The 72,089-nt window shown below is 42.0% G+C and overlaps 2 protein-coding genes across 3 annotated transcripts; both read right to left on the bottom strand.

Moving 5' to 3' along the window:
* Positions 1-19,747: 19,747 nt before the first annotated feature.
* map2k6 (mitogen-activated protein kinase kinase 6) lies at positions 19,748-61,918 on the bottom strand. 2 transcript variants are annotated; one of them, XM_084937051.1, is made up of 13 exons: positions 61,832-61,918; positions 61,543-61,666; positions 42,361-42,427; positions 40,648-40,696; positions 40,007-40,120; positions 38,217-38,336; positions 37,670-37,786; positions 37,494-37,545; positions 35,174-35,301; positions 32,281-32,358; positions 31,374-31,513; positions 28,039-28,084; positions 19,748-27,170 (listed from the first exon to the last, which is right to left on the bottom strand). In XM_084937051.1, exons 2-13 carry the CDS (start codon positions 61,631-61,633, stop codon positions 27,093-27,095), a joined length of 1,080 nt encoding a protein of 359 aa, XP_084793177.1. In that variant the 5' UTR covers positions 61,634-61,666; positions 61,832-61,918; the 3' UTR covers positions 19,748-27,092. The 2 variants fall into 2 exon arrangements, with proteins under 2 accessions (XP_084793177.1, XP_084793176.1); XM_084937050.1 differs by having other exon boundaries at positions 61,543-61,915.
* Positions 61,919-62,962: 1,044 nt separating this feature from the next.
* btbd17a (BTB (POZ) domain containing 17a) lies at positions 62,963-70,161 on the bottom strand. Its single transcript, XM_084937049.1, has 3 exons — positions 69,873-70,161; positions 68,258-68,549; positions 62,963-66,241 (listed from the first exon to the last, which is right to left on the bottom strand). The coding sequence occupies exons 1-3, from the start codon at positions 69,955-69,957 to the stop codon at positions 65,167-65,169; spliced, it is 1,452 nt and encodes a 483-aa protein (XP_084793175.1). The 5' UTR covers positions 69,958-70,161; the 3' UTR covers positions 62,963-65,166.
* Between the last annotated feature and the right edge of the window lie 1,928 nt (positions 70,162-72,089).

Raw genomic sequence — 72,089 nt, 5'->3', positions numbered from 1 at the left:
TAATATGCACTGTTAGTTGATTATTTACCTGCCGCATTAACGGGAGAGGACGTGCAAACGTTACCGCTGCTGCTGGGTTGAGATTCACGAGTCCGGAGCGGAATTAAAAACACGACATTCATTTCAGGTCATCGCGTGTTTTGTGAGCAAATGCTTTTGCATATTCGTAGTGTTTCCTCCCTTAAATGAAATATCTACTTTGCAAGTATTGCAAGTTGCCCTGTTGTCATCCGTTCTCGTAAAGTATAACCAAACTTTGAGCGTTTGAGCCGCCGTGTTTCCTGCCAGGTAAATGACGCTCCGCAATGTGGTGACGGGGCGACTGGAATCGATAAGGGAATCGTTTGCAAAAATGGCAAACGATTCCAAGGAATTGAAACAGTGGGAACTGGTTCTCAACAAGAACCGGTTTTCGATACCCATCCCTAGTCCTCATACACTGCAAAGCAAATAAGGAAAAATTCTATTTATTTTATTTTCATTTACTTTTTCTTCATCTTTAATGGACCTAAAGTGCTGTTGTACTAACATGAACCAATAAAAGTGTAAAGGACAAATCCCGCACCCATAAATCCCACATTTTTGTCAAAAAGTGATGAAAATTTCTGATTAAAGGTGAAAAGTTCTGAGACATTAATATATGTACTGGTTCAGTAAAATGGCCATTAGGACATTTCCCCGTGTGCTGATGGTTGTTTTGGCCTGCTGTGAACCTACTGATGTTACAGACTCTTCTGAATCCATGTACAAGGCCTGACTCTCGTCTGCTGTGCACACCGGCTATAATGTGCAGCAGAGGATCATAAAAAGGCACAAATCCATCTGCATCCATCTGATTAATAAAAAAAAAACTTTGATTGTGCAGCCACAGCCTTGGCACACCTGGAAAACTCAGCATCCAGACAGACTTGATGTATATTTTTGCATTTGTAACCAATTCCTTTAGGAGACAGCTTAAAAACCTTTTTATTATAACCCTCTAATATCTCCAGTTGTTTTGGAGCTTTCAGTTAAACGCTGTGCAGCAGTACTGTTGCTTCATGGTTGCTCAGACCCATCAATCAAGATCAACCCAGCTTTTCACACTTGCTATTTGAAGGGATGCATATAAAGATAGGCAGACAGATGCAGAAGTTTCCGGGTAGATATTCAGCAAATCTAAATTTAACTCTTTCTATTTTCTTTTTAACAAGGGAAAGAAGCCGCAATCAGGGAACCTGATCAGGCTTTTCAGATGGAACAAATGTAACGAGTCAAAGCAGCAGCAGAAGAAAGAATACACCATCTCTGGGCTTTTTTTATCCATTCAGCAACTCCTTTGATGTTCTGGTTTTACCCCGAGACAGTGTTGGGGGTCTTAAATTACACAGAGGAAGAGTGAGTGGAAATAGAGAGGAGCATACAATGGACACAAAAGGGGAGAAGTTGTGTGCGGCTGCCAAACATCTCTGCAGCTCTGCTTTCTGCTAACCTTTGCGTGGATTTGTCTGGGAAGTTTACACTTTGGGAATCAAATCCTCCCTGCGGTCTACCATGTGAAACAATTCCATGACTTGTGCACAGTGTGGGGCTCTTATTTTAGATTTTGCTGACATGATGTTTTCGGTTGATGGAAAATGCTATTGTTCAGAGTTATTGCCCTTTCTGTAGTCTTCATATTTAATCTTTCTGGACTTATTAACTTATGGCTATTGAAGAGTTTCCTAAAGAGTTTGCAGATTTCACTTATTTAAGTTTATACACTTGACCGTGCGCCTTCATTTACAGGCGGTCTGTGTATAGTCTATCTACTCGCTGTACTGCTGTTCTTATAGCATTTGTGTCCGTTACTGGCAATGACAAGTAAAATAAACTCAAAAGACCCAGTTTATTAGGCACACCTGGCTGAAACTAATGGAGCCTAATAAACAGCCGCGCAGTAAAGCTGCCTTCATGAGGACAATAATCAGTTTTTGATTAAACTGTTTCAGAGCTGTTGATCCAACTTTATCACTTTATTTATCTCTACCATTACATGTGGTAAGTGTTATCCGCACGGAGGTTCCAGGTGGAAAACACCTGCCATCATGCCATTCTCCCTGCAGCTTGTGCTTTTTGTAAACTTAACCGAACATCATGTATTTATATAGTTTCCACTGCAAGGGTGTTAACAAGAACATAAAACTGATTTATTTATGTAAGATCAAAGAACGGCAACAATACAAAATAGACCTACATTTGTCTGGATAGATTCATTTTAACCCTTTAAAAATACGTTTATATTTGTACAAAAAGGTAAAGTCAGAAATTCACCCTCATGTTTTTTTGAGATCTTTACGGCGCCGGCAGTGGGTGGTGGGTCCACTGGAGTGCTGGCCCACGTGGCTCCTTTGGGTTAAGCCCATGGGTCAAGCCACGAGCCGGGGCTATGAGTCTTCTGATTTGTGCTTGGTCTGGATTGGGGGGTCCAGGGTTCTTAGCAGGTGTGAGGTGTGTCAGGAATGTCCTTGCAGGAGGGGCAGACCCAGGAAACTCTGAGGAAATTACAGCTCTCAGCTGGTTTGTGAATGTCTATTTGACCAGAAGATGGAGGTCTGAGCTATTTGCTTAGATTGTTATATTAGAGGCAAAGTTTAGAGTTACGGTTTGGAAGCTCAACAGAAAAACTGAAATACCAGCATGATGTGAACTGAGAATTCATTTAAAGGTGACATCGTCTAGTTTCTGAAAATAAACCTATTTCCAAACCCAATCACAACCCTGGACAAGAATTATCTTTAGTCTTGTTAATAAACTCTGAATGTTGTAAATATTGTTTTGTAACAGTAATAAATAGCACATCTCTGTGTACGTGATATTCTTTGCTATTTAGAGGTTTCTTTAAAATTAGAAAGTAAACCTTTGGTTGTAGTGAAGACGCCGCGTTCTGGTGTCGTGCTTCTGTAACGAGAAGCTGCCTTCATACACGTGAAGGCCATGTTAGCTTGTGACTCCAGAGGTTGTTTACCTCGAGGAGCTTGAGAAGACTTACTGAGGCTGTTGACCTCCACTTTGTCCCTTCAAGCACGGAGGTGCGTTGTTGTTACCGGGTAGAGTTTCACGTTTGTGGCATAGCACGGCTGCCTTGCGCTGAAATGTGGGAGAGTGGAGATAATCCTCAGTTCCTACTTCGGCGGCCCTGAACTTGTGCGACCTCGGAGCAGCCGCTGTGAGACGTGTGAGCGAGGCTCAGCGGACGATATCAGGTTGGTCACACTCGGTGGTCTGCAAATCGTCTGTGTGAAGGTCAACGTTGATGGAGGCCATATCAAAGTGCATTAATTATATCTGTGATATACAAATAGAGCACATGATTACCATCAACACTTGGAGCTCAACCTTATGGACTCAGATCTTTCATCATTCTTTGCTGTCGTGCTGGTGGCTGAAACATCTTTATGGTTCTGGTGTCTCAAGTTTAAGATGCTGGTTCACATCCAAACACCATCAGTGCTGAAAGGTATATACAGGTTTTAGAGCAACATCAAAAAATATGATAAAGAGGACAGAAGACTGTAGATTAGTTGAATCCTCTGACAACATTCCTCCCAAAGGTCCGGCAGCTGGTCTCCTCAGTTCCCAGATGTTTCCAGAGTGTTGTTAAAAGAAGAGGGGATGCTGCTCAGTGGTAAACACGGCCCTATCCCAACTTTATGAGACATGTTGCTACTATCAAACTCAAAATGAGCTCATATTGAGATTAAAGTTGTGCATTTTGTTTATGAGATTTAAAAAACATTGCATTCTGTTTTTATTTACATTTAGAACCAACAAGCCCAACTTTTTGAAACTGGAGTTCTACTTTAACAGGCAGGTCTCTGGAGGCATTTTTAGGCATTCAGAACATTTTATCTGTTCTCTTATACATAATTTATGTGTGATATGTTTTCTTTGAGCTTTTTTTGAGCTGCCCAGGAACCTTTGAGCATTAGGGAAAAAAAATTAATGTATGAAATGCTTGTTGCCAATGTCTGGATGGATGGTAAAGTGTTGCTGGTTGCTTCAAACATCCTGTGGGCTCATTTCTAAACTGTGGATATAATCATAATGCACCCTTTGGATAATGTTGGATAATAATGATAAAATATTTTTTGCTGGCCTTGGTCTTATTCTGGAAGTTTATTATACACACAACATACACCATGCACATAGCTTGTAATTCCCACTAGTGTCATCTAGATTTAAGTCACATATATCTGTGAGAATCTGAAGCCTAGAGAGTGATGCATTGTCCTCTTCAAACCTAAAGTAATTCGTGTTGTAAGTTCCCAGTAAAGAGACTTTGCCAATGCTCTTCATTGTAGGTTAGCACAGGGATCAAATCCAGGTGTGTTATGGTGTGGTGTGTGTGGCCTTTGATCACATGTCATGTGCAAGTTGTTCTCAGCAGAGGGACAGGCTGCAGCTCACTTTGTCCTAATGATGGTCCATTATCAGGATTCTTCAGTGGTCACTGTGAATTGGTTGCGACCGAGTTCACGTTGGCTTCATTGTTGATTTCAGACAACTGCAGCATTAAGCTCCACTCTGATTGTTAACACAAAAACAAGTAACCGATGAAAGAGCGAGGGAGAAAACAGCAGCAGGGTGGTCCTGGTATGTGTGCATCATCCTCTCTTTCCAGGGCGTGTGAGGTGTGATTGCTACAAGAGTTCTGATAACAGCTGAACCTGTCAGTGCCAGCCGACCAAACAAAAGCCAGAGGGGTGGCCTTTGGCAGGGGTGGTACGCATGTTTTGGCACTGGGTCACATCACGTAGGCACAGCAGGAGCACCTACAGCCCCTCTTGACCAGACAGGCAGGCCCATACGTGTCTGACCGGACACACAGGAATAGACCGGCTTTAGGAATCAGATGGCAGGGAAGCTTAAACACGTACTCGCCAAAGTTTTCAACATTAACCAGCAAAACGAAAACTCTGCTTTGACTATGTCTGCTTCATTTTGGTAACTGCTTCTCCTTATTTGCTTCTCCTCTTGTCTTCCCACCTCTGTATGGCTTTCATACTCAAAAATAAAAACTTTGCAAAAAAACATCATGATCACATGATTTTTTTTCTTGAGCAGTTAAACCCCTTAAAACTTGGCTACCCTAGCTGTGGTCATGGCTGCTCAGCCTGCCAGCTCCTCATCTTCTCTGCTATCCAGCACCTCAAAGGTCCCGCTCCTCTTCTTCTCATTGCTGCTCACCCTGCACTCTGGTTAACAATGTTCCATTTCCAGTTTCTTCAGGGCCACGTCAACCTCAAATCACCTTTCCTGTTCCAGAGCCTGCTAGCATTAGCTACAGCCATGTTTGCTTTCGAACTACCCAGTTCCTGAATCAGCTCCAGAGTCACAGAAGCCTCTTCCTGCTGCTACTGTTAAAGATTCTGCTCCTGGATCCACCTTCATCTCTGCATCTCCTCTTGTCTGCTCTCCTGTCTGCATCTTCCTCTCTCCGCTGCTCTGTTTGCATTGAATCAGGAAGGCGTTCAGCTAAATCCAGCCTTTTCTTCTGCCTAACATTAGCTGAAATGGAGACATTTCAAACTATCTCCATCCAGTCTAATAAGAGACGACCAGACTTTGCAAACTTGGCAAGCTCATCATTTTTTTTTATTATCATCAGATAACGGCCTAGCTGCAGATTTGTAGCAGATTAGCTAACTCAGGTGATGCAGAGCTCAGTTTATTTTTTTAAATTGTATTAAATCTGCATGCAGTAATATATTACATCTTCAGATGATGACTTTTCCATAAAATCGTTGTCATTATAAACAATTTACAGTCGAATGCAAAATGGAAAAACTCTCCTTTTATTTTGCAAATGCAAATATTATAAAACACCTTTGTTTTTGTTTTGGTGTGACTAAACAGACTTTTTTTCTTAACCTTCCTGTCGTGTTCAGTTCAAATCTGAGAGATTTACAAATTTTAAAAACTCATAAATATTGTGTTTTACATCCGATTCCCTCGAGGCCTTATGACATCCTCCACACTGTGCACTTGAACACATAAAAGTGATAAGCACGTCTTTTGTTGAATTTTGAGTGCTTTAATCAACTTCGTTACATCTGTAGTGTTCCGGAAACCATACCATAGGAAATGAATGGGAATCCACCCCACCCCACCCACTTTGGCCTCTAACCCGGCGGTCTCCAACCCCCGGGCCTCGGACCGGCACCGGTCCGTGAGTCGTTTGGTACCGGGCTGCGAGAGTTGAGGCTCAGGTGTGAAATGTCTGGTTTTCAGGGTTTTTATCGGTTTTCAGCGTTATTTTGTTATCGTTTTTATCGTTAACTCGGTTTTCCTGGGTCTTTTCATGTGTGCTATGAATAAATTTTCTTTTTTCCGGTACCGGTACTAGTTTTATTTTGTTGTATTTATCCGCGACACCTTAAAGGCCGGTCCGTGAAAATAATGTCGGGCATAAACCGGTCCGTGGCGCAAAAAAGGTTGGAGACCGCTGCTCTAACCTACTGAATGACCCATTGATCTACCCACTGAACTGAATTTGGTGGTGAAAAATGTTTCTTGTGTTAAGTTAAGAGCTGTTAAAACTAACTGGTCAATTGTAACCGGAACACTACAGTTAGGGGCGTGGCTGTGCACACAACAGGAGGGTGAACGTGACATTTTTATTTTTGCACGTCAGATTTTTCTTCTTCAGTTTTTCCTGCCTTTCCTGCACAGCTGACATTACTGTCCAGAAACAGACAGGAAGCAAGATTCCCGAGAAGAAGAAAGTATTTGCTGCTCACTGAGTGGATCGTCTCGGGAAAGCTTTTACTTTTAAGTTACTTCCTGCTCATGCAGGTGTATCCCAGCTGCAGCTGTTATTTTATTTTTGGTTGCAGCACGTTTAGGACTCCTAACTTATGTGTCCATTTTTACTTCTATTCACGGTCTCTTATTTTTTTGGAATGATTTCATGTCCCTCTGAATAAAGGGGATTTCTTCAACTTATGTAAAGTACCCCTCTCCCATTAACCATGTGATCCCTTAAACACTGCTCTACTCCTACACTTCACCGATGACTGCAAACATCCTCTTTTTCTCCCGCTCTCCAGCTTATTTCACATTTTTCAGTTTAAGCCTAAAACCCTTGATGAAAACAGTTCCTAAGCCAGAAACAGAAAACCCAGACTGAAGAGAGGCGCAAATGTCCAGATCCAGGGATGAAAACATCCTGCACCTATTATCTCGATTCTGATGAGCCTCATCAGATCACTGTCGGCTTCAGGTACAGCGCACAACCTGTGGCTGATAAGGGCAGGCGGAGAGCCAGGAACATGGCTTTGTCAATCCCGCTGCTCTGTTGCATCACAGATTTTATTCAATAATTTCATAATGTCCTGTAATTTGATGTTCTCTGCAGTTTAATAAGCTATCCGTGCTGCAAGTCAGGAGGTGTGTGTGTGTGTGTCTGTATTCAGGAATGTGCCTGCTAAAATGAAAAACATAGACTTTCCATTCAGGAGTGTGAGGACCTCTATAGAAGCTGGCTGTAATTTCCCGTGGGTGCTGTATATTTTCCACCTGTGTGTCGTTGTTAGCAGGTTCACGTCTGGAGGTTCGAGTTCTCCGTTTTCCTCTGCTCTCCGCTGCCCGTCCTTCTCTGCTTGTTTTGCAACATTGTGGGCAGGATCAGGAAGCATTTGTTGTGCACAGGATGCCCCCTAAATGCACCGTTCCCACTCGGCTAATAACTTTAACACTTCTTCTTCCCCTTGGCCCCACATACAAGTTACATGCTCACTTCCTCCTTGGGCAGTTGCTTCCTCTGTGGTCCACAGGCATGAGGAGCACTCTGTGCATGTGTGGTTAGTTCAGTAAAGTATAACAATACTTTATGCAAGAAGCGTCTCCCCAAGTTTTTTCAATGCATTGCATCAGCTGTGCGACTCAGTCTTTGCAAATGAATCAATATGCTGATGAATTACGGCAGGCAGTGCTGCTGGGCCGAAGCTGTGGGCCTTTTTAGGCTTTTTCACTATTAAAGACTTTTACTTTAAATAATCCAATGAAATTTAAGGTATTGAGAGAAAGTTATTAGATTTAAAGCCAATAAATCTTTTTTATTTATTAGTTTTATTTTTCTGATAATAAAAAAAACAGTTACACAACATTCCCATGACCCTGATATCTACATTTTTTCATGCAGCATATAGGGTATAACTTACATACATCAAAGGCATTTTGTGGTTTACTATAAATGCTGATGATTTGGAGGAAAAACAATAAGCTACTGTAACAGCCAGGAGCAATTTGATGATATTTCCAAGCATGTTGGAGCACCACATCACGGCACTATATCCATAAATCTTCTCTGTGGTATTCCTCGTTTCCTCCTGCCTGGAAACTCCATCCTTTGCATCCTTTGTAATATATCAACTATCTCTCCTCTGCACACGTCCAAACCAGCTCAGCCTTGCCTCTAACTTTGTCTCCAAAACACTCACCCTGAGCTGATGTGCTCATCTTCAGCTCGTTCTTCTCTTTTGTAAACCTTCACTTTCTCCTTTGCTGCTGTCCTTCTGTCACTCCAGCCTGTCTGTTGCATTGATGTTTGACACCAGGTATTTCAACTCATCTACCTTCTCTACCTCTGTTACACCTGTCTCCTTCTCATTCACACACATGTATTTCTTGTTTCTACTGACTTTGATTCCTCTTCTCTCCTTTCTGCATCATGGAAGCACACAGACATTAAATCTCGATTCCTTCCTTTGCCTCGATTATATCAGTCAGCTCTCTCACTTTACATCTAAAGGCCTTACTCTCACCTCCAAACTCGTGCTCTTCTTTCCTTCTTTCTTCTTCCTTTATCTTCAGCCAACAGTAGCACCATTTCCACCAGTGCCCCGTTGGCCAACTTGGTTAACAACCACCTCCGGTAGTTGTTAACCAAGTTCCTGACTGATCTGGTATGGAAAACTCATCTCCATGAATGATTTTGCAATGACTTTACACCGGATGCCCTTCCTGATGCAACCCTACCCATTTATCCAGGCTTGGCATTGGCAATGTATTTACCCTGCTTCATGGCTCAGTGAGACAGACACTATCTCTATTTTAAGATTAGGCTTCAAACTTTCCTTTTTGCTAAAGCATATAGTTAGGGCTGGACCAGGTGACCCTGAATCCTCCCTCAGTTATGCTGCAATAGACGTAGGCTGCTGGGGGATTCCCATGATGCACTGAATATTTCTTCTTCAGTCACCTTTCTCACTCACTATGTATTAATAGACCTCTCTGCACTGAATCATATCTGTTAATAATCTCTGTCTCTCTTCCACAGCATGTCTTTATCCTGTTTTCCTTCTCTCACCCCAACCAATCACAGCAGATGGCCGCCCCTCCCTGAGCCTGGTTCTGTCGGAGGTTTCTTCCTGTTAAAAGAGAGTTTTTTCTTCCCACTGTCGCCAAAGTGCTTGCTCATAGGGGGTCAAATGATTGTTGGGTTTCTCTCTTTTTTGTTTGTATTATAATTTAGGGTCTAACTTACAATATAAAGCACCTTGAGGCCACTGTTGTTGTGATTTGGCGCTGTGTAAATAAAACTGAATTGAATTGAAATGTAAACTGTCTAATTCTAAATTAATCATTTAAAAATGTTACAATGGATATTTTTGGTGTATAATGTATGACATTATTATACTGAACAGCTTGTATATTCCGTACTGTTCTGTTTTTACAGTAATAAATGGCATAAATAAATAAATAAATCGCATAAAATAAGACACGTAAAAAAAATGTTTACCCTGTTTTGTTGTTTTCTTTGTAGTAGTTTTTTGTAGCAGCGCTTCCAATTTCATTTTCCTGTTTTTCACTGTTTGACTGCTATCTTGAATTATGGGCTAAGTGAGGAAAACATGGACTGACTTTAGGCACGTATCACTGCAGCAGGTTTCCTCGTTTTTGCTTTTTTTAGTGCATTTTCAAAATCTCCTTAGTCACTGTTTTTCTTCTTTTACCTCCCATCCCTGTACTCCAAAAAAATACATGAAGGAAGTAATACCTGCACCAGGAAGCGTGTGCACGGCTGGATGTGATTCACAAGTGTTACAGTATTTGATTGTTGGAAATTTTGTTTTTCCCAGAGCAGGGAGCAGTTTTACTATAAAAGAAGTTGCGTCACAGTCAGCAGTCGTATTTTAAGATTAGAGCAGAGTGATGATGTGTTATTGTGTTTTCATTCCCCACATCAGGATCAGACAGGCGCTTGTTCCCAGAGGGACTATTTGAATAAAAAAGATGAATGAACATGTCAGGGGCAGATGGAAGTTCCCCCTTACCCATCCCACCCTTACACAAGTCTAACTCTGACTGATTCATCTCTTTCTCTGTCTACACTGAGGAGCAGGAAAACCCGCATAAACATTTTTGGGATAAGGTGAGGAGAAGGAAAGGAAGAGGTGGGGGGTTGCAGGATGTTGTTTGACTTCCAGATCCTGTTTTCTTTCCCAAGAAGCTACACCAATGCAGGTGCATGGGCCACACTCCCCCTCTGCACCACCTCCAACTTCACCACCACCTCCAGGGCCGGCCCTCATCCTCCTCCCAAATAAGTCCAGTTCTTCCCCTCCTTTGTGTCAGCTCTTCTCCTCACAAAGAGTTTTTTGGCATGCCTGGTCTATTAGCAGCCTGAGGAGATTAAGGATCTGGGATTTTTGAGCAGAGCTTTTTTGTTCATGTAACATCTTTTCTCACCTTGAGAAGACTGAAAATATTCCAAAAACTGCATATAAGCTCATTTCAGAGCGGAAAGAGAGAGCTGAGTGAGTCTTTGATGAGCTACATCTACAGTTAGAAGCTGTGGGGGCTCCTTTAAGGCCGCACATGTCTGCAGGCTGGACATGGCAGGATGTAAAAGCTGCTTTTCGTTACCTAAAAGCATAAATTTAATGAACATTAAAAAACCTTTCCCCCCTCAGAGTCCAGCGCCGAACCCAAACCTCCCTGAAAAAAAGTCTCAGGGGCTGCATTTCATTATAAATCATTCTCCAGTTTTTTAAGTGCGCTGCTCAGAAGAGTTTCCATGACATCATCAGCTGTCGGTATGGGAAGCCAGTCGCTTATATTCAGAAATTCAAACCAGTGCACGCAGCAGCAACAGCAGCAGGATGGCAGGCGTGCGGCGAGGAATCTCCTGCTGGGCTCTACGTATAATTGGTGGCTCAGATCCTGCAGCACGAACGCTGTGCATCCGGGGTCAGCAATTAGGTTCATCCAGGGGCCAGTTTTTTCCATCTCCGCTGAACATTTTTTGGTTATATAGTATTTCATGTCATTTGAGGTTTCATTTAAGATTCCATATGATGGCTAACAGAGCTAGAGGGGCTTATTTAATGCTCATTTGGTAAAACAAGCACACAAAAACAATGATAGTGGGTGGTTTCATTTACTTATTATTATTTTGGTCGTATTTCTTTGGATAAGCTTTAATTGCCCTGCAACATACAACGGAACTGTAAGGTATTAGGGAAAAATCTGGAACACAAACATTTCATTGGAAGGCCCCTGTTGGCCTATCCCTAGTGTATATGACCATGAACTGCCAGAAAAGACACAAAAGAGAGGAGAGCTGAGAGGTCTTTATTGCAAGAATTGAAAAAGGAAGTCATGGCAGCAGGAAAGTGACACATCCCACACTGATCGTTAATCAAATTAACAGCTGAGGCGGCTGTTTTACCCGTAAATGCCCCAAACTGGGAACATTACAGTTTTGGTGTGGAGTTTGGATTTGATAAATAATAAACAGATATAGAAACACTGTTTTACATTTCTTGTGCTTAATAGCCCACATCCAGTTTGTGGATTTAAAAGTTCGGTTAATTCATCTAAATATTGTATTAAAATCAGCCTGGAAAGGCGGGGAAAGAAACACATTTGTGTTACTTCAAAAGCTTGTAAAAACACTGCATCATTCGGGGCGAGATTCTTGGTTCAGAGATACTGTGTTTTAAACAAGTCTGTTTATGTGCACATACTTCATCCGTCCATCTGTACTAGCTACCAGAGTGTGTGGGGGGACCCCAGGACCGGAGATGGGCAGGAACACGTGAGTGTTTCATGACACTGACGTAAGCGAATAATTAGTTACTGATTACTTTTTCAAGTAACTTGACCAACACTGCCCAGGACTGGTCGCCAGTCTGGCTCACAGACAACAGCTCACACTTACAGTCACACCTATGAGCAATCATCTTCTGGAATTGAACTTCCTGAATATTTTGTTATTGTCTTTTATCTTGTAAATGATTCTTCCAACCTTCTTGCTGTCAAACATGTGACTTCTTTGCTCGTACAGACTTGCCACTAGGTGGCGCTGTCTTTAATCACAGGCTCAGAATTTGTTAGTTGTTGTTCCTCATAGGAGACCAAAGATTATTTTTTGTTTTATTATTTATTTTGAAGGCTGAAACTTCCGTTTGAGCCAGCTATGAACATGTTGGGTTCCCTTTGGTGAGCATAAGCATGATTTTCATGATCATTGAATTTCGCTGTCCTGCTTTCATGCACAGCATCTCCTAAGGTCCCGTCAAAGCATTTCAGCTGGGTTGGTGTCTGCGCTTTGACTGCGTCACATTGAGGTTTTCTTTTTCAGCCTTTCTGTCGCAGATTTGCTGCAGTGTTTGGGATCAGTGTCCTACTGGATGACCCAGTTGTGCCAAAGTTTTGCTGTTATACAGATACTTTAGATGTTTACATTTACATGGTTGACATTAAATATCATTTAAAATTTTACCAAACTAATGTCTGTAAGTTATGTGCATTAATTTGCTATTAAACAATGAAAACCAGAAGCTGTTCACTAACACCTTAAAGTTCATTTAATATAGATGTAATTATTTGTAATTTGCAATTATTTATAGACAACTGCTGCCATATTTCTAATGAATGCTTTGACTTCTTGAAGTTTTGTTTTTTATGTTTTAAGTTAGCGATGATGAGATTGTGCTCGGGAGGCTTCAGGAAATATTTTCTTATGTTGGGATTTCAATTTTGTTTACATCCAAAATGTTTCCAACCATGTTAAAAGCATGTGTGAGTCGGCTGCCAAACAGAAAACCTTTAATCCACCGTATGAACGTAACTCAGTAACACACCGCATGCAAATTCTTATTTAAGCACCTGCACATCCATCCAAAGATCAGTCCAATCAGCGGGCGTTTTGTGGTTGCAAACACAAAACCTTCCACCTGCTGTGTGAATGAACAATAAATCTGAATACCTCTGTAATACATAAATCAAAGTGTTGTGTAACAGTGACACAGTAAACACACTCTGAGGCAAAGAGGAAGCTCAGATGACGTGAGTGATTCAAGGATAAAACTCATTAATGGGGCATTAAAAACTAAACAAAGAAAAAAACTGTTGATGAAAATAAAAAAAAACAATGTGGAGAAGTTTACTGAACAATAAACATAAAATTGGCGCATGTTTGAGGCTTTATTTTAGTTTCTACGAATGCAGGATGGGGGGGTTTCCAAACTGTAGGCTGAACTTTGGTCCCCAGGGTCAAAGAGATGGTCGCGGCAGGAAGGAAGATGTTGTGTGGTGCAGAATGAAGCTTAAAATACACTCGTCTTCCCAACATTAAAGTGCATGAGTGGGCGTGGGGGGGGATGTGCGTCAAAACAGGCAGTATGTAGGAGCAGGTGGTTCACATTGTCGTGGGCCTCCTCGCTCTCCCGTCCAGCCATCTCTCAGCACTCTGTTTAGCTTCTTTGTTTTGCTTTCGTAGCCCCTCACGCGCTCATCCAGCTCCATGTTTTTCAGGGTATTCAGGAGATTCTGTGTTTTTATTTTTTATTATTATTGTTTTTGTTGCACAGCATATCCTCACACTGTACACACGGGGAAGTTCAACGGGTCCAGTTCCCAGCCCTGACTGAAGCGCAGCGCTTTGGAGCTGCTGCACTACGTGACTTTTTACTATACAAACACATCGGTCGCATGCCAGGAGGCCAATCAAAGGAAAGAAAGATAAGAAAGCAAGTCTGCTGTGATGTTTAGTCTTTTAAAAATAGATTTGAGAAGTACTACGAATTACCAATTACTTCTTCATTTATACCTTAGAAAATATGTTTTGTTTTTTACTTAAATCACATTTACAGACAAACATGATCTTTGATGGAAGCTGGAAAGCCCACTCAAAATCCCCATTTTATTAATGTTAAGTAGTTCAGCTGCACAGTCATGAAAGTGTAAAAATTTAGACAGTATGCTGTAATTTTTCTACATGTATGTAATGCAGAAAGCAATCTGTCAGTATGAGTCAGAAATAAATGTAAAAATAGCAGAAAAAATTTCCTGTAGTATGAGTGGCTGTGGGAGAGATCTGTATCAGTGTGAAAAAGCTGTCCAGGGGCTGGATTAGAGTTTGCGTCAGGCCCATTCTGGCCTTATGTTTGACAAAATGATTGAAACTTAAATTGTAACATCTCATTTTTTGAGCTTTTGGCTATAACAAACCTGAACACAGCCCTAACCCAACATGTTTTATGGTAGATGTTCAGTTCTGTGCAAAGGATGAATATCATCAGGTAAACCTCTCTAATCAAGACTGAAAAAAGGAATTAAAATTTGAAACTGTTCAACAGCAACAACTCTGTGCTTTTCATTTTACGTCTGAGTCCGCTTCTCACTTGTGTTTCTAGTACTTTAGAAGAGTTCTGGTGAGCTATTAAATCAATAAACAAAGGACGGTCTCCTGTGGATGGATCGCCTCTCGAACATCTTGTTTCTTAAATTGTGCCTATTCAACATGTGGCTAAAGCAAAACATTAACCCTACACAGATTGCTGGTTATGCAGTGTTACCCAGTGCTACGGATCTGAATGTTCCTCCAACAAAACTGCTTACGTTCATCAACATTTCTCGGATGATTGAACAGCTCACTTCAGGTTCCACCACAGCACCTGGATTAAGGGCTTTTCAAGTACTGAATTGTTCTTCACACACTTTTACCTCCAAATCTGCTGGTTACAAAAACTGGGACGTGCTCCACGGATCGAGGCAGTGCCAGATCCCACTGTTTGCAATTATTAAATGTGTGACCATAAACTGCTTGTTTAACATCAGGTCCTTGACGGCTTTTATCACCTTTTTTAATATATTAGTTCCCAATAGTTCCCAAGTAAACATATTGCTTTTAGGTGCTGATGTGGGCCTAAACCTTGACGTTCCCTCCACTGTGCTTCACAGGAATGGAAGGTTTGTGTGAGGTTAATGAATGAGGTTTCCATGTTGGTGTGCTAAACAGCTGGTTTCCTTTGTGGTGTCCTTCCATTACCATCAGTCCTATTCACTGTTTAAGAGTGTACACATGAAAGCTATGGTAAGACTTCTAGAGGTGTTTTTTTATTTATTTATTTATTTTTACCTTTTTCTGGATTACATGTTTTGATCTCAGTGTGATCTTTATGACAAAACTACATTATTTGTAGAGAGTTTGTCTTATTTTGTATGGCTGAACGACCAGATCTAAACAAATGCCTCTTAGAGATTTTGATGCATCTCTAACGAATCTTCTAAAGATCTTTTGAAAGCTGTTGAGATCAAGTTTCCATTCAGTTCTGGAAATAAGCAGAGTTTGTTAGTAACTTTGTACGACTTTAGTTATGGGAGGGACACTTCAGTAACTCACACATCTCATCCATCACCTCATAGTGCCGTATCACCCCATTAGAGCACCTTGCTCTCAGACTGCTTACTTGTAGAGTATTCAAAAGTAGAATGGGAGGCAGAGCCTTCAGTTGTTTAAAAGCATGTAGTTGGGGCTGGATCAGGTTTCTTCCTGTGAAAAGAGTTTTTCCTTCCTGCTGTCACCAAGTGTTTGCTCATAGGCCGTTATCTGATATTGGGATTTCCTCTCCCTTATTGTAGGGTCTTTACTTTACAGAAGTATACTAGAGGTGACTGTTGTTTTGAAACGGTGAATTAATTTGAGTTTCATTTGTAACATCTGACTCTAAGACGCTTTTGAAGAATTTGTAAAACCAGGGATTGACATAGTTAGCTCAGGCTGGACAGCGAATCATTTCTCACTGTGTTCAGTAAAGATACGCAAAGTACAACTGTTTGTATGTAATTTATTGAGAGAGTGTCTGTCTGTGATTCAGGGTTAGACAAAGATCAGATCACATTTATGAGGAATCGTAAAAAGGAAATGTCCGTAATTCCAGCCCAGATGTCCAAATCGAGATAGAAGCTACCACCGTGTTTCAATGTGGGCTTGTTCCACTGTTGCATCTCCATTTTTATTGTGGTCACTAAACTCAAACTGGAATTTATGAGTAAATTCTTCCATTCCATTTCTTCCATTATGAACTGGTATGTCGGTGGTCTCCGAGAACCTCGAGCCTTTGTCCTTGATTCCTGCCTTCTTTTGGCGGAACTTTTCGTCCGTAATCCCCAATGAAGTTCTTTTTTCTATTTCTCAGTGAATAAATCTTGACGTACTGACACTCTGGTCATGTATTTGATTTAGCTGATCCGATAAAGCCTTTAGCAGTCCAAGCATTGTCCCTATAGAAACCTTCAGCTTAGCAATGATCAGATGCTCATAAACCCCATTTGCTCCAAATAACAAACTAACACTTAAACTTAGTTGCCATGTTTTCAACTATATCACAATGCGATACTAATACGCTGCTGATGAGTAGATCAGATCCGCCTGAGCATCATCTGAATGTTGCATCAATAGAAGGATACAACTCAAGCGAATATGACCTCTTGTCCAGTGGAGTTAACGTGGTCAGTGCCACTAATGCGCTTCAATTTAATTTGTGACCTAGAAATAGAGCAGAATAGGAATTTTTTCTTGATTTTACATGTCACAGCATCTTGTGGTTTTAAATATCTCTCATCAGCCACGCTACTCAGCAGATTTGGCTCAATACGACTTTGCCGTCTTCTTCAAAATTCAATTCCCGTCGAAGGGTCATTGCTTTGATATTCTAGAGGAACTCCATGTGTAACTGAAAGTGTTGTAAAGCTGAACAAGAAGACCATCCCGAAGACGTCCGCAGCCAAATTTAAATCAGTTTACAGACCTACAGTAGATTAGAAAATCAAAGTACACATTTATTGTGGAAGCCCCCTTAAAATCAGATACTTCACTATTCTCAGAATTCCTGCCATCGCTGATGAGCTTCAAACTGTCTTCAAACAAAAAACAACTTTTCTTTCAGCCTTTTCAAAAGTGTCTAACAAATGGGTTCAAAAAATGAGTACAATGACAACTCTCCAACTTCACAATTTGGTTCAATCTAAGAGGAATGATCACTTGATCCCTAAACTAATCAAACTAAATACTAAACTCCATTTAGCAGAAGCGTGGCCAGAGGCAGGACAAAAAACGGCTCTCTCCACCCTGCTCCTGTTCTGTTTACGCCGGGGGTCTCAAACTCACGGCCCACGTCGGCCCTACTTGCAGACTGCATATCGAAGTGAAGAAGTATAATGCAATTTTGCCCTTGAAGTTCCTTTTTTGTTTGTTGTTGAGTTAAAATAAGTTCTTTAAAAAGCAAAAAGTGATTTAACATGAAGGTAATATGAGCAGAGAGCACAAACATGCTGAGGGACTGGCTGTGTTAGCTCAGTGAGAGGGTCAAAACTAATGTGTACACTCATGTCTGCATTTTTATTTTGCTAAATACGAACACAATGATAGCAGAAGTGCTGACATGTGTCTGGCCACAAAGAGAGCGCCAATTTATTTATCTGGTGGTTCAATGAAAGGCTTCAGTTAGTTAAGAGTGAGAAAAGAAACATTTGCGTTCATGTTTGCAGTTGTCTTGTTACAAAAAGCTACATTTTTGGAAATATTTGTGGGTGTTTTCTTGTTGTTTGTTGTGTACTGCTTGAACAGTAAAGTGGCCCTCCAATGAAATGACAGTGCCAGCGGTGGCCCACAGCTCATTTAAGTATGAGACCCCTGGTTTACACTGATGCACTGACACGCTGCACATTTACATCAGCTCCTCTGCATCCTCATCGCTCTTCTACTGATGAGAAGTATCACAAAACCACAACAAAGGATGAATTAGTATCAAGGGTTTGGGCTTGCTTTCAGAGTAGTCGCGTGCCTACTTTCTAAGACAAAAAATGCTAAAGTGCTCTTGAGCAGAGCTTTAAATGTGCCCACCTACACAAACCAACAATTATATGTTGCTTAAAACATTAAAGGAGCAGTTTGAAAACAAATCAGATCTCAATGGAGAAAAAAGAAATCACGTTGGATACTTATATGGACTGTTTTGTTTGATGGAAATGAAAATGATCAACCTACAGAGGGCTGAATTCAAAGACACCAGAGTAACAAATGGCAAATGCCAGCCTGGCTCCATGGTGCTGGTCAGGAGCACAGAGCCCTGAGGATGAGCACTAGTGGATGCTCGGACTTGAGGCCTCATGAAGTCTGTTTCTGATCATTTGGTCGTTCATACCGGTGTCCTGCTGGAGGTCATTTTGTAGCTCTGGCACTGCTCACCTTGTTCTTCCTTGAGACTGTGCTAAAAGACACAGCAAACCTTCTGGCATGGCAAGTATTGATGTGCCATCCTGGCTGAGTTGGAGAGATCTGTGCAACCTCTGTAGGGTCTAGGTATCGCCTCATGCTACCAGTAGTAACACCAATACTAACCAAACGCAAAACTAGTTTAAAAAACAAACAAAAAAACAGTCAGAAAAGACCAGGCAGGAATCATTCCTATTTTGGTGGTTGTGTCATCGTTGCCCCTCTTGTGCACTTGTTAATTCCATTGACACCAAAGCATCTGAAACTGGTAAACAGTCCCCTCTGCTACTTAACTGACCAGCTCAATATCCAGCTTGATGCTATACTCTGATTAAAGTCTTCCTTTCATTTTTTTGAGTATAGATGCTTCACCTGAACCTGAGAGAACTTAATCAGGGGGGTCTGGGCTCAGATCCATTTCTTTATAAGATGTCAGACTTTTGTCCTGCTTCTTTCCATGTTGCATGTTTGTATCAGAAAATGTTCTATGGTTACAATCATGCTAGATTCTTTAGAAAGTAGCAAGAAGTACTTCTTGGAAGCAGAGTTATTACTGAGTGGCTTTCCGTCGCAATCTATCCATTGTCTTCCATTTATCTGAAGTTGAGTCGTGGTGACAGTGGACATCCTTCGCCTCAGTGGTTTTCCTCCAGACAAGATGTAAAACCTTTCCAGTAACTTTTGCGTCTGCTTTGAGGAGTTTCCTCTTTCTTGGGCATTCTTGGAAGGGCTAAAGTTAGCAGCTAATATTAGCAAGCTTGGTCATCAAGCTGCATGCATTAATCATACTGGTGCAATCACTGCACACAGCGTTATAGAGAAACAGGTCACTGAGCACGTGGCGGGCAGTTACCTGCGAGAAGTGTGCATCCACGTCTGGTTGGTGAGTGGTTGCTGGCAGCTGCTGTAGGTGAAACTGGTTGCAAAGAGGTGCAGCTCCAAAAACCTCCTCCTTGCAGTTTCCTTACCTGCTAGCAGGTTGCTCCGGTCAACTGTAATTTAAATGAAAGATGCCCTGTTGTCTGCAAAGCCATGCAAAATGAATACGAGCATTTTAGTGTTTTAGCCTAATTTTAAAGTTAACCAAGTGTTCTGTATAATAAATGCAGTTGTAGCATTTGTGTTAAACCAAACGGTCCCATTGAAAACTGTCTGCCATCTCTGCCTCCATGACCTTTCACCTTCTAGAACTAATTGTAACAACAGAGCAAACAGAGCTTATTGTGTAAAAATACCTTTTTATTGAATTTCCATCATTACAATTGCACACAATCAGTTTGAGCAATTTAAAATATTTATAGAAATTCATTGAGCTCTAAATGAACAGTCATCAGTCTTTAGCAGAGGCTTAAAAGACGTGTAAATATACTGAGAACTTCACTTCCCGTGGGGCACAGCATCCCGACCCCCCGAACCCACCCGACAGCAACAAAAAAGGCTCTCTTCCACATACAGTAGCATCTCTGGATTATTTTGCAACCTCCCACCCCCCCAAATAAAGGAACACAACACCGCAAACATCACATACAGCTGTGTGTACCAGCAGTTTACCACCTGCGACTGAGAAACAGAAAGCGCCACGGTTCACAAGTCTCGTTGTAGTTTTCGACAGACGGCTCAGCACGGTTCACAGACGACAGATTTACACTCGATATAATCCGGCCGAACGCACGTCCAAAGGCCCGGAGGAGCCTCCCACACAAAGCAGGCTTTTTTGATGCATTTCATTCATCTGCTGACGCATTTGGAGGACGAGGAAGAAGGTGAGCAAAATTTCCTGATTCTCTGTCTGACATTCAAAATCAAAAAAAGACAAAATAAATAAATGCGTGGCGTTCCAGTAAAGAACAATCGTCTACTGGATTTAACGGATGCCTGCTGTTGGACGCTGCACGGATGAACTTGGAAGTTAAGAGGGTGAATTGTGGAGGGATGTGAAAACAGATTGCTCACTAAGGACAGTTTCCACTCGGACATCCTACCCTTGCTGATGCACAGCGACCGAGCTTTACTCAGCAGGTGAGAGCGGGCCAAAATTAGACTCACGGATGGGAATTCCCACGTGCGGACAGGCATGTATAAAGGAGCACTGAAACAAAAAGGAAAACCGTTCTCTGGGTGCAGCTCTGACGAAGGAGGAGAAGCATGATGACCGTTTTATCTGGCAGCATCTTCCCAAAGAGGAAGAGCAGAGTAAAGATAGCAGAGCTCTCTGGCTAGCACAACGATGGGACAGACAAATGTGCACGCACACACACACACACACACACACACACACACACACACACACACACACACACACACACACACACACACAGAGGAAAATCCCATGTGACGTGTGATTAAACTCGACTCTTTTCTCATTACAGCCTATTGAAAAGTGAACATGAATCAACTGTGGACCAGAAATGTCAGCGCTGAGCAGAGGAAACAAAGAGTTGCGTGGAGTTAGAAGGGTCTCAGACAAAACCTGCTGTGTTTCTCATTAGTGTGTGTGTTGTCTGTACAACTGTCCTTTGTGGAAACCCAAATATATAATTTAATAAAATGTTTATTTTCAGTGTAAGAGAAACTAAAGTAGCTTTAAGTCATGAAGAATTTGATGCAACCACATAAAGTGACTCTCCCGCTTCTTTCTGTATGTCAGTAGCACGTGTCCCATTAGTTAGCTGCATACATTATATATTCTTGTGTTTTGGCAGAACAAGCAAAACTACAAAATTAAAATTATTTCTTCAACACAAATCTAAAGAAATTTTTTCAATTATTTTGTGGAAAAAATGTGTGAAACTACTAAAAACGTGCAATTTACCATGTGCACATTGTGTGGACATGTTTGGAAAGCGGTGTGCAATCCAAAAGGATTTTCCAGGAATGTCATAATTCTGTCTTTTATGGCTTCATATTGTACAAACAGTGGCAGCTATAAAATATTTAATTTAATCTCCTCTGAATTGCAACAATGAGCTTAAAATTTTCCCACTGATTTTAACACTAAACCCACTTAAAGTTGTACAAGCTCTCGGCAGACGTTCAGTCACGCCGAGTGAAGCCATTTTCACGTGAACTCAGGTCAGGGCGCTGGCCGAGGCTGCCCTCGCACCGAGCAGACAACAGGAAGCCGCCTGTCTCCTGACAGCCGATCACCAGTTAGTCAGCTCTACACTCACAGTAAAGTCTGTTTAACCTTCAGGTGACTGAGTGGCCTCATTTCTAACCCCGGCCGTACAGTTCTGTGGGTAAAAATGCTGCCACATCTTTTTAAACCGCTTCTCCTACAGAGTGTCGTTTAGAGGAATTGGCCTCGTGGTGGAGCAAAGAGTTTAACAACTACATTGTGATGTTTGTGGTGAATCAGCGCTAACAGAACGAGCGCTGTGATTTACTGCTGCGTAAGGCTTGAAGCAAATACTGGACGCCAAAAGTTAGGCCACACAGCTGTTTTCACTCTTTGTCTGCATCAAAGACAAAAAGACATTAGAATCATTTAAAAATCTTTCATAGATAAATGAAACAGGTCAGGTATGATAACCAGAATTAGTGCAATACAAAATCAGTCCTTTGTAAAAACATAACAGGGTCATAAATGAGACCGAGGCTTCAGCTTTACGTTTGCATCCTTGCAGTCTGAGAGCTTGTGTGAAAATGGCTCATTTTTATTTAGACTAAAGGGTTTTGGTGTCGTTTATATGGTGGCACTAAATGTTTCCATCTATATTTGTGGGCAAGAATCACTACAAGGCTGCTAACCTGTAACATGATAACCAAACGCGATCCGCAGGCTTTTGCAAAAAGGTTTTTCACAATAAAAGCCTTTGCTCTGTAACAGGTTTTCGTCGGGTCAGTGTCACCCTTCATCTTTGATGTTGACAGCTGTACAGACTAAGCATGGCCGACGAGTGCAAACAGCAGCAAAAACAAAGTGAGCAGTTGAAGAAAAGCTTGGTATTATTTGAGAATTTTTACAGTATCACAATTTCAGTTAAATAAAAGTCAGAACCTCTAACTCCAAACTCTCCCTCTCACAAAAAAAATAAAAAAGATGGAAAATGACCACACAGAGGGCAACCCTTCATCGCCTGAATGACTGCTTCCTTACAGTAACACACTCATAAATGTGACAATGTGATATGACTCCTCAGTACAGTGCAAAACATCACAGCAAATTGCAGTGTCAGTGGGTCCAGGACAGGAACTGAAGGACCAAAACAGTGTTTAAGCATCAATCACGAAGACAGACAAGTGTTTCAATGTAAATGTACACCACAGAAATGTACTGTTAGGCACTTAAAACACCTACGAACGCCACACAAACCTAAATCCACTGCTCCGAGTCTACGCGTGACGAGTCCGACTACCTTTCCCGGCCTCCTAAGCCTGGCTCCAGCTCTTTGGTCACATTTGCTAAGTTAGGTTAATAACCATTTTTCACTAATGGAAAAAAAAGAATCTCGAGGTTCGACCTGTGATGTATAATTTTGCTCTGCTTCCAGAAAGTGTGACTTGAATTTTGTTAATTTCATCATGGCCTAAAAACACTAGGGGCAATTAAAAGTCTCTCCAGTATATTTCCATCTTCGGTACAGAGATGCACTAATGAGGAAGCCCTTAAATGTCCTCGCCGCGATGACTTCTGTCTGCCACCAGTCCTCACTCTCAGCTTCACCACAGAGAAACAGTTGGTGAAGTCGGAAAATGAGAACTATAGATGAAAAATAGAGAACGGTGAGAGCTTCATAAAGAAAAATAAGACAGCTTTGCGAGGCGGGCATGGGCGTGTTCGCAGTACTTCAAGGAATTATCTAAGCCAAAGGTTGTGGGACTGGAGCCCAACGGGGAGCAGGTTATAGGGTGAAAGGAAGGTTTTTACTCTGCATCAAAACAGGAAACTTCCCTGATAACATGACAGAGCGGACTGTACTCGACTGAGGGCAGGAGACTTTGTTTTGGAGTCTGACAAAACAGCAGAGAGAACATTATTTCTTTTAAATAGAGCCCCAGAGGTCCACAGATGATGTTTTCGGGCAAATGTGGTTGCTCAGTCGTAAAAATGTCCTGGCTGACAAAAAATAAAAGCTAAAAACCATTTTTTCCCAACCATGAATCCAGGAGTTTACAGCCCTCAGCAATCACTGCTCGTTAGAGGTGTCAAAGACGTCTAAGCTCTGCATCGACTTCAGTTTGGTTGAATAGCGAAAGGTTGATAGGCGCCAACGTTTCTGCTGTTCACTTGGTTACCAGACGGCTTGATCAGACACCCACATGGGTCTCACGGCGTTCCGGATCACTGTGTTGGAGTTGGTGGTTGTACCCGCACGCTCAGGCAGCAAGTCGGACCAGCGCTGCCTCCCAGGAAGGTCTGCCGAGTTAGTACTGAGGAAACGTGTCCTCTGACTTTTCAGTCAAAGCTCATCATTATTCAGACGTCTTCTATGAGTTTAACATGTTTTTGAACTTCAGGGAGGACAGCTAGTCGGGTAAAGGCCCAGTGCCACACAGGTTTGTTTATTCCGACTACATTTCCTGTGTGTTTGAAGCCTCTACACAATGATAAATCAAGTCCAACTGGGTCCTAAGTCAGCTTCAATCGGGTTCAGGGAGGGGTGTGTGTCTGTTTTGCTGCTGCACGTCTCACGTCTGTGTTTCAATATCTGAGACCTGGACGGATGCGTGCACAGTACGATCCTGGAGACAGGAATGCTGGAATGGAAAACTGAAGTCTTCTTTATGGACGTGGTAAGGAGGAATTAGGAGCATTATCATCTCCTTCCACTTTGTTAGCTGGAGTTTATGTTTTCTCTCAGTTAGCTCTGATTACAGCTGAGATTGTTCGAGTTGTTTGCAGGTGTGTATACCGGATATGTTCTGATATTAGCAGCAAAATCAGACCATGTCTGAGGGAGTGTTGGCAGACATGAGTGTCTGGGGAAGAAGCCTTTTGTTGTGATGACCTTAAGCATGAATAGATAGAAGCAAATATGATGCGTGTATAGGACTATAAATATCAATGATATGTTTACAGGGTGCTGTGCCCCCGGATGGCCCAAAAGTTCTTTCAAATTCGTATAAACTAATAATTTAATACAGCTTTAAATGATGTTGATGTCCAGAGTTTGACTGCAACTCTAACAGCTAAATCGACTGAAGGTGGACCCCCGAGTTTTAGGGTTTGTGGTTGTATAGTGACGATTTATCAATGCTGTAATGTCGAGCAGAGTCGGGGGTAAAAGTCTTGTCAGAACAGATTAGAAGTGTTTTTGGTTCAGTTTTTGACACAGTTTAAGGCCCCAGAAGTCAAAATTAGAAGAAATCACGTGATAATTCAGCAAGGTAATATTTAAAAGGCGTGAGGATGACGTAAATCCTCAAACCAGGACAAAGCCTCGCCGCTCTGCCACTTAAAACACTTCAAGTTTCCCGTTTTGACATCAGAGTAATTCTTACATGACATCTAGAAGGCGTCAGCTCGGCCTCCACAGAAATCACTGCGAGAAAGAAGCCAAGAACAAAGGCAACGAGAAAGATGAAAACAAGCATAAAAACATAAAAAATCGAGCATGAGCTACAGTACAACAAGGAACACAAAGTGGGATTATGATGCCATGCAGCGTGTGAGGAGGGAGGGAGCGGATCCCTGCATCATTCTTTACATCTCATTTTCCTTAGACGGTTTCTATATAGAGGCACACAGAAGGCTTGCAAGTTACAGATTAAAAGCATTTCACGTGTTTGAGCCAAGAAGAACACGACAAAAAAAAACACAAAGAAAAACAAAAACCATACACAGCTCACACAAACACGTGAGGAGAGTCTCAAATGGTTCGGTCAAGTTTCCAAAGGGAAAACAGCAGTTATAATAAATAAGAGAAACTGCAGTAAGTATGCCGAAGGGGGGAGAAAAAACCTGGATCTAAATAATAACAATAATTAATATTAATAATAATAATAATAATAGCAATAGTATCCAGTTCTTTTCATGGTGAGTGGAGAGGGTTGTGATTGGCTCAGTACAGACAACAAGGAGAAAATCTTCCCCCACACAGCCCACACGCACACGCAAACACACACCCCGACATTTAAAGTGCGTGTGAGCGACACGAAGCTGCACGGCTGCGACTCGGCTCCGGCTTTGTCTCAAAGATCTGCGATTCAGCTTCACGCAGGAAGGATCAGGGACGGAGCAGTCAGTGGCTTCAAACCAGCCAAAGCTGCTGGACCTCAGAATCTCATATCTATTGGAATCTATTGGACTTTGGTGCATTTGGCTACATTACTTTACAATATCACGGTAAAGTGTAAAAGTTTGATATCTATTCGGAACTTTCATTGTTCTCACATCTTTTGTTTGGGTTTTTTTGAGGGGTCAAATTAGAAATACATTAAAAATAAATGGACGTGTTTGAGCCAGCAGTCATCGCTGAGTTTGCTGATGGGGCACCCCGACCACATGGGTACAGTCACACCAAAAAGCACAACGCCTTTCAAATTACAGAACCTTGCTGACACGGTGGCATCATGGTGGCCATTTCCATCTTTAATATACAGTCTATGCTTGTACTAGACTACCATACTAACTAGTTTTAAAATAAAGCTCTTTATTACATGCGTCACATTTGAACATGATGTGCAGATGCACAGTCGCCTGTACTTTTAAAGCAACGTAACAGTGTTGCCCTGCCTGTTGAGCTCTTACAGGGGCAGCGAGGCTGCAGAAAATCTATAAAAAAATGTTGCGGAGCACGAAAACTGCGTTTCTACTTGGATTTGGAGCCGTGCAGCTCTGTGAACATGCCCCACACACACATGTCATGCACCAGCTCGCACACATTCACACTCACAGGCAGCCAAGAGCCCAAAACGTGTAGTTGACCTCCACTGTAATCAGGGGGGAAAGCAGTGTAAGTGCAGTACCTCTTTGTGACCACTGGGGGGAGCCCCTGAAGTCAACAATCGGACTCTCCAACTGTTCCTCACTGGCCACATGAGCCCGTTTTTACCCAGAGAGAAATTCTGTACATGCAGTCAATTAATAATCTGATGCAACACTTGCTTCGAGTATGCAAACATTTAGATTATACACAGATAGATTATATCATTCTTCTTTTTTTTATATAATCTGCACATCTTCTCGCTTCTGCTTTTCAGCAAAAAAGAAACTATGACTCGACCCTTGTGGAGGCCACAGAGTCAGCGCGCTAACAACAGCGCTGGAGGAGGAGCGCAGCGGCGGGGCAAATCGAATCAAACGGGGAGGCTTTGCATACACATCATAAATTACTCCAGATTCTGTGTGAGGCTCCCGTCTCCCAAACTCCTCGCACCGTGCCAGGTGATGCACAGAGGGGGGGCCGAGGCCAGGTGGGGGGCGGGGACAGACTCCTCGTTCTGCTTCGTCAGCGGCTCCTCTGGGCTCCGTTTGTCTGCCACTGGAGGGAGGGGTGAGAGGGTGTCCTGCGGGTAAATGGGATGGTGGTGGGGGGGGGGGCTGCGATTGGTGTTTTTTTCTTGGATTTTTTTTTGTTTCCTCTTTTTTAACAGATTCCTCCCCCTCCCTCCAGTGCACTCAGTCTCCCAAGATGACTTTCACAAAGCTAGCCACGTCGGTTTCTTTGGCCTCGTGGGAGGTGAAGAAGAGATGTTGCTGAGGAGGAAACGGACACCGAGTTAGTCGGGAGCGAAATCAGAAAAAAGCAATTAAAGCATCAATTCCTTGAACTTTGAGGCTGTCGTGTTGTTGTGTTGCAGTTTGCATTGTAATTATGGTCATTAGAGCATTTTTTTGCACCTGTTTTCAATCTGATTTTAGTTTTTGACACTTGGTTTTACACTCATTTGTTGTCATCTCTTGTAGTGACACCTTTGTTGCCTTTTCTGGTCAATTTGTATCTGGTTGCCAAACTTTGGCGCAATATAAATTATACTGAATTTAATTTTTTTCAACGGCACGATTTGCATCTTTATGTGGACATTTTGTATTTGTTTATAGTCGGTTCATGGATCTTAGTTGTAAACAATCCGATTGTTGCCCTTATGCACCGATTTCACATGTATGTGCATCATTTTGCTTCTATTTGTGCCATTTTGTTGGTGACAGCTCTTAATTCTGTGTCTTCTGTTAATTTCCAGTCATTTGGGTTTTATTTTGCATCACTTGGTCATTTTAGAGCTTGTAGGAAGTCTCGGTTAGTGGTCATTTTGCACATTTAAAAAAAAAATCATTTTTGTGTCTTTTGTTGTTCGTTTGCATCCATTTTGGGGTCTCTTTGTGCTGAATTGATTAAGCTGCAGCCATTCAAACACCTGCACCCCCTGATACTCTGAGCTTTTACTCAGTTCTGGACCTTTAGTAAACCTTCCATGGATGAGACCAGTGAAGCATCTTGGCTTCAAGCGTCAAATTCAGGGTTTGTAAATAACAATCTAAGTGCACCCCCCAGTGTTTGATTAACAGCATTACAAGGTGTTGCAGGGAAGTCATGCTTATAATCTGTTAACACAGAAACACTCACCATGAGTTCTGTGTAAGTCGGCCGCTCTTTGGAAACTTTCTTTAAGCTGCAGAAGAAGAAAACAAAGCAAAGATGAACATTAAATGGTGGACTTCACCACTCTTGCCACAGATCTGTTCTAGCGTCTGATTCAGTGTTATTCTATGAAAGCGTCTGAGAAGTCGCAGACTGCCAGCCTCCGAGGGTTTCAAGGTAACAGAAAAAATACAACCAAGCACGGTGAGTCACCCAAGCACCAAAGAAAATAGTCACATCAGTGTCTTTCTGCATTCTGAGTACTGCTCAAAGTGCGGCATCATTTTCTGATATTACCAGGAAACAATGATCGAAACTGGAGGACGACTCGTTTCTCAGTGTGATCGAGTGTTATTTCAGGTCAGCAGCCGTATATCATGTAAGCATTTCAGATTCACCCAGATTCACAGAACACCATCAGACAGGCGTCTGACCATCACGTTCATTCAGCAGCTGCACATTAAGCCTGAATCTCCCATAGGAAACCAGATGAACACGGACGGACTACTCCAGCAAATAGCCGGCCCCCAAAAAGTTCAAAACAAGCCAAAAAAAAAAAAAAACATTACAAAGAAAAGAAAAACAATTCAATAATTTGGCTTTGCTTAAAGGCAGCATCACTTTACATTAGTGACAGGAAGAAGAAGTCTGCTGGTGTTGGCAGTGCTGGGCGAAAAGAGTTCAGTATTCACATCACTGCCACAATTATGCAGTTTCCACATTACAAAGGTTCTTCAGTTATTTGCATGTTAAGCATGTTGTGGGTGGGGTGGGGGGTATTTCAGTTCTATGTGGAACAACCGGTAACAGGAGATATTCTTGTCAATGTTCCAGCTGTTGTTGCATGCCATTGTAAGCTCTCAGTCTTCCAAAGGCTGCCAGACTCTGTAAGCTTCCTGAAGACATTTCATTTGTCTTCCCAAACACTTCTTCACATCATCTAAAAGTTGATCACTGAAAACTGAACAATACAAGAGTCAGCTCTTCAGGACAAAGCTCAGCGATATATTTGGACTGACAAGCAGAAGAGACTCTCTCCTGAGCATCCAAACATTTGCATTCTGGACAGAGAAGACAGATGATTTAAGATGGCCCTACATCCACCTGGACCACCTCCAAGGTGACAACCCACCAGCTTTTAGGAAACCTCTCTGGTGTGAAACATCTTCAAGTACCTAAAAAACAGACCAGTTGCTTTTAACTCAAGTTTAAATAAATGTTATTGCATTTTCAGCTTGGTCGTTGCTGCAGTGCAGGTGGAGTGAAACAGTATTTAAAATATTGGCAACCACCAGTCTACCCATAAGCCTTTCTTCCTGTTAAAAGGGAGTTTTTCCTTCCCACTGTCACCAAAGTGCTTGCTCACAGGAGGTCATCTGAGTGTTGGGTTTTTCTCTGTATGTATTATTGGAGGGTCTACCTTACAACATAAAGCACCTTGAGGAGTCCGTTGTAGTGACTTGGCGCTGTATGAATAAAACCTCATTCTCAGGTCAGTGCATTCACAAGGCTTTCAGAAAACTTGGACAAAGATTGAGATCACTGAGATTCAAACTTCGAGATCTTTAGTATCTACACCTATGGTATAATTTAGAAAATCCTCGATGACTTCCTGCTTGAGTTTTTGCATTCACAAACCTAGGTGTCCATGTCGCCTGCCCACCAGTGAAACAATACCCCATCAACCTTTTACAGCTGAAGGGTAAAAATCACCAAATCTGTCCACTGAATCTGCTTTTCATCTGTGATTTTTAATCTCTGAAGGTCTTTTGCACTTCTTCCTCATTCCTTCTTCAACTGTGGTGGCTGTAGCTCAGGAGGAAGAGCAGATCTGCTAATCGAAACGTTGCTGGTTTGATCCCTGGCTGCTGCAGCTTGCACGCCAAACATCCTTGGGCAAGATACTAACCCCAAGTTGCTCCCCAATGCATCCATCAGATTATGAGTGTAGAAAAGCTCTGTATAAGAATCAGTCCATTTGCCATTTAACCAGCCGACATTATTACTTCATGAACCCTCATCACTGCATCACAGCAGCCTCTGCAATTCCTGAACTTCCAGAGCTATGCATGAATACAACTTCTGGCTGACTGGACATCACTTGCACTGGAGTAAGGTGAGGTTTACACCTGCATCATCACGGCCTCCCTTTTCTTAAAGGCAAGGTTGTGATGCCCGTCTTAAATTAAGAAAATCCTTTCAGCTCACTCGGCGTATGTCTTCTCGCTGCACAAATACCTGCATGTGTCACTAAGCAACAAAGAAAGAACAGAACAAAAAATCCCCAGCAGGAGGAAACATTCAGAGGAGCACAAACACGCCATCTCACGCCATCACCTGCGTTACAGACATAAATCCAGATGACTGATCATGTGACCGGTGCTAAGGTGGAGGTCAGGTTTTGGCATGTAGAAGATCTGATCTTGGAGGCACAATCACAATAATCTCAATGGTGCGGTTACAGTTTGGAGGAGTAACGTTACAGAAGAGGATGCACGAAACATCCGCTCGGCTTTTGACAAACATCCAAAAACGATACGCAAACGTTTCCACTTTTCTCTCTTTACTTTTGTTTGTACTCCATCTCTCTGTGCTCTTACTCACAACATGGGCTTGATGAATATCTCAAATATAATTATTTTAGTTTCCAACAATTACGAAAACAATATAATCAAAAACTATACTCAGTGTTTAGAGACTATTACAACTATTAAACATGGAAACCACTGAGCAGTTCATTCTCAAAGACCTGTGTTTTTCTGTTTAGAATATTTATTATTGCTCGTTACTAACTAACCACCGCCTCATTTTTACCGCCATCATGTCTCACATTCATGCAGTCATCTGCTAACAGCGACCTGCGCTCTCCTGCCATCCTGCCCGTATGACCCCCAAACCTGCCAGCCTCCCGCCTCACCTCTGTGCACCCTCACTGGTTCACACAGCATTTATGCTCAAAACAATATTTGCAGCTCAGTTCTTGTAAATTACAGTGACACAAAATTACAAAATTTGAGTAATTAAACTAGTACGTAGGGATCAGTAAAAAGTGCACAGTTGCATGTTTACAGCATATTCAGATACAGTCCCATCCTGTGAAAACAAGAATAACAAAAACAGCAACAATGAAGCCAATCGAATAAAGGGGAAATCATCTGAAGCCCTCTCAGCTGGGATCAGTACACATCTCTCTGTGATCTGGAGCAGCTTCGCCACTCTGCAGGCTTCTCCTGTGTAAAGATCTGTGGGTAATTCTGAGACGTGGATCAGGCTGGAAGAAAGTTGGACAAAGCAAGAAAATAAACCAGAAAAACGCGAACCACTGAGAGGTGAAGTCCACAAACTCAGGGGAGAACTGGTCGGCGGGAAGCTGGGGCGAAGGCTCTTCCACCACCTGCTTCAGCTGCTGAAAAGGTGTCCCCCACGAGTCGTACGGGAAGCGCAGGATGGCGAGCTCGATCTGAGCCAAACAAGACAAAAAAAAAAAAAAAAAGAGGTCAAGGAGCGTTTTTAGTGCTTTAGTGAGCACAAACACATAACCTGACACAAACGTATCTGCACAGCTGCATTCATGTGATTTTTCACCCAAGTTCATCCCACGTCGCAGCGTTATTTAATGACAGACCCCAAAACAAGCACACTCTAAAGATCCCACTCATCTCCAGCAGAGCGGCACACACGTGGCTTCCCAAACATCCGTTACCGTTTTTAACATTACTGTAGTTTTTCCTCTCACTGCTACTGCAGCATTAATGAGTTTCACACTAAAACCTCCTCAGCTGCTTCACCTCCTTCAGTTCAGCTTTCGAGGAACAACGGGTGCTCCAACAATCAGCGCCCGGCAGGTTTTATCCCACACACTGATCGCTCAATCTGTCGGGACCACTCGTTCTTCATCTTACAATTATTACAAAAAACTTCCACTACTCTGAAATCACAATTTTCCCCTTTTATTTAAAACCCATTTAGTGCCCTTTTAAAATTCAGACTGTGCTGGAACATTCGCTGCTCGAACAGCCGATCGAACAGGCAGAGACGAGCACGAGTCAACTGCTGAATCCTTGATGCCAACATCCTCCTCGGTCCGGCCTGAGCTGCAAAGCTATGAATATTTCACGAGTTTTTCATTTTTAACTGCTAATCGTGTTTGCCCTCGAGATTCTCGGTTTTTTTGCAGCGTTGCAGAAAAGGTGAACAAACGTATGGACGAGCGCGAGGCGGCTTTACCATCGTGATTCCTAAACTCCAGATGTCCGACTTGACGTTGTAGCCTTTCTGGTTGGTCTCAGGATTGATCCTCTCCGGCTGTGGACAGACAGAAGGTCACATGATGATGTCAATAACTGCAGCCGTTGTCAAGGATAACCAGCCCCGCTGCCCCGTAATCCCAAAGCTCTTGTGCACACACAGACCGAGCAACTTACCTGGCTCTAAATACCCTCAGCCAACCAGCGGCCTGCCGAGTGGTTAAAGAGTAACTGGCTCATTAAACGTGTGGATGATAATGAGGGACTCGAGGTCGCAGATCTAAAGACACTTTTAATGCACAAAATCTGCGTTTGCAGCAAAAACCGACAGGAAGTATGTTCTGGTCTACGTTTTCCCTCCAAGGTAAAAATACTTCCCTTTGTTGTCTGTCCAAAGCGGGATACCTGCTCACGTATCCAATCCCAGGATGTATTATCATACTTAAAACATTAAAGTCGTAACATTCGTCAACATTCGGTTGCTGCTGCATTTTTATGAGCGCAAATCCTCAAAATTCAAAGAAACCTCTGAAGACACCAACACTGCAGCAATAACAGTGTCATTAACAACTTGTGTTTAAACAACAAGACAGTTTTCTATGGAAGTGTAAAGTCACTTGTACTTTCCAACACAGACTTCACATCAGTGTTTTTCTGTGGAAAAGTCTTGAGCCACCCAGAAGTTCTCTGCATTTCTCCATCCAGGCAGTCAGACTTACTTGTAATTTTTTTTTAAAGCGGCCTTGAACAATAGTTCTCCAGCTCTCTGGAGATATTTTAGCGTTTCCTTTGGACACTGGCCGTTTTTCAGCCCAGTCCTTGTATCTGACCATTTTCAGAGGAATGCTTTTGGTACGCAGCTGAACACTGACCTATGAATCACTGAAGCACTTTGTTGTGAATTGGTGCTATATAAATAAAAGTGAAATGAAGCATGAAAAAGGGCACCTAATTGAAAGGCTGAACCAGTGTGGTGTCTACATGTTACTGACAACTTAGCAAAGAACCAATTTTAAGTGGTGTATGTAGACACTTTGTTGCTAGCAGACAGAAAAACATTTGTTCACATTTCTTTATAATAATCTTTGAAAGTTTGACAGACATAAAGCACAACAGCGAGTGTCTGTGAAGCACAGTGGAGGCTCCGTCATGGTTCAGGGGCTGCATGTACCCAGTGACTGAATTCGATTAGACTTTCATGAGCACCAGCAGATTTTTATCTGGAAAACAGCTGATTGGCAGCAGCTTAAAGTTGGCGGTTTATGTAATGTTTTTATTATTATTACAATCTTTGTCTAGTTTCTCTGCCCTGCATGGACTAAATCCAGGTGCTGCTGCTCTTCAGCCTGACCTTTAATTCTTTGTGATTCCAAGTATTGGTCAAAATGTATTTTAGAAGCATAACCTTAAATCTTTGAAGCGTACCAAATGATGTTTGAATGAGGTGCGTGAGACGAATGTTTCCTCCGGTGGTCAAGAACACTGGTTGAACTGAACAGGCTGCTTCCATGAGACTGAATCCTTGCGTAAACCAGGAGGCTTTCTTGGAATTTTGAGTTATCCTGATCGTTCTGAAAGACGCAGCATTATTTCATTTTTATAAGAAAGTTTTCCTGGAAATCCAAAGAGTCGCTTCTTCAATCCAGGAAAACAGAGCCACGTTTCTCTCAATTACACTGTAGGACACACACACTCCTATAACAATCAAACGCTTCCAAGCTTTCAGTTTTAGTAAAGTGTAGAATTACGGCCTCGTAGTTAGATGCATCAGCCAACCTGCTGCGGTTTATATTTATTGCCTTTCCAGATTATAAAACACATGTAGCGAGGCCCTTGAAGGGATTTAACAGGTGGCCACCAAATCAGTATTCAAACAATTGTGAAATAAGGTCAAAGTCTCGCCTTCTGTTCCCGAGTTGTGTGCTTTTGCAGAACGCCGTCGCAGTAAAATGACCTGTGAAGATTCCTGAGTTATGTTTGTAAGGTCAAAGTGACCGTTGACTGTCAAAGTCCATTTTAGAATCCAGACGAACGGACGATCACATCACCGGCATGCATAACAGAGAGCAGGAGGAGGGAGGGGGGTGTTTGGGACGTAACAACAGGTACACGAACAAGATGACGCTAAAAGCCTAAAAAAATGTCTATAATACCTATAAATTTAAAGTTTTTCATATAGTTTCCATTTGTAAACTACTTCTGATTCATTAACAGGTGTAAAAGTTTCAGTACTTGTCCTACAAGAATCCAAAGCCCTTGTTGTTTTAAACTTGAAGAATCTCCTGCTCATGGTCATCTTCTCCTGCATCTCTGGACACAGCTGCTGTCTTTAGATCGCGTCATCGAAGCCCTCATATGTCTCCTCGTGTTTGTGCCCCTGCAGTGAGTGCATCGGGCTCTCCTCCTGATTCAAAGTCATGATTCGTCTGGACAACAACTGGACACTGTGCATCCTCCTGGTTTTGCTCCTCACCTGCTGAGTTACCTTCCGGTTTGGAAAGTTTGGACTGATAAATACTGCTTGGTCGTATTGGGAGGCCCAGCGTTCATAACTAGTAAAGATAAATTAAACAGAGTTGATGTTTGCACTGTCTGATCTCGCCACAGAACATCGTGAAAGTTTCCAGAAATGGTGTTTGGATGACGACAAGCAGACGTCGTATCGTTGCACGGAGCTGTCAGCTCACACACTCAACTTCACGTTGGACGTTATAACAAAATAATATCAATCAAACAATCAACAAAGTGAGAAAACTTTGAGCTGTGTTTGGTGGCTCTTTAGAAAGCTCACACTGGACTTTTTAAACTTTTAATTACAGAAAGAATTTTATTTTACATTTTCGCTTCATTCCTTAAAGCATCGCGCTGCTTACCGCCATGTAGGGTTTGCAGCCAGCGTCCATGGTTTTAGCCACAGAGTCCACCAGGTAGCCGCTGATGCCAAAGTCGCACATCTTCACTTGGCCCTGAGTGTTGATCAGGACGTTGGAGGGTTTCACATCTGGAAAGACGGCCAAACAAACAGGACTTTTAGCGAACAGTCGCTCTGTTAGTTCTGTTTTCCTCTGAGAGAGCAGCTGGCTGACCTAGCTGCAGGCTGCGGTCGCTGTTACAGACCGATGGGTGTCTTCATTTTTGTGACGTATAGCTGCTTTAACGGTGACTTTGACAACTTTGACCCAACAACAGTAACACGGTGGTAACAGAGGTTTGACACAGGAAGGATCAACTCCTAAAATACCAGCATGAGGTTTGTAAGATTTAGTTCTGTGGCTACAACATATTAGTTCGGCAAAGCTTCTGCTGCTCGTCCTCAAATGTGTGTTTTAACTAAATCTATTTTATACATTTAACAAAATGTTAAATTAATGGCAAATCTGAAGTGAAAAACTACCAAGCTTAAAGTCAGATGCTTGCAAAACGTAGCAAAATATGGATTTTGTTTACCTGAACATACTGGAAAAAAAGAAAAAATGATCACAAATACAAAAATAATTAGAGAAAAATCATAGAGTTAAAAAAACTGAAAATAAAAGCAAAATTAAAAAAATAAAAAACTTTGATATTTGTTATCCACTGCAGCGAACACTAACATTATGTAACAATGTATTTTACAGATAGCCATTATACAAACCACACGTCATTTATCACATATTTGTGAAGCTATTTAAGAATTTCATAATTCATTTTGACAAAAACGTAATAACATTTAATGATAAGTGGTGTAACGATTCTCCTAACACGTGAAAACATTTTTATTACATTACGTGACATTAAACTGTGTTTTTATTCTCAACAACTAAAGACTGTTTTGGTCACTAATATCTAGGAAGCTAACTTTGTACTCTATGAACTGCAAAGCAGAGTAAGAATTAGTAGCATGAAGTAAATAAAAACTCTTTGCTTATTTACGAAAAATCTGAGCATTTTTATTTTAAAGATTTGTTCAAATTATCGACAAACCTCAACTAATTTAGGCCTTCTTTTAATTTCAACACATCATATCAGCATCGTCTCTGTAATGATAGTGGTTTGAACATAATAATAATTTGTGCGTATTTTGAGATGCATTTGTGTTCCAGTGCAGATCAGGCAGCGATGATGCTTTAACCCAGAGTTCCCCAACCTTTTATGCACCATGGACCGGTTTATGTCCGACAATATTTTCACAGACCGGCCTTTAACCTCCTAAGACCCGAACTCTTCCACAGCATGCATTTTTAATTTCTCTTTGCTATTTGGGCTGATTGGGGCCCAATGAATGTAAAAACAAAGAATTACCAGATTTTTTTTTTTACCTTATTTTTGTCTTTATGAAAAATAAGAGCCACATATGAGGATATTCGTTTAAAATTTTGATAGAACAGTAGCAATATAATGTCCTCGTCAGTGGATATCAGGCCCATGTAGAGCAAAATTGAGTATTTCAGTCTAAATAACCCAAAATGGGATGTCCACATATGTGGACGCCATGTCCTAGGAGGTTAAGGTGTCAGGGACAAATACAACAAAATAAAACCAGTACCGGTACCAAAAATAAGAATATTTATTCATAGCACACGGGAAAAGACGCACACCCGAGCCTCAACTCTTGCGGCCCGGTACCAAATGACTCACAGACCGCTACCAGTCCGTGGCCCAGGGGTTGGGGACCACTGCTTTAACCGCCACAGACCAACTAGCCTTCATTAACATATCAGTGTATAATGCACATGACTGAATCTCCACACATATTTACACATTTGCATTTTAAGGCAACACAAAAGTTGCTGCTGTTTCACTCCAAGGACAAAAAGAACATTTTCATAAATTTAGCAGAATCGTGTTATTGTCTTAAATAATCCGACAGCTAATGTTCAATCTAACTGCGTTCGATACATGTGCTGTCATATGCAGCCCCGCCAGGCGAGTGGTCTGAAGCACTCGGTCCAGTTCAGCGCCCCCATCGCTGCTGAGGCTGCACCAGCCGGCCTGACGACCGCACACGTGAGGCTGCAATCCACCGTTTTCTGACCCAGAACCAGAGACGGATGCTCATTTAACTGCTTTAACACAGACGCACTGCTGTGGCTCTCTAGTAAGATCTGGCAAGAGTCTGAAGGGATAATGGAAGCGGAAAACAGAAGCAGCCGCGTGCAGCTGAGAGGAAATTGGCAGTGAGAGTTTAATGGGTCTCCAATCTAAGGCTCTTACCTCTGTGTATGACTTGCAGATTGCTGTGGAGATGCTCCAGAGCTTTTACTATCTGTAATGAGAAAGGCCATCAATAAGCAAATGAGCGTTACATAACCCGTATGTGTCATTAAGCTAAGTTGAGTGTTCGCATTAAATTTTAATCATTCACATTATGCCGCTTTAAGTGAACCTACTGAGACAGCGATCTTTCCCAGGATGTCCTCGGGGATGGTCAGGCCCTTCTCAATCACCTGCTTGTAGAACTTGTCGAGGGAGGTGTCCATCAGCTCCATGCAGATCCACACGTCGCCCTGGCAACAGACAGGCAGATTTGGAAACAGATCAGGACAAAAAAAAAGAAAAAAAAAGGCAGAACAAAAAGGCGCCGGCCGGATTCCAAACAGACAGGAAGTGACAGATTTTCCAGTGATTCAGACCCAGTGAGGAAATCCTGAACATCCACTCACTGCTGCAGGAAGTTTCTGCATCAGACAGTCTGCAGAGGTGCCCCCCGACCCCACTCTTAAACTGTTTTAGTCTTTATATCCATTACTTCTTCAAGACCCCTCTGTGAGAGATTTGAATGACTCTGTCCTGACTGATTGAACAACGGAGAGTTCAATGTTTTTGCACTATGGAATATATTAAGATACTTTCCTTCACTCCTCTCCCCAAAAAGACACACTGCCACGAACGCACAAAGAAAACGAATAACGAGCAGCAGCCTTTCTGTGACTCTACCTCTCTGAATAGTGCTCCGTAGAAGGTGACGGTGTAAAAGCAGTCCACTGTCCTCATGGAGATGTCCAGATCCATGAGCAGCCTCTTCTGCTCCTGAGTGTTCACCGTGGCCCGAATGCGCTGAGGAAGGATGACAAGAAACAAACCGTCAGAGCGAAAGCAGTCGCACTTTGTGTTGTCAGCAGGGAGACAGGCAAGAAATGTGCAGCCTCTTCACAGGTAACATTATCCTACTGCCGGTCATGAGGTAAACGGCAGACATGACGTTTTTTAATCTGGGTTAGAGATTAGAGAAAGGCCAAAAACTGCAGATGGGGGGAAACAGCTGAGCAGCTCAAGTCAAAGTTTAAAATCAAGTAAAACTAAACTGAGTCTGAATGTGATTACATCCCCACCTGAGCTTTTCACTTTGACTTTTCAGTTCCACAGAACTTCCCCATACCACAATAATGAGGAGCAGAGAAATACAATATTTACACCATCCAATCACTATCATTATAAACTTAAATTTAAAAAAAACTCATGTGTTTTAGCTTTGCAAAAAAAACTAATGCAAGAGAAATATGCAACAGAATGAATGAAGCAATAAATGCCCAGGAAGGATATTTGCAAAGTGTTTCCTCTGGAGTAACAATGGTCGGTAAATAAATAAAAGCAAAGCTCCAGCTGTAATACCCAAGGTGGTGACGAAAAAAGAGAAAAAAGGTTTGACACTAACACAAAATCAGAATTCAGAGTCAGAGTAAACTGGCAGCTGGACGGCCAAGAACACCTGATCTGTCAGCCCAGCAGGAGAAACCCAACAAATGTCCACAAGATCCTTAGGTTTGCTTTACAAACCACTCCACATACGTTACCGTTCACTGCCATACGTAGAGTGATGTGTGGGGTCAACACACACAAAACTGCACTTTTATGCTCATTTCAAAGAACAGCAATCAGGATCACTAATCAAGCAGGATGTCAAAAATCCTTCATAAACTCTAAAACTGCTGAATTCAGATTTTTGACACAGATTGGGGGAACCACAGATTAAACCTTTTGTATTTCTATTTGTGGAACAAAAACTAGGGAACAGTTTTGTAATTTTCAAGTCTACATATTTATACTAACCTTTATATTTATATTTATACACAGACTTTTCTTTGCCGTTGTCTCTGTTTTTGTGGGCCGAGTGTGACGGACATGGTATCTCAACAGTGGATTAATGAGTGCATACATCTTCCTACTCCAGGACTGAGTTGTTATTTTATGTCATGTAGATTGTGTCGACTGTGTTTGCGCATGTATGTGTGTATATATATCAGTATGTTTATATTTTGGTTTGATGTACAGGGGTTTTGCAGGCCTACGGATCGATCATCATCATTAACATCATGATGAGATGATGATGAGAGTCCCATCCTGACCTCCTTCCCTGTGCGCTCTGCAGTTTTTGCATGGAATAACTGGATCTCCATTTATAAAACGAGCAGTGTCCATTTCCAAGTCCAAAAGCAGCGCATCAGGTGAGGAGCGAGACCAGGACCACACTCCTAATTTTTTGTATCTCCACTTTCTTAGCAAATTCTTTAATGTTATTCAGTTCACTCTGTGAGAATTGTTGAGTTTAAAGGTTAGAGGTTAAATATTCTAGTCGTGCATGTGCGTGGTTTGCGCACAAAGTAGAACTGAAACATTCGGACACACGTTTTAAGCACATTTGTGTTTTTGTGTGTTTGTCACTTTGCTTTAATGGGCTCGTGGTTAAATAAACATTCCTGAAGTCTGGAAATCGTCTTTCCTTTTACCTTAACAGCCATGATCAGGCCACTCGGCACGTGTCTCATCTTGTCCACCACGCCGTACGCTCCTCTGCCGAGCTCGGAGATCTGCTCCAGGTCATCTGCCTTCACCTCGAAATTCTGCACAAATGGAGGACAAGTTCCAGTGGACGCCAAACCCACAGGGCGAGGAATCTCTCATGTCTCTTTTAAGCCATGCAAAAGTCTCCTCCACGATGCAGTGAGATACTTCCTAATTTTTTTTGTTTCCAATTGTTCAAACACAAGAAAAAAAGAAATCTCTTTGACTTGTGGCCAACTCGAACACAGAACGAGCAGCCAGCCCTGCCAATGGAAAATTCCACTTATTTGAGGAGTTTAAAATAAATATTTTTACTGCCTGATGGGCAATAAAAAGCATTCCAGTCTAACCACAATCAGAAGTGTTCAATTCGGCTGTAATGTTCATCAGGGCATTCTTTACAGCCAACAGAGCCGCGATTAAGCCAACCTATGTGGATCGACCAAAATTACACTGGGAGGAGGAAAAAAGTAAGAAGTTATGTAAGAGACCGTGACGAGAGGAGGAAAAAACAAGCATCAAACCCTGAATGGGATTAGGAAAGGTGGAAAAGAAGACAGTAAATGAGCCAAAGGAATAAAATTACCTTCTCTCCAATTGTTACACAAGCTTTCGAATCCAAATCTCTGGGGGGTCTGAAACACAAAACATTTGGTTACATATGAGCAGGTTAAACTGTTCTTTAGAGGACACGTCGCACATTTCAGGAACAAAACAGCAGAATTTATTCTTCTGCAAAAAACAACTATGAAAAGGTGCTTCTGGCTTTCAATTCACTTCAATTTTATGTTATTTACTTAGCACCAAATCACAACAGCAGTCGCCTCAGAGTGCTTCGTATTGTAAGGTAAATGTCCTTTGCTTTGGGAGCAGCGATTAAAATTTGAAAAAGTCAGAATCTTGAAATAAATAACTGAGCTTTTTCCCCATCAGAGCCAGTGGAGAGAACACAGACTGTATATAAGAGACGGAAGCAGCAACATCTGTTTGGTATTAAACCTAAAACTGAGCATTTTTACGATCTTGGTTTTGGGACAGGATGTAACAACCTGGCTTCAATTCAGTTTTATTTATACAGCACCAAATCACAACAACAGCCGCCTAAAGGTGCTTTATATTATAAGATAGAACCTACAATAATACATACAGGGAAAAACCCAACAATCATATGACCCCCTATGAGCAAGCACTTTGGTGACAGTGGGAAGGAAAAACTCCCTTTTAACAGGAAGAAACCTCCAGCAGAACCAGGCTCAGGGAGGGGCGGGGCCATCTGCTGTGATTGGTTGGGGTGAGAGAAGGAAGACAGGATGAAAGACATGCTGTGGAAGAGAGCTCCACTTTTCAGGACTGGAAACTGCGTCCATCCTTTATACCACAGGTGTCGAAGTCCAGGCCTCGAGGGCCGGTGTCCTGCAGGGTTTAGATGTGTCCTTGATCCAACACAGCTGATTTAAATTGCTAAATCTCCTCAACATGTCTTGAAGTTCTCCAGAGGCTGGTAATGAACTAATCTTTGATTCAGGTGTGTTGACACAGGGTGTTTTCTAAAACCTGCAGGAGTTCAACATCCCTACTATTCGCTTAACCTGTTTATACTACAGCGAAAAAAACATAGTAAACAACTAATAACAAAACTATATAAAAATATTAGATTAATTAGATATAGTAAATAAGATGCAATACACAAAATAAGAAATTAAAATAAACAGAAATACTACACTATTAAACAGATACTTTTGTAATTTAAAAACAATGAGAAGCACAGTTAAACACAATAATGCAGCCACAGTGTTTCTGACATTTCATCTACAAGTTGGCTCTGAACCAGAAACGCCTCTGCAGCTGCAGGTTTCTTAATGAAGAGGACTCACTTTAAAAATACACTGAACACAAATTTTTTATGTTTGTTGCAGAAAACCTGTTCTTATCAAAAGGCAGCTGCAGACTGAGCTTCATGTTATCAAAAATGTGGAGAAAGAGCTACAAACAGAGGCTTTTATTGTGGCGAGAACGTGCAGTTATCAGGGTAATTAAGACCAAAGAAATTTACTCTTTCATGTTCACACGCTGCTTGAGGGTGTGGCTGACTGTAAAAGCGTGCTTACAGAGAAAGATGGTATTAGTGGGAGCGTAACTTCCTCCTCCTATTTCCTGCTGCTGCACAGATTTTCATTTCACATATTCAGCTTTCTGACTTGATTTAAGAAAGGGTCAGATGTGCAAACCGGGATAAATAATCACACAGATAGAAGCATGCGTGCATGTTTCAGTGACATTCTGCAGAAATGACACTTACACTGAGCTGGTACTGGTAGCCTGCTCAAACGCCTCCTTGGGGAGCTTGAGCACCCGCTTCCTCTTACCTGAAAACAAACACAAAACAACACGAGAAGCTGTGAGAGTTACAGCCGCATGAACAGTTTGAAATAAAATACACCAGGAGACGTCGTCAGAACCACTGACTACAACTGGGGAGTATTTGATACATCTTGATGATTCAAGCCACACTGACCGCCAGCATTAATGGTACAAGTTAATTGTGGAGCTGCGAGCTGCTCAGATACAACAGGGCAGCTGTGCATGTGCAGCTCTGCACGAACGAGGAGAAAGGAGGCAGAGGGAGACAGACACCGGGGAGTCTATTTCTGTCTCCTAGTGAAAGAACAGCAAAAGCTTTTTTTCCCCCAAACTAATTGTTGACAAGCAAAACCTATCCATTATCTTCCAATTATCCAAAGTTAGGCTGCTGTGGCAGCAGGCTCAGCAGGGCATTCTAGACGTCCTTGTCCCCAGCAGCACTTTGCAGTTCCTGCTGGCGTCTCCTCCCAGCTGGGCGTGCCCCAAACCACCTCAATTGGCTCTTTTAGACATGAAGGAGCAGCGGCTCTACTCCGAGCTCCCTCAGCATGTCTGAGTGCCCTTACTCCGTCACCCCGGAGCTCGTCCTGCTCGTGCCTGCAACCCTATTCTTTTGGTGACTACCCGGAGCTCACAGGTTACAGGCTCTCATCACCACAGCAGTCCAGTACAAGCTCATTACTGCTGGCTCAGCAACAATCCACCAGCCTGCCACCTCTCAGCCTTCTCAGCATTCCTGAAGATTCTGAGATGAAGTGATTTCAATGAATTTATCCTTAGTGGTCCCACCTGGAGGATGACCAACTTCATGAGAAATTTGGTTTTAATTCTCTTCCAATCTTTCCAACTTTGTTGCACATGTGACACAGAGCTGAAGTGTGGAAGCAACGATTTATTCATCGTCTACCTGATCTGTCTGCCGGTGCAGAGGTTAGCTCCTTGAACTGGTTTGTGGGTTGCCAAGATGTGGGTTAAAACTACACAATCTAGCAACATTGTATATGTATTTTAGTTGTTCATAATAAAGTCTGAGAGTCATACAAATGACTACATTTTACCTGCAATGACTGCAAAACTGTGAGATTGTCTTAAAACTTAAAACTTCTCTGTTCACAATACAAACAAATATCAAAGATCTGTGACATCAAACCAAGAGAAGAATTCTTTCGACACTTCTAGAAGCAAAAGCCTCAAGATGACATTTTTGGTTGAATTACAGTAAATCACATATCTGCTGCAACTCCCTGTATTTGTGCAAACTTGTGTAATAGTAGAGTCTGAGTGAAGCTCAGAGCAGCACAGAGCAGACTCATGAGGCTCCGGAGGATGGGTTCACTGGCAGTGGAGCGTACCCCAAGATGAAAGCATACTTAACTTCTTAACATAGCTCAGGATGAGAGATCAGTTCATCCTCCTCCTCAGCCTTTGTTTCCCCCCCTTCGGCAACACCAGAGCGCTCGCTCTGTAAACCTGATTATGTGCATTTTTCTGTCCATTCAGCCGACGTACAGCTGTCAAATCTCAACAACATTCAGAGCGGGAAATTCATAAGAAATACCTGCATATATCTGCACTCCAGGATGATCAACTGTTCAAACACAGATGACCTGATACTTCTTCAACAGCAACCAGCGACTGAAAAGCCCAAAACGCCCACTGCTGCAAAAGAGACCGAAAGATCCCGCAGTTAGCACTCCCCGACCTGGGCTGGATCAATCTACAACACGGTGCTTTACGTCTGCATTTTTCCATTTTCTGCTGATACAGCATCTTATCCGTACTCACGCTTGGATGCAGTGGGTGAATCCAGATCCTAACTGACACTGAGACACAAGAAGCTGAAGGAGAAAAGGAGATCTGGGAGCCCAGGTGTGCTTGCTCCATGTGGAGATGCTACACTGACAGTTTAACGGCCAGACGCCTCGTTAATGCGCGCACTCGAGTGTGTCGATGCTCTCCTCGTCTGCAGGTAGCAACTGACTCCAACCTCCTCAGACTGGCTCTTAGCAGCTTAGCCCAGACAGAGTTTGCTCATCGTCAGATTCATTTCCTGACGGGTCTTAGGGGGAAGAAATGGATAGATATTGTGCCTCTGCTCACCCCCATCAGCCTGCTCTACAAAAAGCAAAACCATGCAGTTTACACCCACATGCAGGTCTGACCTTTGGTATGAGACACCTGCTTTCAGTTTAGCAGCTCAAAACAAATGAGAGGAAACCCTGGTGTCTATGCATGTTCAACGGGCCAGGAAGTGACCCACTTATATCCAAATTTGCATGTCTGAAAAATAACAGAAATGTCTGGAGTCAGAAACTTTGCTCTACAATTTCACATCAATTACAGAGTAAATTGTCAGTTAAATCTGACCACAATAAAGACCAAATATGGGTCAGATTACTGTCGATTCCCAGTAATGAAAATAACCTGCGGTGAATAAACATTAACAGGAGCTGAAGTTTAGCTCGTTGTTTCCAGCTGTCGTGTGGATCCTGCTGCAAACACACATTTATGTGCATTCACTAAACACCACTCACACCGCTGGTAAGCTAATGAACTATGACAAATTCCTGATACGTGAACGCTGGACTGATCCGACAGGCGAGCAGTCGCACGCAGAAAAGTCTCAAATCTGCTGTTCAATCGTTTGTTAACAGTCATTAAAGAGTTTCACTTATTTTTGCTCAGTTTCGTTTTTTTATTTCATTATAATTTATAACTGGTAACAGAGTGAGTGCCTGAAATGAATGAATGCACTGTATGAACGTGTGAAAGAAGCACTAAGAAGCACTTAGAGTAGAAAAGCACTAAATAAGTAAACTACAGCTCCATAATAGATGGCTGTAGTTACTGAGAGATCATCGTCTCATTTTAAAGCCTTGAGATGAGCCTCTTCATCACCTTCACCTTAAAAAAAAATAACAAGACTTGTAATTGACCACTTGTTAGCCAATGAATGTGTGGTTTCACAACACAAACCCTCCATTTTGAAATATTTTCAGAATGGACTTTTTTTTTTTTTTTTTTTTAAAGGAACCAAAATGAGTAACTGGAACCGGAAACTGGGCAGGAAACGGCTCACAGACTTCTGTAGAACCAGAAGCCTTTTTGCAACCACAGCAATCAGATAGAACGCAGCTTTGATGCACTTCCACGCAGGCTTCCTTTTTCTGACCCCAAAGCTACGTCCACGTTTTATTCTGTCCTTGCGATAAACACGTGTGTCTGTACTGTTGTTCTTCATCTGGGTTGTGAGTTTCATCAAACTGACAAAACAACAGCTGTTTGAGCTCAACATGTCATTTCAGTTTGTTCTTTATTAATCTAAAGACACTTTTGCTCATTTCAGTGTGTATGGACACATTTCTATGTGGCCTTAGTAATAATAACTACTTCAATGTGGCAACAGGTAGTCTATAATGCACATTACACACATGCACACACAAAAAGTGCACTCAATAATTACACAGCCAATATCCAACAGGCTATATCATGTGCAGACAGCATCCTGGAGGATAAATTAGGAATTGTCCTTATCCTGTTTCTTTATGATGAACGTGTGGAGAGCACAGACATGTCTGTAGATCTTGCGTAATTCCTTCCTTCCTGTACTCGTAATGATTTTTGGGTTTTTTTACTCATAGAGGTTTACACCCACATGTGTATCCGAAATGCTGAAGAAAGCCACGTGCTATATGCATAACAGCGAGTGCTGAAATTCTTATTAATAGTCTAATGACAAAGTTAGCACATTTTATTGTAAGTGGCTGCGGTCAGAAAGCAACACTGTGCAGCTCCCAAAGACACAGTCGTCGTTCACACTTCTGGCATGTTGAAAGTCATATGTGAATGAGACGTGCACGGACTGGTTAAGGTTTCTTAAACAGTCAAACTATCACAGAAAAATGGCCACGGTGCTCATTCAGCCACAAAATGACCCGCTCTCATTCCCACAGAGTTAAACACAGCTGCCGATCTGCAGGCCCCGCTGCAGCACGATTAGATGCATAGGAAAATCTGCTCAGCGTGATATTCTGACACATGGGTTAACCGTTCTTCATGTTGTGAATGGACACATTTAACTCAAACCACAACCTCTTAAAGTTGACCCGTGAGTTTTGGCCCCAAAACCAAACTCAGCTGTTAGTGAAAGCAAAAGTAGATAAGCAAGTGAAAATGAAAGTAAACAGTGGCTGAAACAGGAAAAGAAGAGCGGTCTGAGTTCACCGTCTTGTGATTTATCACTGCCATATCACATGGCCCAAAATATGCCCTTTTAAACAAGCTTCAAACCTGACAATGATGTTTACAGATAAACCTAAAAAAAACACCTTTTATTGATGATTCTTATCATAAGGTGCTGCCAAATTTTACATATGGTGACTGATATTGTGGGACCTTATGTAATGTATGTGCTTAATTTAACCATTGTTCAGAATACACTGCTGCTGCTTATCACCCACATTTGGGGGCAAAATTCAACCCCAATCTTAAAATACAAACTTCAGATCCTAAATTTGAACATGTTCCTTTAGGCCCTCAGAGACAACAACAGACTGAACAATTAAGAAAGTGAGTGAAGCTGTAGTTTTTCTGTGTGTATAACTCGGCAGAGACAGAGCTCATTCAAATGTATTGCAAAAAACTGTCATTAATAAATTTATGAGGACACAAAAGCATGAAGGCTGCTTGTCAAAGGGTAATCAAACCACAGCGTTTGCAGCCAGGCAGTCATGTTGGATCTGCTTGCGTACTTCCCTGTGAATGGATGGAAACGCATGCGATGCTTGGAGCAGCTGATGCACGCTCAAAGGTAACATTTAAGGAAACCACAGAGTCTGCTGCCCTTTGATGTCGTGACATGTTATTTAAAGGAAAACTCAAGGTGTGGCTCTTCAAAAAGCTGACGAGCACTGCCAGAGCAATTACTCGGATTTCTCACATTGCTATCCTGAGATAAAACACACACACAAGTGACTGTGAGTGGATCTGTAATTTAAAAAAATAATAAATAAAAAAGCTTAAGTCAGATCAAACATACAAACACACTCCTGTGTGCCCACATTTTTTCCTAACAGGGTGTGATGCCGCTGTGCTATGCGGCCCTCCACCGGTGGCCTCTTGCTGCCGGCCTCCTGGTCTCCACTTTCCAAAGATGCTTTGTTACACCAAAATGTCACTTTGAGCCCCTCCTACGTGCATTTACACAGACAACAATAGCAACTGGAAACCAGCACTGTGCTAACAACTCACGCTGAAGACCAGAAAACACTCATAGAGATGACACCTGCACGGAGTCTGCACAACACACTTAAGCAACAGCCTTGTAGAGACATACTTAAGTATGTTTTCAATGTGCATTAACAAGTCTGGCGGGTCATTGGCTGCCAAGACAGCTTCAGGAAATACTTCATTCCTGGCAGGAATTTTAGGTATTAGTCAAAGAATTCTTGGTTAAAAGCTTCAAATGAGTTCCACTCCTGAAAAAAAACACAGCCAGTGTGTTTCAGTAGCTTTTAGCACACCAGGAGACAATTATGTTTTATTAAAGTGGTTTATCACATTAGCAACTAAACAAATCCCCCTTTTCCCCCAAATACTTGCATAGATAATTACAGGAATGTTGCACAATCCCCATAAACAATTCTTATCAATGGTGCTGTGACGTGAACTGCAGTGTAGTATAAAGCTAGTATCCTCTGCTATTATATTCCTCTGTATCTAATGTATATCTCCAACAGCAGACAGACCAGTGTAGATACTGTACACCTGAGTATCAGCAAAATAACAACAACTGTACCTGTATATTAACTGTATAGCCAAAACTACAGCTAGCTGGCTAACTGTTCCCTTAGCAGCCACTCCAAATGTTAGCTTCAAATCTCTGCTTTGTTACTGTTTGATATTACACTGAGATAAGTATCAGAGTTTTGGGAAGCTAGTCAGCTACCATTCCCCCATATATGATTTTGTTTGTGATATGTTAGCAAGTAAGATATAAATAGTGAGCTAACTGCAACTTAGCTAAGCTGCAGAAACAGCTAATGGGTAGTTCATAACGATTAAGCAAGTGGACAATGGAGATAAGCTCTGGAATAAATTAGGGGATTTCTTCCCTTCACAAAAGTATTTTACTTAATGGGATAGCGTGCACATTACCTTAAGATCAGATAGAAGAAAGACAGCTTAGGAGGGTATTTGACCCAAAAACCAAACAATCCTTTTAGGAATCAAATAGTAGCCTAAATCGTCATTCAGTCAAACAGGCTTCATTAGATAAAACACTTTTATTCAATTCAATTCAATTCAATTTTATTTATATAGCGCCAAATCACAACAAAAGTCGCCTCAAGGTCGCCTGGTTTATGTTAGCTAAACTTGTCTGCAACATCCATTGATGCTTATCACAGCAGCTACCTGGCTAATCTTAGCCTTCCTCCTTGGCAGCAAAACACTGCCTGAAATAATGAGGACTGCATTTACTGGATATATTGTAAAACATGCCTTAGTTTATTCACCTGATAAGAAACATAGCACAGGCAAGATACCAAGAGCACCAAATGCCAAAGATGCTCCCACTGGGGGGGAGGGACTGTAGTTATAGTATTTCTAACAGAGACCACATGGTTATTATGGATATGGTTATACAGCACAAGCTATTGTAGAATAAGTTAAGTGTCAATCACATGCCTAGAGAGCTGGTGCCAACAATCTGGAAACAACCAGTCTACCAGTCAATTGCTAGTGTGCAAGGTTGCAAGGAGACATACAGTGTCACAACTTTTAACAACTTTGGTTGTTAACAAATGGACAGCGACTTGTCTGCAAATGCTCAAACACCTGTACTGCACCTGAAAAGTTTGATGCAAACTGAAAAAGAAGAATGTCTGCCTTAAAAGTAAAAGTTCCACCTTTGTAAATATGTTACAATATTAGCACAGCCTTTCCTTTGAAGGGAAACATTCTACCCTTCCAACTTTAAAGTTTCACTACATCTCAGAGAGTAAATGGCGAGTGTTTCCAGACGCGTTGGCATCTTCTACACAAATGGTAGGCAACCAAACGAATCACACTGAGATTTGTGGTGATTTCACCTGGCAACAGCCAGACACCTCCAGGAACCAATCACCAGCCGGTCAGGAAATACACTTTTTTTTCCTAAAAAACTACCGGTTTCCGGTCTCGAGGCCTGTATGACTGAGATCTTAATAAACTGTGCTCAGAAAGGAGGAACAGATAAAAATACAACAGAGGAAAATCCTAAATTTATTCCTGTTATAATGTAACAAATACATCAATTAATGAAGCATATTCACAAATTCAGTCCTTTTATAGAAGCTCAGATTTACCGGCTTTTGCTCTGCGCTCACAGCACCATAAAAATAAACATGTAATTTCTCTTTGACTTGCTTTAACACATCAGGCCGTTGATGAAGATCCAGAGATCCCTCCATGTCTACATTTTACCGGAATATACAATGTTTACAGCAGTATATTATAAAGAAACTACAAAAAAAATACAGCATTAAAGCATGAATGAATCAAACCATCCACTTGACAACTGCCACTGTTTTTTTCTCCATCTTAACATCAGCTGGCATACTAAAACAGCATTCAAAGAGAGTGCTGCCTGGACAAGGCCAAAAGATATTTAAGGAGATAACGTGATATTTATATGATGGAGAGATTTGAGACGCCAAAGCATGACTGCTAATTTGCCACAAATGCTTCTCGCTAGCTGACTGGAATGACTACAAAAACTCCACTTCCTGCTGTTACAGTAACTTCACACTGAGTGCAACACAAACAATGAAAGCTGACAGGACATGGACCATTTCATTTCAATAGTTTAACGCTGTTTTTAATTATTATTACTTGCAAAAGATTTGTGAATGCAAATTTAAAACTGACAGGAAGAAAAGATACGATCATACACAACACTAGTGTTTCCCTTTAGGAGAAATGGGTGGATTCTATCACTATTCAAAAAAGATGCAACATGATAAACAATCAATTTAAGCACTAAACACAGTCAAAGAAACCACAGCAGAACAGAAGTAATGAGTTCATATTTAACTTCTGCGTAAAAGGCCAAGAGCACTTTTTAACATAATATTCTCTATAGGTGAGAACAAGAACCGGGAATAACAACAACTCATCCGTGCTTCTCAGCCTGATGGAACTTGAATTGGATTTAAAAGGTAACCTGGTAACAAAGAAATAAAAACACAACCTCTGTAGCGGAAGTAACGACAAGTTCCACATTAAGAGAAAGGAAAGATTAGCACTGCTGTATGCATTAAGCAGACCTGGAAGTTTGTCAGATGATTGACCTCAGTGTCAGGACAAAAGCCTCACTGTGTGATCACACTGAAGCGACAGCATCCTTTTTCCTCCACAAGTGAAAAATGCTTCTGCCTTACAGCAGCAAGGAGATCATGAGACAAGAGACAACATGTTCCTCAAAGCCAGGAGACAGCGTTATTCTCCACACTTTTGCGGGAATATTAACATGCATGGCATATTCCAGCAAAATCAGTGGCAACATGCAGCAGGGCCAACATGAACAATAAGGGCAGTAGGTGCAAATGTGCATCTAAAGCACTGCTTTAGATGCATTTTGAGGGCTGCACAGCTCAAAATCTGCTGCAACTCTGATGAGAAATGACAAGAAGAGAGGAGCAAACAGAGGTGTAGGAAAGAAGCCGAGAGGAGGTGGTGGAGGGTTGGAGGGGCAGAGCATTATGTAATCTCTGTGGCTGGAAGGAAAATGCACAAGCTCGGCTTTGTAACAAAATACAAGACCACATCCTTAAACTATGCTTCAAGTAAGGATGTTATAGTGCCAAAAATTGACAATCAGCAATTTCACAATTTTTGCTACGCTCTTCAAGTAAAAGGACAAATGAGGGAAATGAATTGAAATGAGGGACCTGCTCATTGGCAGGTCTCTCGTTTAAATTTACATCTACCAGAAGAGATTCAGACGCTTTTTCTCACACTGCAACTTTTTATACCCCATCGTTTAAGGGCCACGCCTTGATATCTTGGTTATGTAACGTAACCCCAGATTCTATGAGTCCAGGCTACCTAACAGTTTACAAATGCTAACACAAAAAAGAAATGCTAACACAAAGAAAACGCTACGTTACATGGTACACAATATTTTCATGCAGCGTTGTTAGCATTTCCCAAATTACCTGCATCATGACAGCTGAAGTCTCTGCTAGCCAATGCTAGCAAAGTTTAGGTTGCACTACAAAGTAGCCCTCAACAGGTCAGTGTTCACTGGCTTCAGATCAGATTTTAAAGTTTACACATACTCCACACAGCTTTGGCATTCATGCAGACAGTTAACGATAATGCTAACATTACACACATTAACTGTGCTACCTCCTAAAACATTGGATATTGCAATAAAAAATAAAGAGCTTATTTGGTTCACATCCGAAGGCGAGCCAAGCAAGCAGCATTTCCTATAAAACAGCTCGCTTTGCAGTGGACTTTGGGCTTTCTAACCATGCAGACCTTTTACACACACTAGAAAACTTTAGCACTCAAGCAAAAACTTTATACATACAGTCCATTTTATTCCAGGTTAAAGAACAAATTGCTGCAAAGCGAGAGCTACCACTTAGGTTGTAGCCAGACAGACAATGTAAAGCTAAACCAAAAATCCATGTTAAGGGAAAGTTAAAGGCTTAAAAGCCAGCATGGAAACTGTAATACAGAATTTGGATTGAAAGGAGGAAACAACTCAAACTTATCAGATCTGAATGCCTCAAAGAGAAAGAGTGTGAACACAGTCTTTCCATTTAGCTACTTTCTTCCTGCTTTGATGCAGAGAGTCCTGGTAATTCATTGACTTTGGTGCCGACTTGTGCAAACTACTATATTTTAGTTTGATAGGTAGTGGAGTGGAATTATAACATAGCATAGCATGATAAACTAAAGTGTTTATAATTCAAGACTGCCCGTCAGTAAAGTACTTGCATAAAAAGGCATTTCAAAGCATACAAGGAAGTGTAGTGAGCAAGCTAAAACTATTCTTTCTTCAGATTATGTTACATAACTGACATGCACAACTCCTTTTATTCTTGCTGAGCTCAATATCAAACTTGAACACTGTGGTAGTGGCAGTGTGGGTTAATTAAAAACAGCAGTACATATCATTCCCGGTGATTTGCAGCACATGAGCTCAAGTATGCAGTGAAATGCCAGAGGGAGGCCACAGGAGATGAGCGCCTGCACGGAGACACTCCTTGTTCCCACTGAAACCGGCGAGAACAAGGAAGGTGAGTAATTAGATATAACACACACAATTATCTCCTTCTCAAGAAGTGACGGTGACAAGAGAAGAGCCGAGGGAGACAATGCTTCCAGTTTCTGCCCCACCCAGCATGAGCATGCAACCAGCCTTGCATGTCATGCATGACAGTTTGAGAGCAAGAAAAAAGGAAATAATGCAGAGAAGAATGTTTGCAGGAAAGACAGTGCTGCAGAAACAGAGGCAGAGTGCATACAGAAAGCCTCAATGTGTGAGGGCCTGAGGGCTAATGAGCCCGGATGACGGGAGGAACGCATGGTGCCAGCTGCTAACCCACACATGCACTCCGGCTGGAATTCCAACAATCCCAAGAGTTCCTCAATGGAATTCCACAGAGCCAGAGGAAGAGAGATCAATCACAGAGGGAGGGAGGAAGCAAACAACAAATACTGACACAAGGACAGTAAAAGACAGCAACACAGACGGGAGGGCGGCTGGTGGCTGGTTTGAAAATAACTCCAGCCAGAGCCCCTCGGCTGTTTGTCCCCCCTCCGACCGCTCTGGCAGTTTGTGAGATACTCTACACTTACAAAGATTGCAGCTCCTTTAGGTTACAGCTGTTGGAACCTCCTTCGGGAATCATGTCGTCACTGGCTCCTGCTACACTTCCTTTGCACTCAGTTCAACCTGAATGATTCGCAGAAAGCGGGGTGTTGACTTCAGGTCACTTCAGAGCACGAATGCTGTTTCAACAGGCTGAAACCAGGTCAAATACCTGAGAACAAGACTGCAAGGCCTCCCAAGCACCTAAAGGCTTAAATACGTGGGGATATCAAAGATCTTGCTGGCTTAAACACTTCGTTTTGTGTCTACTTGGCTGGCTAACTGACTGGTTTGCCAATAGAGTTGTCCCATGGGGTCAAACTAGCACCACAAGTTTAGATAAAAAACATTTAAAGCTTCTCTTAGACGACTGGAAAGAAAAGCGAGTGGACTTCAAGTCTGTTGAGGACTTTTCACCTCTCATCCGAGAAACTTCTTTGTTCCTTTAATGGGCCGTTGACCCACTATCGATCATGTGCCCCATCACACAAGTCAAGGTGTGAAAAACGGTGTGAGTCATTATCAGCCAAGATTTCAGGTGAAACCATTGTGAGACCTTGCCTCACCCCATCATGTGACCTATTGAGATCAACTGAGGCAAGATGTGAGCGGGTGTTAAGGCGCCTGGGAAGGATCTCAAAACTGGATCGTAGGTGGATTGTATGAGAGGTGAAGCATCTTTAAGAAACTTAAATTAGTTCAGTCGCTTTTCTTTCCAAGCGCATTAGATTACCATGACCTGGATGACTGGCATCTTCCTAGTGCTATTTTTTAATTTGTTATTCAACAAGTTGGAGAATATTTTCACGTGAACAACTACAGACGACATGAATTCAACGTATATCAAAAAATAGATTAAATTATTACTGACGTAGTTGGGAACCAACATCCTGGACAATCCAGGGGCAAAACCAACCAATGTGCATGTGGATGGATATTCAGTAATTAATTACTGGGCTATTTTTCAAACCAGTAATGACGAACGTACAAGCAAGCATTCAAAATAGCCACAGAAAAAAAAAAAAATCACAATTTCTCGAAGTGCTTGCTTTTTTCCACCTTCAAATTCAGTCTAGGGACTAAAATATTATGTAAAACACTGCCCCTCCCTTGAGATACTGTCTAAAAATGTAAATAACATGAGGTTTGAATCCTTTTACTGATCTACAGCCCAGCTTTTTTTTTTAATCAAGCACTTTTCAGAGTCAAAGTCAAAGCAGCTACATTTTTACAGCAATTCCAAAGTGACTCAAGTCTGACAGGCTACATGACAAATACAGCTATTTTAATAATGTACCCACCAGCGGGGAAGCGTGTTGACTGCCTCTTGTACTCATGATGGTCAACAAATAGGTCTTCACCTCCAGAACACTTAAAAAGACTGAGTCACCGATGCGGCATGAACTGTAATTTCTGCATCCATACAGTTAATATGGGAGACCGTGTCCTTGCATTAAGCGTCCTTGTAAGATAAACCTAAATTAACATCTTTGACCTGTTTTAGATTACATATGGCTGTTTGTGTTGCTCCTGCAACTGACCAATCATAATGTTTTGATGTTAAATCTTTGCAAATTGAGGGAAAATACTAAAATAGGACATGTAATGTGTTGAGATAAAGAGAAGCCACATAAAGAGAAGACCATGGGGGGTCAAATAAATGACAAACTCTGGGAGTAAATCTGAAGTTATTCATTGCTGTCAGTTTTTGGTTAGGTTTTGCCACATTAACTATGGATTAAAATACTTTTCAGGTTGGCCTTTCTTTGTAGCCGACACACCGGTAAACACATTTCTGCCATGTGCATCTTTATCACTCCCAAGGTGCCAAGCTGTGACAGAATGAAAACCTGATTAGACCGTTACATTGATGGCCCTGGAGCCATCAATAACAATATGAAAATATCAAACTTTGCCCTGTGATGCCAAGGAAACGTATTCGTCCATCCCAAGTCAAAATTCGATCCACGGCCGGAGCCAGAACATGTGGAATGAACAGGCAAACAACTCTGATGGAATTGGTTACATTTAGTTACTTATCAATTCAAAAAAGAAAAGAAAAACAAGGATCAAAGGCAGAGGACATGAGAGTCCGTTCATTGTGTCTTTACATCCAATCACACACACACACACGTGCACAAATTAGAGAAAAAGAAAAGTTAAATGTACATTTAAAACAGTACTGTAAAGGGCAGTCCATTACAATTATAAACACACCGAGCCACAACAAAATCAAGGCTAAACAACCCATTTTAAACCGCGTCATTAAAATTGCAGCCATCTGCACGTAGTACTCTCATTGAGAAATCTAGCTGTTACAGTGCACGGTGGACAAAACACAAGAGACATTAATGAACTGACCCTGGGACAGTTCGGTGTCAGTAGCTGAAGCTTGAGACTGTCCTCAGTAAAATATGATGATTTGATGATTAAACGTGCAAAAAGAACCAAACGAGCAAAGGAAAAACATGTTATAACTGTGATTACCTAAATGTTCTGTTAAATCCAGCCACCAAAAAAATTTATTTTCTTTCTGTATGTGCACAAACATGTAACCAAACATAACCCGGCTGAAATTGCCCTCTTTGTCCGTCCACTGCCGAGGTGCTAACTGCAACCGGTGATGGGTTGTTTTATTCAACACAAGTGCTTAAAAAAATAAATGGATAAAAGCTGTTGACTGCTGGGTAATGTCAGCATGAAGAGTACCTTCAGACTGAACTCGCACAATTTATACAGGTTTTAAATTCTAGGCAGAGAAAATAGCTGCCAGTAAAACCACTTTTCTACATTGTCGTCTAAATGAGGAGTGAAATGCTGGAGAATAATTAAATTGTCTTCAGGCAGACGTTCGGCATTCAAATCCAGACAGTCACACATCACCCCACTGAAGGGGCGAAAGGATGATTTCAAATGCATGGTGCTCAGTGTTTTATGGAGCTGGCATGTAAGCAGGAGGACTGATCATCAATCTTCATATATTTTTCATGCAATTCTAAATTTAGCAGCACAGACAGAAGAGCTGCAGGTTGGAGTCAAAAAGCCTACGGGTAAACATGCAGCAATTACAAGGAGTACATTAACATCTGCATCCATCTGCACTCAGTTCACTATCTTACAATGCAGAGCTGTGTAATGAGATCCTCGCCCTCATTCTCATCTCGCCTCAGCAAGAAAATCTCAAATCCTGCTTCCATTGAGACATTTTCTGCACAGCACACACACTCTGGAATATCTCATTATTCTCTACACAACAGGGCTGGAATAAAAAGGAATGATTTGTTGTCTGGATCCAGTGGATCATCTGAACAATGCTCTGAACAACTCTACTGTAACTGCAAGAGGGGGGAAAAAGCCACTACAGAACTGGAAGCAGACCAACAATCAGTCCGTCGAAACAGCAAATTTAGTATCCGCGCAGCTGAAAACGCAGCCTCCATTTGCATGACAAACGGGCCGTTTGTGCAAGGGGTGCGAGGGCCGGCCGGGGCTGCAGGCGGGACACGAGCTGGGAGGGCCGTCACTGTGCACAGTGCACAGCAGTCAGGGAAAAAACCTTGTTGGGCAACATTCAAGTAGAAGCAGCAGCAAGACTTTTAGCCATGTCAGAACAGAAGGAGAGGCAGCTCAAACCTCATCACATTCTCTTCTTCAGTCACACTTCTGTCAACGTTAGTTTTTCTTAAAACATTTGACTGACCAACATTTAAGAACACAAGTCGTTTCTCTTGGGGAGATGAAACATTTGAATATTTACCTCCCCTAATAATTTGAATCCAGTCTAGAATGCATATGTGAGCAATTTCTGAGCCCCTCCCAGGCAATAATTACAGCTGAAATTACCTCCTGTTTTCCTGCGAAGCTGCCGCTCTCGCTGTAATTTAAATCCCATCCGGAGCCACGTCCTTACATTTCACAGTAAATCTTTCAGTGTTTAGAGAGAGGGGAGACATTTGCTGTGGTAATGTGGGCTCCAGGTAGGCCTTAATGTTCTCTTCAAGTCTCATTTTTGGCCTGTATTTGTTATTCATTAAAAGCATAGAGGAACATACATTGCATATGAGTGTAGTTCACATATTACTAATGGAAACTAAAGAGAAATGGTTACATAGTTACCTTGATGATACACATCAGTATGTACAAATGAATAACACTGACTCCGGTTCACTTCTGGGGTTCCACAAGGTTCAGCACTGGGCCCTTTTAACTCTTCATATTGTACACAGATGGCATGTGTTAAAATTCACTTTATTTTCTGCTGACACTAACTTATGTTGCTCTGGTAAAAGGTCTGGAACAGCTGCGGAATAAAGTGGAAAGGGAACTGAAAGTTTTAAAGAAACAGTGTGGCATTACTAAAATGTATCAACCCAACACATGGGATAGGGCTGTGCCATATCAAACCATCCACAATAATACTGGTATAATATTTAGCTTGAGTTGAACTCGTATGACAGGAAGAACAAGCTGTGGATGGAAACTACTGAACACCTGGGAGGTCAAAAAGCAACCGGTTAAAAAACTCGGCCCAAGATACAACATCTCAGGTGGAAAGTATAAAAAATTTCAATTTATTATCTGGCAATACTGCGCAGCTCCAGAGTTACTTTAGTAAGCAGTTGCTTTCTACTTTTACTTAAAATGTCCAGAGAAAACACTACCCAGGGTAGGGCTGTGCGATATGACTAAAATCTCATAACCTGATATAAGACATCTATCGTCCCGATAACGACATAAATCACAAAGATTTAACATTTTCTGTAAATTCTGTGAATCTCGGGCAGCTCGACTTGCGTGAAGTGTTTCCAGCTATGCGTCGTGTACCTGGAGTCGAGTGTTTTAACCGATGCATTAAATGATGCATTTTTAGACATAAGTTGTAACGGCCGCCGTTTTCTTTGTGAGTATTTATTACACGGCGTGCTGCGGGGAAAAGCCTGTTCTAACGTTTGAGTCTAAGCTTTATTTTTTAGCACCTGACGGCTCGTATTTTGCTTCTCATCCGTAAACACTCTGCATCTTTCACGTGATTCAGGTTTTTTTTTTTAAAGTCTCAACAGGATCTTGAGCTTTATTGTGAAAGGTTTATGTGGAAAATAAATAAGCGGACACGCGATGGTTTTACCGTCGTTGCTGTTAACGACAACGCATAAAAACAGGCGCTTGTCCGTCCAGAGTGTGGTTATATTAAATATAAGAGAAAGAGAGAACTTTAAGAAATTAATATAGCCACTACAGTGACCATCAAAACGGTGAAAACATATTGCCGTAAACAGTTTATTTTGCGACACCACGAAACAAACGATAGCGTAAAATGAAATAATAGACGTTTTTATATCGTCATCCGATATATATCATTATATCGAACAGCCCTAACCCAGGGTACTTTGCTCTACTTTTTCTGCTGCTGGCACATTGGGTAGTTTATCATACTGATGTGTCTGCTGTGATGACCCCTTTAAAAAAAAATAAGGGAGCCGCTGAAAGTTGCTTTATCATCAATGACAGTAGCTGGTTGAAAATTCCCTTTAACTTAGTTTGCACTAATAACTGTTGGTTCCTGTACGCTTCAGTTACCTCTATATCGTCATAAATGGCATTACTACAAATTTTCTTGAAATATCACAACATAAATTATGAGGCTATTGATAGCAAGTAATATTTAGAACCAATAAACGCAACATTGTGATGAATAATGATGAAATATAGTTCATGAAAATAGACTTTTTGGGTGTGATAACCAACCATAAATTATGTTGCAAAGCGTACACATTTATTTTATAGATATTTTTCAATGATTTCAATTCAATAAGCACCTCTGAACTCTATTCAGTTCTGTATTTGAGCAGTATTTTGTCTGTTCGAGTCAAAATATTTGTTGGCTCCAACATCTCTGGTATGAGAATTTGCTTTCACTAGAAATCAGAGCCGTAACAATTATGAAAACCCAAAGATAACCAGCGTACTATGATGTGCGACAAAGTAAATTATAAAAACTTTTTTTTTCAAAGGTCTACATAATTGCTATAGTTGACTTATTACTGCTCTATATTACCCTAGTGTACAAAGCTGCAATAAACAAAATGTATTCTAGGTAAAAGGCCTTTAGGAGTCCTTTTATTTCATATTAAAATGTATTTTTTCTCATCATTTCCTGATGTATTCATGTCTGAACAGATTTTTACCATAGTAGTTGGTGGATTTATTTTTAACTTTTTTATACACAGCTCTGTAATTTCATCGGTCTATAAAAGATCACATTTTGTAATCTGTTTTAATCTAATCACATATGTGACACAGCATGTAAAAAGCCAAGAAGAAAATGAAGAAGAAAGAGCCGCACTTTCCAACATTTCCAAAATCTGTTTTCTTAACTTCACTTTCTGCAAATACCTCTCAGAATTTTGTCTGAAAATGTAGCTTAAGGAACAGCTTTTGATGCATAAAATACAAATACACAGCGCACCTCTGCAGCATGAGGCGAAAATACTCGCTCAGCGCAACCACAGACACACACACACACCTGGGGGCACGACCTGGCCAGCCAGCCAGCAAAATGTGCCCCCGTTAACAATGCTGCCAACTTTTCCGTCTTTAGCCTGTGGCGATAACGCTGTGTGCTCTGTGATCAGCCGAAGGGTTCTTGCAAACCTCAGTGGAGTTTTTAATCAGAAGTTTAATCATTTACAAATGTACTACGAGAGCGTATTTATCTATTAGTATTGATACTAATCCACAGAAAGTCAGAGAAACAACACATCTTTTTAATTTGTTTTGTTTTTTGTTTCCATTGTATTTAAATGATCGGTCTGAGGCTAGTTTTTACTGTTTTGATGTTTACTGTTTCACACTAAAAGAGAAATATTTGTCAGGTCCAAGATGTCAGAAGCTTTGAGCAGATGTTATAATGACTTGTCATCGTGCAGACATCAGTAAATATATTCGCCTACTGAGAAAAGCTGCAGAGCGATCACCCAATCATCTCTCAGCTGAAAGGTGACCAAGTGGATGTCATTTTAAATCAAAGACGAGATCTTAACTGGGCCTACATCCACTTTTCGTGCGACTGCACATGTGCAGTTTTCTGCTTCTACCGACGTCAATGGATGACAACAGAAACCGACTTCTGCTCTCAGGAAAGTCCCAAACCAACTCATTCATCTACAAAACATAAATAAAACGTGTTGCATTATTCACCACGTGATAAGCTGGCTGCAACAAGACAATTCCTCCGTGTGGGTGGACACTCAACTGGAGCAGATAAACAGGATCTGACCATTAGGGGGGCTCTTGCTCTCTCCTACCTGTTCACCTCCTGTGCAGCCTCTCAGTGCGTGCATGTGTGCGTGTGTTAGAGAGAGAGAGAATGCTGCATGTTGTGCAACAAACCAGCCTCACTTTGCACTTCTTGGAAATCACAGTGAGGGGAGTTTGGGAGAGAAAAAAGGCCCGAGCTGCTCTCACTGCAGCTGTTTGGCTCTTCCACTGCAAGCTCCATTCACTGATGATCTTAAAGAGGCTGCAGGGGGGAGGCTGAGCACAGCTCCTCCTCCACCTCCTGCTGCTGCAGGGTGGTAAAGTTGGGTCAAAAGTGTGACAGGCATGCAGAGGGGGGAAAAGCTGCACATCGGTGGACACCCAGGGGTTTGACACATATCCAGTTGCTGGACAGAAGCAGCAGCTGACACACTTTGCAAATCCCAGAGAGTGCGCCCTGTTCCTGAACCCTCCACCTTAAAGCTCGCGGGTCGTTTTGCCATCAGTTTGTTGCATTTTCTCTCCTCACGACCTGAAATAAATTTGCAGCCTACAAACACACAAACTTGTCCACTGACAGCTGCAGGTTGTCACGTCATGCCACCCCCCACCACCCCCTCCCCTATGCACCAAACCACATATTTAGAGCCCTGCACGCGACAAGGCTTTCATGATTTACCCCGAAAAGCGTGCACGCGCCAACTCGTGCAGAGTTTCTAATAAAGACCGTCTATCTCGTGACTATTAAGGTGCCCCGTGCTCTACATCCCTGCCTGTGCGCTGCTAATAGCGCCAGTACGAGTGAGTCCACACAGCATCGTCTTACCAGGAACTGTGCAAAGGGGAAGATCTCAAACAGGAAATGCAACTGACCCTTCTTAGCCGTCTAACTTTAAAATGCACCGGCCGTTCTCGACCTGCAGCGGTGCACGTTGCAGCTCGTGCAGCCGTGATTGCATATCGCTAGTTTTGCACACATCGGTTTCATATTCTTACCTCCCTTCGACTGAGACATTTCCCCTTTGCTTTGATGAGGGGGAGGGGAAGCACAAAAGACTTTGCCTTCTTTCTCACTCCCTCCCTCCATCGCCCTCGCACTGGAGCTTCAGCGGCTCGCTTTCTGCAACAAAGATGCAAAAACACAAGCCTCGATCTTCATGCACTTGGAGCCTTTTCGCGTCCGAAGCGTGCGCGTCCGTGCGCAGGGCGCCGGGACGGATGCACGGCCGTCGGGAAATCAGGTAATTCTGCAAATGCACTGCAAAGAATTCTCCGCAGCACTTACATGATGGGCCAAGGCTGGCAGCTGAAAGCTCCTAACTTGGATCAGTGTGAGCCCCTGCGAGAGAACGTTCTTCCTGCTTGGGCCGCGGAGGCTTGTGGGAAATGTAGTGAGCGCTGCGGCGTTTTATTTTCGAAACCGCAAAGACGCTGAAGTTTGTAACGTATCCTAAAAAAGAGTGGGTGTGGGTTTAGTCTGTGCACACACCCGGGAAACACTGACTGTTATATTCATTTCTGGTGGGTTTTGTACATTTTCAGCATCGATTTCATGATGCAATAGTTTGTAAAACACATAAAAAAAATCTTGCACCAGCTAAGAAATCTGCACATTCTGTAATAAAGTCAATCTGTATTCGTTCAAAAGTCACTCTCAGCTTCTTTTCTAATTATTCTATATTATCCTTAGATATATTAGAGAGTGAACCCCTAAGGGAGCTCTTGGCAACAGCAAGGAGGAAGAACTCCCTTTTAACAGGAAGAGACTTCCATGAGATTCAGACTCATGCAGGGGCGATATGCTGTGACCTTTGTGGGGTTTTTGCTTTCCAATATAAAGCCCCTTCAGGTAACTGTTGTTGTGATTTGCCACTTAATAAATAAAACTGAATTGACTGGAGACAAATTAGAAAAGCAAGGCTGTGTGCTGAGGAGGGATCGTGGATACAATGGACAAGGGATTTTAAAGATGAAGCTGCCAGGAAAAGAATGAGGATCACGGATGTAGTGAAGGAGGACATTCTGAGGGTTGGGGACAGGGTGGGATGGAGGCAGGAGATCCACTGTGGCGACCCCAATAGGGAACATCCGAAGGAAGAATTATGATTGAAATTGGTTCAATGTTTTTTAAATTAGCTGATTAAATCATACCACGGCTCAAAGTCAGCACAGAGAAAGCAAAAACAGTCTGTGGAAGAAAGGTGAGTGTGGCAGGTCAGTAAGGTTTAAACCCGTGGCGCTCAGGGATTACTCGAGCCTGCACTGATTTCTTTATTTGAGACTGAGCAAGTTTAATATGAGCAACGAGCAAAGTACAAAAGTTCAAGCACTGATTATGCAGCAGAATTATTGCTGCATTATTATTACTGTTCCTTTCATTTCTGTGCAGCTTTCTGCTGTTGAGCTCTGTGCATCACTTTATTATTTATAGAATTATCATCTGAAGAGTCAGCAGTGATGTCAGCGCAGTGAAAAGGAAAAAAATATAAATTTACATAAAATGAAACTTGATCAAATGAATCGCAGGTGTTTTAAACACTCTTTGTTCAGGTGTCTTCATCTATACAAAGAATCCAGACAGAAAACGCTGTGAACCGTAGAGCAATAATATCACGTTAATAAGACGTTACAGGGGCTGCGAGGTACAAAACACAACAATATTTCAGAAATCACAACAACACTTGACTTTACAGAAAAGTTCATGATGTTTTTTCCGTTTCAGAAGATGAAACCAAGTCCTCGGTGACGAGCTCATGTCACTTCTTCTTTCTGTTGTCTCAGCATGTTTTTGTTAGTAAGTTTGAAAGAGGAGGATGGAATCGACGTGATCTGTTTTCTGAATTTTTGCCTTACACCTGAGAATCACAGTAGAAGTTAAACACAGAAATATATCAGGATTATCCTACAGTACATGTTAATGAAGCCATAATAATACATCTATGTGATAAAAACAAAAAAAGCTTTTATTTGCTTGTAATAAAGCAGTTTTGTGGTTTTAATAAGAAAAAATATCATAATAATTTTTCATTTTTCTTATTTATTTTATTTCTATTAGATTTGGAGGGGATGTTACGCGTTGTGTCCATCTAAGGCAAGCATTTTTTTTGGTCTGCTTAAATGAAGCAGTTGCAATATCAAATAAATTTATTTCTATAGCACATAATAATACAACAAAGTTGACCAAAGTGCTTCACAGTCGGTCAGAGCAAAAGCATAAGACAGAATAAAAAGAGGGCAGGAAACAATATGACAATTGTTTGAAACAAAAACTAGCCTCGAAATAACATACTAGTTTGAATCAAAAGCCAGACTAATACAATTTAAAAGACTGGATCGACTCAGAGGAACAAACATAAGGAGTCTGGGAGCTACGACAGCAAAGGCCCGATCACCTCTGGACTTCAAACAAGACCTCGGTTGCATCAGGAGTTTGATTGGAAGATCTAAGTGACTTCTTAGGGAGTTCGTTTATTAGGGAGTTTATTAGGAAGGAGTTTGCATAGATAGCTGGGAGCCAAATGATTTAAAATTTTAAACGTAAGCAAAATAATATGTTGCTTCTTCTTACTTACATGTTTTTTTATATCTGAGAAATAAATTTGATAAAGTAAAAAAGAACAATTGATAAACTGACATTTGCCACAAAATAATTTTTTGCATGTGGTGACAAAACATAAGCCGGATGACAATCAGGACAATATTCAGTTTAGTTTTTAAAACTTAGGAAACAATCTTTATTACCAGGCGACACTGATTAATGCAGCAGTGGATGTAAGTAACAGCATCGATCACATTAATGGATTCGCTAACGAGGTGCTGCGACATCGGTGAGAAGGAGTACAGGTTGGGTTTCTAAATAAGTTAAAACATACAAGTAGAAGAAAAATGTTTTTAAAAAATCAATTTACTTTCCAGTAAGCACTGAATTAACAATTTACTGATTTAAAAAATTGAGCCATCTACAATTTTTCAACCATATTTCACAACAACACAAAATATAATCAAAAAAACAAAAACAGCTAATAAAAATCCATCAGCAAACATTAACATCAGGGTATAATTTAATCAGCAAAGCTTTAGATCAGTGCACACCGGGCAGTGAATATCAACTGTGACCCCTTTACGTGTAAATGGGGTATAATAGCACCAATAACAAATCAGTGTATGACAAAGAAACAACCTCAAGAATAAAGGACAAAGCTGGTGATGTTCTGCATTTTCCTGAGTGCCAATAAATCCCATAAAAAGACCAAAATTATCAGCGTGTTAGCCCATACGTCACTTCAAACTTTAATACCCAAGGTTTTTATGGTGCAGTAATTTTCTCAGATAGTTGGATGCTGTGTTTTTATTAAATACTCTTCAGCCTGGATGAAATGGTGCATTTCTTGGGGACTAATTTCAGTGGCAGATTAATTTCTGTTTGGTCCTCTAGTGAGTTTTTTTCAGCACTTGGACAAGACGAATATAGACTATCACCATCTTTCCATTATGATTTTACCCTCACAAAATGCTCTCAGGCAGTCCTGAATCAGGATCTTTGTTTTTTATTTGCTCAGTGACTCCAATGACTCAGGTCCACGTCTCCATGATGGGATATGAGTGAGGGTTGGAGTGACGTTAATTCTTGGTGCTTATGAGGGTTTGGTACAGTGGCTTCACAACAATATGGAGGAACAAGGAGCTGTCCATGAGATATTCAGATGTCCGGCGGTACAGGTCAGCTTCGGCCAAGAAATCGCCGTTTTCCTCTGTGCTCTGATGGAAGTTGTAGACGTGCTTCACCACCACCTTCCCCTGCTGCTGAGCCATCACCAGCACCGTCTTCTGGAAGCTCACTCCAGCAAAGTCGGTGCTGGACGTGGCAGGCGTGATGATGATGCGAGGACGCCCGCCTTCTACGCGAGTCGGCTGCATGGCGCCCGTCTCGGTGTACATGGGCCTCATGCTCAGGGGCAACCAGCGCGGGGAGAACAGGACGTTCCAAGTCACGCGTTTGTTGGCGTCATGGTTGCTGGGCCCCAGCTGGGTCTGGAAACTCATGCTGCGGTCGTCCCGTGTCGGGTTGTTGATGATCCAGGGGGACCCCCACACTGGGGACAGGTAGTTCCTGGGCACAAAGAGGCTGCAGTTCACGTCAAAGTATTTGGCCATCTGCAGCGGCGAGGCCGAGTGAAACTGGTAGGACATGTAGAGCAGGTCGCGCACCGACTCCTGATAGCGAGCCAGGATTGTGGACTGGGTTTGGAGGAGGAAAAGCTCCCGTGGGGGGATCATGGCGTAGCGCACAGCTCTCAAAGCGTTCTCAGCCGTCAAACCGTCCGGATCGTTCTGGATAATCCACGCCTCCAGGGCTGAGAAGAGCTCCATCTCACTCTGTAGGATGAGGTCTGAACGCTGCAGCAAGGACATAAGCAGCTGGCTGCTGATGGTCACCCACTCGCCGCTCTGCAGCAGAGACGACAGGTTCCAGGCCATGTACTGAAGACAGCTGTCCCTCAGAGTCACATCCCCGGCCTGCAGGGCGTACTCGTACCAGCCTGCCACGTGGCCTGACGGGGTGTCCCTGGCCAGATTCTGGGTCATGTACTGGGTGATGCCCTGCTGGAGACTCAGCACCTGATACTTAGTGGCCAGCTTGTGTAGAGGAGTGGCCTGGTCCAGACGCAGAGAAAGCTCCCCACAGTACAGATACCTGCACAGAGAAGAGAAGCTGACTCTATGACCACTGCTGGGTGTATTTTAGACATTCTTAGAGTCATGCTAAAGCTGGAAAAGCTGCATTTTCATATCAGACATCTTAAATCTTAGCATCCACTGCCATTAAGTCTAGAGTTAGGTTTAGGTTTAGGGTTTTGACTATGATACCTTTCAAATTAGGTATCATAGAAAAATTAAGTTTATACAATAATTATAACATTGCACTTTTTCTGTTAATGCGGTTGCAGGTAACTGGGACCATTATTTACTAAATTACCAACTGTACACATCAAAGGAGCTGAGGGTAACTGTCCCAAAGATTAGTATATCACTGAAATTTACAACCACAGAAATTGCCCCCCTGCTGGTTATTAAAAAGAATGCAAGTTTAAGGCATTTTCCACATTGATGCTATGTCCCAAAACCTAGGCCGCATCCTTCGGAGGACCCGGTCTTCGCGGTCTACGTGGGCCTGGTCCTTCAAAGACCGAGAACGCCGGAAGTGCGAGGCTGTGGAATGGGACGGTCTAGCCTTCAGATTTGCGTCACCGCTGTCTCAGTGGTGTTTAATAAACTCAGCTGTCTGCTCCTTGCCATCTAAAATATAGCAGGACACTGGCGTAAATTCTCAACCATCTCACACTTCTGTTTAATCAGTTTTCTGTTTGGCGTTTATTTAGCTGTGTGAAACCCACGGAGGATTAATAAAGTTTAGTTAATGTAATCTAATCTGATCATTTTAATCTCAGCCAAACCGATTTACTCAGGAACAAATAAAACACTGAAAAAAGCCAACCAATAACATTTTAAAGTTATGTAAATGACTTATATATCATGTTTAACATGAGTAGCGACAGACCCGTGGGGGGGGAGGGTTGAAAACAATGTGCTGGGAGTTCACTGTTCCCACCGGCTTTAGTGACCCTTGAATCTCCGGATAGTTATCAATCTGATGGGTAACAGACGTCTCCGAAAACATCAGAGCACTTGTGCAAATATGTGATGTCTTGATAAACGAGCAGATATTTCAAGTTTACACAGCTACATTTTCGTCTGAACATATTTTAAAAGTTTATTTGTGACCCAGAAAGTGTAATTAGAGTAATATTAAAACTAAGTAGCTGCTGTCATTGTTGGAAACTGGAATTGGCTGGGCCGCGCTATCAATTCTGGGATAGGTTGGGCCACGAAGGATAAGCCCGACCCATCGTTCAAATTCGGGGGAATGAAGGACGCATTTTTCGGCCGCGTTTGGAGCAGCCTTCGAATTGGGACAGCCTTCATCGCCTGGCAGTGAGGTAATCGGTCTACAAATGCAGCCTCCAAAGGATGCGGCCTATGTTTTGGGACACAGCTTGAATCTTTTATATACAGTCTCTGCTTTAAAGTATGACAGAACAGGGGTATTAGCAAACTAACTGGTTAATGATAGCAAAAAATAATAATAAATCCCAATTTAGATTAACACAGAGAAATGTTAGCCTTCGTTTGTCCCCTTAAATCCATAATTTACTTAAAAATCCTTTTCCCCACATACAAAATCTTGAATCATCAGGATTCGTAATATTTTAAAGACCTCATAGTGACCTCAGGTGACTCTAAACCTCTCTTGTTGCTCCAGCAGCTGGAAAGCATTCTTTGTTGAGAATGACTGAGAATGAGGAAAAAGTCAGAACAGTGGCCTCCTTTCATGATGATTTCCCCCTCACAGAGTGCTCTCACGTAGTCACGAATCCAGTTATTTTTGTTATTTATTAAATTTTCCTTAAAGAAAAAGCACTTGGACGAGCAGATTAATGATCCAAACATCAAACCAGAGGCAGTTAACAGAAAATACACCTTAAGTTAACATCAAAACAAAGTGGTTCTCTTTAGAACAAGAAGGTTTAATCGAAGCAGAATAAGAAAAATAAGCGTAATGTGTGTTTTGATTAATCTCATTAGCAGCTGAGATAAAAATAGATTTGCTTGATGCTGGGGGGGGGAGGGGCATCCTCTGTTCCCGCCTCACCTGATAAACTTGTCAAACACAGAGGCACAGTCGGAGCTCTCTCTCAGGACCAGCATGCTGCTGTTGCGGCTCAGCAGGATCTCCTCAAATACAGGACTCTGCAGGGAGAGCACCAGGGCGTGGGCCTGGATCACCTTCACCTCGTCCGCATTGGGTGTCTCCACCCGCAGCGTCACGTCGCTTCCATTGCCGTGAATCAGGAGGGCCTCCAGACGCTGCACCAGGACCAAGGAATGGCTGATGGTGTCCCCGTTGCTGCCACCATCCTGGGCTCCTTCAGCTTTCGCCATGCCTGGGTTTTTTTTGAGAAAGCAGAAGGAGCTGGTGGATTTAAAGGATTGGATGCATTTCATAAATAAAACAAAGCTGCGTGTGAGTTATTTATTAGGGCAGATAGTGGGGTAGTATCATTCAAATCCATGCCATTGATCAGCCCAGCTGCGCTCGCTGTCTGGATAATGAAGGATTGTGGGTCATGTTTAATTAAAGCTTTGTCTCAGCTGAGGCGGTTGCATCGCAGCGCACCCCCGCCACCCCTCCTTCCTCTGCTAGACCACAGAGTTACTGTAACTGCAGGGATGTGAGCCTTGATTCATATTCTCAAAGTATAGTTGCTCTTTCTGATTCATTATAAATATTTGACACTTTCTTCCCCACGCTGACACAAACAGAGCACGCTGTCAACTTCTGTCTGTCGGCTGTGATGTTCAAAGGAGTCTGAAGGAGAGGAGACCATCCTCAAAAGAGTCCAGATGATGAGAGAACCACAGCAAACAGAATTTTAAATAGTGTGTTTGGCTACATATTTGAAGATTCGCTCAGTGAATACAGTCTCTCTGATTTTTGCACTTTCTTAGGGAGCTTACACAAAATATTTGGTCTGAGTCATATGTTTATCTTAAAAAAATGTCCCCCACATATATTTTGTCTGGACTTAGAAGCTTTGATAATTGTTTTAGCAGTTTTAAACACCCAAAGTTGTTTTTTTCTTTACCTTTTAGCTTCATATTTAACATCAAATAAAACCCAAACCTAACCCTTGATGTATTCCCAGCGAAAAGGTGGATGTCAAGAGTTTAAAAAAAACCTCAGTTAGTAACAGTAGAGCCACTGTTACTGTACAGCACTTATTATTAGAAATAAATCTACTACTCATGCACACGAGAGACCAGTTTCAAATGCATGTGGGAAAGTGCACCAGTATGAACTATTTGATTGTAAACTGCTAAAAACAAATACCAGTAAGCCTGAGTTTGAAAAATAAAAAACCTGCTATCACTGTGTCCCAGAAAAAAAGAAGAAGGTCAAGTCACTTTTTCTTTCATACAGCCGCCAAAATGTAAAAAGTGATGTCAGTGAAAACTATTTCCTGCTCCTTTCACAGTTTGGCTGAGGTAGCTTCTAGAAAACACATCCTTTGTACTCGTTTGCTCTCACTCAAAATCAAAATCTGTTTCCATGAGAATTAATTCAGTTCAATTTATAGAGACATTTACAGATAAATAAGGCAATATTACAGAAAGACAACCCAACGATCTTCTAAGAGCAAGAATTGACTTTTAACACAAAGAAACTGCTGCGTGTCTCAAATGTTCTGTATTTGTGCTGAACGTACCTGCAGCAGAAGCGGCAGCCTCCATCTGAAGGCAGACAGCCAGAAACAGCATCCCAGCGTGGACGCGAGCAGCCTGTTTCACCATCTTTTCTCCTGACTGTCCTTTCCCGTCTATCCTGGAATTCTGCTTCCTGTTGTTCGGAGGATGATGGGGTCTGCGCCCGAATGACGGATAAGACTGGGGGTTCTCCTCACCACGTCCAGCCCACAACCACTACCAACACCATCGATTTGTGGGTGGAAGCAGGCCGGGGTTGTTTCCATGACTACCGCTTTGATCCTGACTTTCCTATCCTTGGGTATCAATGTTGGCTGGACATCATTGATCCAGCAGTGATGCTGCGGGGAACTAACAAAGCTGAGGCTGGGTGGGGGGTGGGGGAGTGGGGGGGGGGGGGGGGGGGGTAGAGCTGGGATGTTCAAAAAGAAGAAAAAATTTGTTAATGCCTCCATCCAAGTTGTCAAGTTGACATCAGTCTCTCTCCAGGCCACAGACAAAAACACAAAAACACCTCATATAATCTTAATTATTTGTTTTTACTTATATATAACAAAACAAAACAGTCCTGACCCTGAAGGTGTGCTGTAGTATCTGGCAACAAGATGTTAGCATTAGTTAAGTCCTGGAAGCTGGGATGTTTGGATAGAGGTCTCCGGCTGGCTGGTCTGCGGCTGTGCAGTCCCATACATAACAAACTGCAATGCTGTGTTTTCTGAGACATTTCTATCAGAACCAGCATGAATGTTCTGCAGTTTGAGCTGCAGCAGCTCCCCACGTGCATCTGTGAGTCTTGGCTGCTCATGACCCTGTTGCTGCATCACCACTGTTTTTTCCTTGGACCCTTTTTATAGATCCTGATGATTGCAAACCAGGAACACCCCACCACAGCTGCATTTTTGGAGATGCTCTGTCGATCCATTACCGTTTGGCTCTGGTCAAAATCACCCAAATCCTTATGCTCAGCTTTGAAGATAAAATGTTCAGTATGTTAATAAAGAAAAAATGATCATATTTAAAATTGAAGGAATAAGTAATGATGTGGGTGTTTGTCTTGTTGGAATGGTGTGTAGATATGTTGATGGTTAGAAGAAGAAAATATCGAAGTCTGTGAGAGAGCTGTCAATATTTTTTTTTAATGGTTAAATTTTTATTTGTTAAGAAGTTCTGCTTTCAAAGAACATACCACACACCATCAGAGACATGGAGACACAGACTGGGGGAAAAGTATGTTACTAAGTGATGGAGCTGTGAAGGCAAGTTTCATTTATATGTGCAGCCAGTTTTATGGCAGCAGGTAACTTGGGATCTGGGAAACAGGCTAACAAGGAGCTGCAAGAACAAAATTATTGATTTAGATGTCAGATTCAGGGCTTGTGAAGCTGCTGTGAATGCAAGTCTACTTGAAGAAGCATAATTAGAGCACAATATTTTGCTTTTACTTACTGACGATTGTTTCAGGGCTTATTACAAACAACCTATATGTGAGAAGGCTGCGTAGGATGCATTACATTAATTTAGACTAAATTAAAGCATGATAATAAATTACATATGCCTGGCCCCGAGTGAAACTGAATCACTTAAGAACTCTTATTAGGAGTCCAAATGCAAACAGAGGCGTGGGAGACCTCTCGAGCGGGCTCACGGGACTGTTAGTGGTGCTGTCAAGCTTTAGTGGTGGTATGGACTAAATAGTCCTATTCAGTTACTGTAGTAATCCATTATGTCCAGAACGACTCAAATCCTTCATTTAAGACATGAAAGTCAGTCAGTCCAGAAAATTATAAAATCCCACAAGGGCTGCCGCTAACAGATCAGAGACCACATCAATGCTTCCTGTAGTTCAAGCAGCAGACACATCAGCTGCTGCGAGGAGATTGAATCAGGCCTCTGTGACAGAACGGCTGCAAAGAAACCACTGTGGGGGGAGACCGAGGAGAAGGACAGAAACACAATACATAGACTTTAGAGCAGTGAAGTTCTGGACTTTGAGTATTTTTGTGTGTTTTTGGGGTGATTCGGAGAATGTGATTGGATGGTATCTGCATGTGGAGGAAGAGCAGTGAGGGTGTTTGCAGCCCCCTGCAGACACACACAGTCTCATTTGGTGGAGATTAGCAGGGCAACAATGGGATAAAACATCTGGAGGCTCTGTAACAGCTGTATCCCATAACCTGACCTCCAGAGTCAATCTAACCCCCCGGAGATGGTTTAAGATG

This window comes from Perissodus microlepis, chromosome 8 (assembly GCF_051167445.1).
Source record: "Perissodus microlepis isolate ML-2025 ecotype Zambia chromosome 8, ASM5116744v1, whole genome shotgun sequence".
Taxonomy (NCBI): domain Eukaryota; kingdom Metazoa; phylum Chordata; class Actinopteri; order Cichliformes; family Cichlidae; genus Perissodus; species Perissodus microlepis.
This window is presented reverse-complemented; position numbering and strand designations above follow the sequence as displayed.

What these genes read in the sequence shown, in the direction of transcription:
- map2k6 (XM_084937051.1), bottom strand. Translation starts at nt 61,633, where the DNA reads ATGGAGGGAGGGAGTGAGAAAGAAGGCAAAGTCTTTTGTGCTTCCCCT. An exon ending in TGGGAAAGATCGCTGTCTCA is followed by an intron (nt 37,546 to 37,669) that starts GTAGGTTCACTT and finishes TTCTCATTACAG; the next exon opens with ATAGTAAAAGCTCTGGAGCA. An exon ending in GTGGACTTCACCTCTCAGTG is followed by an intron (nt 28,085 to 31,373) that starts GTTCGCGTTTTT and finishes CTTCTTCTGCAG; the next exon opens with CTTAAAGAAAGTTTCCAAAG.
- btbd17a (XM_084937049.1), bottom strand. Translation starts at nt 69,957, where the DNA reads ATGGTGAAACAGGCTGCTCGCGTCCACGCTGGGATGCTGTTTCTGGCT. An exon ending in GGCTGCCGCTTCTGCTGCAG is followed by an intron (nt 68,550 to 69,872) that starts GTACGTTCAGCA and finishes AAAAAAACCCAG; the next exon opens with GCATGGCGAAAGCTGAAGGA. An exon ending in GTGTTTGACAAGTTTATCAG is followed by an intron (nt 66,242 to 68,257) that starts GTGAGGCGGGAA and finishes TTCTCTGTGCAG; the next exon opens with GTATCTGTACTGTGGGGAGC.